Below are 72,089 nucleotides of genomic sequence, written 5' to 3' on the forward strand. Positions count from 1 at the left end.
TGCTCCTCTTATAAAGAACAGGCTATTTACAACCACTATCTTCTCAAAAGACCGTAGGTGACCAGGCTAATTACCTTTCCAAAAACTAATTTTTAATCCACAGCCTTCCCTTCTCCTTACTCTACTAGAATCCCTGCTTCCAACAATTAAACACCCATCGAGTTAATTTTCTTTCCTCTCACACAGGTTGATTGAGCTCTTGACTTTCTTTCTTTCTTTTTTATTTTTGAGCAGCCGGTCAAGTCAAGAAACCCAACCCCTCTCCACCAACCGGAGCCCCGCCCCCTGCCCCCGCTGGCCCGGAGAGTTGAAGGCCAAAGAGGAGGGCGCTCGCTGCTGTGCTCCCGGCCAAAGCGCAGGCTCGGCCTGCCTTATCCAGTGGGACGGCAAAGGGTCACTCTAAAAATTGCTGCAGCCGGGTCTTGTCAGGTGGCTGCTGGTGGCTCCCCACTGGATTTTCCTTCTCCCTCTCTCTGTCTCCACAGATCCCTTCCCAAGAGGAGTCTCCTGCTAAAACTTCATCATCTCCAGTTGACCTGCCACTTCACCCAAGGAGGGTAAGGAGCTGGGACCAGAGTCTCCAATTCCTGCCTTCTAGATCCTGGGGTGTGTGTGGATGTGTGGGTGGGAGACGGTGGGCTGAGTGTTTGTGGTTGTAGAGCTATTTTACTGAAGGGAGTCTACAGCTGGGTCAGGTGGTTCATGTCCCTAATCTGAAGTTGGGAGAAAGAAAACATTTTTTTGAAATCTGAGAAATGTAGTGTGTTAGGAGAATGTCACAGTAACAGAAATGCATGACAGTGATGCACTATAAACGTAAAACCACCTGTAATTTCTAACAAAAATTCTAAATCTCTAAAGCTTAAGATATATTTTTCTTTCACTACTTTATGGAGAAGGAGAAGGAGGGAAAATTCTTAGGCTTTGTTCACAAAGTTTAGAATTCTATCTTTATTTTTATCAAGAATCATTTTAACATTCGGTACTGATCAGTTTGGATAAAATGTTACCAGTTTTAACTAAATCTGTAGCACAAATATCAGACAACTCTGAATTCCCAGAAATATAACCTATTGACAAAATGGAAATATCCTTTCTGGAAAAAAGAAAAAAAAACCAAATTTGTTGTTTGGCTAAAAAATAGGTATTTGTCTTAAATGTGCACATGTCATTATGCTGACATATATTTTATATTTAAAATCATGTTGGAAGTGTAATGGTAAAGTGGAAACCACCCCCCGCCCCCATCACCCCGAGGCTGGACTTAAAATGGCAAGCGACAGAAGCCAGGAGGGTTTCTATTCTTGGAGGTAGGGCTGATGAGCCCCGACAGATGCAGCGATAGGAATGTGGCCAGGACAGGGAGCAGGAGCAGCTGATTCGCCCCTTTGGCAAAAAGACATTCTGGGATCCCAGTTCATACTGGCATGAGAGTGACAGTGACACTTTAGCACACATGGCTTTTCAGCTTGCCCTGTTGTGGACTCTCTCCCAGGAAGCATGGGTGCAGGGCAGTGGGAAGGAAAATGTTCTCAAATATGAAGTAACAACTCTTTTCTGTAACCAGTTCTGGGGGCCTTCTTCTGGAATCAGTTGGGGCCAGGAAGAATTTAAGTGCCATGCTTTCACAAGGACTTGCCCACTTACAGACAAGGGTCCAATTATGTGCCATCGTTTGGCAGCGTTATTCTCAGTCCAGTCATTTTGGATCTATTTCGGGTTACGGATCTCATGAAAACGCAGAGCCCACTGTGTGGAAAGTACACATAAACACATGCACACAGTATGTTTCAGACTATCCCATAGGACTCATGGACTCACCTGATACCCAACCTAGATCAGGAATGCCAGGTACAAGTCAGATCATCCAGCTACATTCAAATTTCAGGTAAGCTACAAATCAACTTTTAGTATAAGTATGTCCCCAACACTGCCTGGGATGTACCTATACTAAAATATGGTTCATAGTTTATCTGAAATTCACATGTAACTTGACATCTTGTATTTTTATTTGCTAAATCTAGCTGTTCAGACCCAGACATATAGATCCCATGTAAAGAAATCTTGTCTCAGTCAGTTCATCCCTATCTGATAATGAGTAGATTCTAGAGATATGGAAGGCCATATTAAAGGGACATTTGATGTAGGAACAGATTTTGACAATTCTGACAGCAAAAGTCAGCTGTGTATTCATAACTCTCCTGCAAAATTATAGAAGCAAAAGTAATGCATCTCTTTGTTTGACAGATGATTAAACTGAAATCCTGATAGGTTGGACGTTCTGAAATGGGTCTATCAAGCAGTTAGAGCAGAATGAACACCAAAACCCAATTTTCAGTTCTGTGATGATTAAAAACTCAATTTCTAACCTCCTCTCCCTCCAATGCACAAAATACTAGGAAATAAAAAGAGCCACTTTACTAAAGTTTTCAACAAAACCCAAACAAAAACTTTTGTACTGTGTCCTTGTGTCCTATATCCAGCCTTAGAGAACAGAATTGTAGTTAACTTTGTGCATAGAGTCTGTATTCTTTATAGATAAAGTTAGGCACAGTCTCTAGCTAAGTGGAACCATATGAAATTGAAAGTATTTGCTTTTAAACAAAAAATGATAATTTCATATTCAATCTAATACTTCTAAAGGAAGTGCTTGATTGTCTGATAAACAAAGCCATGCAAGCCCTCCTTGTCCCTATTTATTTGGCTTATCTAATCTAGTGGATTTTCACATTCTTACTACCCTTGATAAGATAAAGAAATCCACAGGATCGATGTGTCCCCAAACAAATTTATTTTACATTCAAAAAGGTAACTCTTTTATTCCAGTATTTGGAACCAGAACGAACCATTTCATGTTCTCCATATCAAAATTTTAATTTTATAAACACCAACTATGCCTTGCACTATCTCTATCCTCCCGTGTTAGAAAAAGCTAACTTTTAACCTACTACAGTTTTTATCCTACCCTGGATTTAAAGAAGACAATATAGGGGGCCAGGGTTTCCATGGGTTTGAATTTTTGCCCCAGCACACACTGTACACTTACTTATGTGATCTTGGACAATTTTTTTTTACTCTTTCTGATTCTTAATTTCTTCATTTTTAAAATGAACATAATATAAGCTAACTTTTAGGATATCTGTAATATTTAAATTTAAAAACTAAAATTATGTAAAGTACTTAACCCAGGGCCCAGCACATAGTACACTCTCAATTAATAAATGCTAGCTATATAACTGTCTTTTTAGGTGAAAATGGAGCTATCCATTTACATTAAATACATAACACAGATTCCTGCTTGGTGATGTATATTTAAGAATTAATATACTTAAATTTGGCAAATAGAAAAGATGATGAAAAATGTGATGATTTACATAATTCTACCCAACTGCTTATCAGGTGTTGAATACATGGCACTAGAAATGGCCCAAGAGCCAGGATCTGCAGTGGGCATGGGGAGGGGAGTGTGGAATTGCCTCTCTGTTACCCTTCTGCCCAGTTTCTAATAAGCAGCTCTTTCAGGGTAGTCAAGAGGCTGTTCTACGTGATAGCAGATAGAGCAGAGGGAGAGAGACTGTGGAGTTCATAGCCAGGGAAGGTGAATTCTCTTCCTCCACAGAATGAAAGGATAGCTCAAATAGCATAGGGATCCTTCTACAACCCTCTGCATCCTGTGCAAAGTCTTTTCTTTGACCCAAAAAGGGAAGGGACTGGCAGTGCCTCCAAATAGCTGTTCATCCCATTACACAACCTCAGCTGCTGTGGCTAAACCTGCTCCTCCTTCCAGAATTCCTACTATGGTAGGAACAGTGTGAAAAGTGCAAGCCACCAACAGTCCTGGCGGAAGCTTGTAAAGTTCTTGCTCCCTTTGATCCCAAAAGGCAACATGTTAGAGCCCCCCTTAGGTAGCCAGGGAGAACCAAGCCTGATATGATTTAGGAAAAATGGAGAAATGGCCTTCACACTCTCCCAGCCATGGGCAGTTTAGCAAAGATGCATGCATTGCCATGCAGACCATAATCCGAGTCAAAGCCCTCCCTAGGGTATAGTAATCATATCCTGGCTGATGGCCCTGGCTACCAATCTTGGGCCCTGGCTACCAAGCTTGGGACGCCCTGAGCAGCTGACAGTAAGACATTCACTCTGTTAAAAAGAAAAGAAAGAGAGAGAGCTTAAAAATAAAAAAATAAATAAAAAAAGAATAAGTAAAACCCTCATCCAACTTTGCAAATTTAAAATATTAATTGAATCAAAAAGAATGGAAAGTTTCAAAATGTATTGCTCAGCATGTAAGTTATACTCTATATATGAACACATACATGTAACTCATTTTGGTAACACCTCTTCCTCACAGCCACATTTTGACTGTCATTGTGACCATCATTGATGATAACCTAGGAGTACATGGTGAACATTTGTAACATTGTAGAAAAAAACAGTGAGAGTTCCTGTAAGAACTGCTCTGACTACATGTTCACATGTGACCTGGTTACTGGTTAATATGTTTTTAAAAATACTCAATTTTTTTCCAGTCATCTATTAGCCCGTATCATCAGCCTCAAAGCCCAGCACTATGACCAAATTAGCAAATGGAAGTAAATTAAATTGTTCCACTTTCCTTTCCTGTGCATATATATTACTTTGCTGGCCTTTTATGACTTCTTTCCTTGAAGATTGCCCTTGCTCTTAACTTAAACATGATTGTGGAAAAATCCTGGTTCATCAAGTGGTATGCTGTGTGTTTAGGCGGGTGTGCGTTTGTTTGCACCCAGTGTGATATGCCTTGTGTCTGTATCCAGAAAGGCTCCAATGTGAGGGGCCTGGAGAGTTTGTTGAAGCCTTTCCTGTATGCCCCATGAGAACTTAGCCTCTGATTTCTGATCCCCCATAAAGAGGGAGCTAGTCTTTTCTGTAACAGGGCCTGCAGCACAAGATGGGACTTATTAATTATTAGTTGACCACAGTTCTCCTCAAGTTGAGAAAAGCAGTGGATTTGGGAGATGCAGGAGCAGGGCCACAGGCAGAGCATTTGTTAGGACATAGGAACAAATGAACAACTCTGCAGCCCTGAAGTCAACATCAGAGTTTTGCTCAACTTCAAAGGAATGATCCTGATCCTCTGGTTCCTCTGAAGGATCTGCAGCAGTGTCCTTATTGGAGGAGCATGGCACAGAGTGAGAACACTTGGGTGGGTGGGTGGACAACCTTACCTATGAGTTACAGACCCGGCAATGAGATATCATGGTAGCTCTAAAGAAAGACTGAATTTATGAGTATAGATAGGAAAATCTGGCCACAAAAAAGTTGCTTGCAGGCTTTGATTTCAACGGTTTCTTTTCTTGAGACAAAGTCTCGCTTTGTTGCCCAGGCTAGAGTGCAGTGGTGCAATATTGGCTCACTACAACCTCTATTGTCTCCCAGGTTCAAGTGATTCTCCTGCCTCAGCCTCCCGAGTAGCTGGGATTACAGGCGTGCATCACCACGTCCTAGCTAATTTTTGTATTTTTGGTAGAGACGGGGTTTCACCATGTTGGTCAGGCTGGTCTTGAACTCCTGGCCTCAGATGATTCACCCACCTCGGCCTCCCAAAGTGCTGGGATTATAGGAGTGAGCCATGGCACCCAGCCTGACTTCAAGTTTCTTAAATGGTCTACTGCCTGTTCCTCTCCTTCTCCCCACTTTGGAGAAAGCTAAGTAAGCCAATTACCTCTAAAAAGTAATTTCACAGGCTCTAAAAGGCTTCTTTTAATTAAAATATATATATAAATACATATGTGTGTGCATATGTGTATCTATCTATATGTTTTCAGTAACGTTATAGATTACCTGAACAACATTATCAATTGCCCTGATTATAATGTTCTATTTATAGAACATTATACCCAACAATTGCAGAATACAAATTCTTCTGAAATGTATGTGGTATATTCAGCAAGTCAGTACATATATATGAATATATGTATTCTACAAATTCTGATAGAAATTTATACGTGAATCATAGAAGGACACTTATTTATAAAACAAAAACCATGCATATCTGGGAAAAAGAGTAGATCTGCCCATTAACTGGTTAGCTTGGATTCATTTGTCAGACTAGTTAATGTATTACCCAGAGGGATCTTAGAGAAATAGGACGAGGGCAAGAGAATATAAAGAAAAAGAGGGGCATGGAAGTTCCCGTGAGTGGAACAGGCCAGGGCTCGGTCAACAGTGGGAACACCAGGAGTAGCATGAAGGTCAGGCAATGGAGGAAAGAGAAGCCATCAATAGGAAGTAAGAGAAAGAAAATGGAGACAGAGAGAGCTTTTACTGATTTCACCATTTCGTCTAGCCTCAAGTTGTTGTGCTCTCTCTTCCTGGAGATTTCTTAGTCCTTCCGGATTGCATATGAAGTTACCAGGTTCGAGCCTTCTTGGCATCCAACCTCCTGTATGTATTGACGAACATTACTTGCCCAACTATCTCCCTCATGACCTCAGCCATCTCTGAATGTATGTGACAGGCTGAGTCACGCCTCCCTGCTTCAACTTGAAACATTTCTTCTACTTCTAATAACCTTCTCCCTCCTATACATGCTGCTCTTTAAAACCCTTCAGTTACCAAGACCCAACAAGATTTATGTTATCTGCAAAACCTCCCATTCTAACACCACCCCACCACAATCGTCCTTTTTATTTGAATCCTTAAATCCAGATACACAATCTGTTCCATGTACTCTGTTGTTTTGCTCACCTAACCTATAACTAAATGCCCCAAGTTTTCTGAACTTTTGGGGTTAGCCCTACCTATCAAAATAAAAAACTATTTCTCAGGCTGTGTATTTGCATGTATTCCCTTTCTCTCCCTGGCGTTTTTAAAAATCTCGTAGAAATATTTACATGTTCCAGAACTCTTCCCTTGGTTGCTGTTTGCCACTTCTTTTCTGAGTCACTATGTGACTGTCCCATATTGCCTCCTGCTCCTCATGATTGCTTGTCCATGATGTGGTGGCTTTCTCTGATTCACTTCACTCTAAAGCTTAAACAGGCTCCTTTCTTTATTCCCAAAGACAACTAACAAAGGCTATTGCTTGTCATGAAAATGGTTCAAATTTTTTTGAACATTCACTTTTTGTCAGATACTCTGCAAAATGCTGTTACAGACATTTCCTCATTAGGCTTTCATTGACAACCCTAGAGGCAGGCACTGTTATTATCTTCTCTTAAGAAATAAGTCAATGGAGACTGTAAGAGGCTACGTAATCTATCAGGCTAGGTAATCTATCAAAAGTCACATGGAAGATAAGTAGTAAAATTGGTATTTATGTTATATTTTCATTGTCATTCTATTTGAAATATTATCAAAATTTCTCCTGTGATTTCTTTTTTGACTCACAGATAATGTAAAAGGAAATTGTTTAATTTTCAAATATTGAAAATTAAATGGTTTCCCTAGACAGCTTATTGTTATTAAATTCTCATTTAATTCCATTTGGATCAGAAAGTATGCTAAAATATTAAGATCTCTCTGTAAATATTATGTGTATATCAAACAAATTGAAATAGCCAAACAGCTACTGCCCTGAGCTTCTCTGAGTCCCTCTCACCCTTCCATCCTCTCCTGGGTCTCTTATCTAGTGACTGAAGAATTACACAGTGTACCCTAGGGAGTCACTGGGACCCAGGTCCAGCACTGTGGCCTGAATCCATTTTAGTTAGTAGATGTCCTGTTTTATCAGTAATTAATATTTTAAATATCACCCTCACATGCTACTTATGAAACAACATCTTAATGATGGATAACAGAATATTTAGCATTTCAGTTTGAGGCACTCAGATTACACCTCAGACTCAGGATTTCCTCTAAAACAATGAGCATTTACAAGCCCTGTATCTATATGAATTTAAAAAAATGGGCCACAGGAGTTCTTCCAGGAACACAGACAGGACTTTCCCCCCAAAATTTACTCTGCTGTGCTTACCTAACTCCTTATTAATATTTTGCATTTGCCATGTCTTGTCTCGCTAATATAAATTACATCTGCTACGGCTCCATCATTCCCAGCGCTGTGCTGCCCACACCAAGATGGATATCTGATAACCGCTTGCTGACAAATATTCAAAAGTTTCTTCCAGAAAATCCAACAAGGAAACACTCAACACATAAATTAATACATTTGAGCATTAAAATGATAGTGGGTTCATAATCTATTTTCACAAGGTAAGGACACATTTTGCATTGTTTGCAAAAAAAGAATGAAGGATATATGTGCTATAGTCTTGTAAAAAATATAAATGTGAATACGATAACTGGAGCTTAAAGAAGAAAACAAAAGCCCTGGAAAAGAAATAGACCATCTCTATTTTCTGCCTACCTGCTACTCTTCTTCTACATGAGTAGGAACAGGAGCAAATACAATAGAAGGGCTACAAAATTACTTTAACACATACACCACCCATCAAATTGATAACCCTTCAAGGAGAGCCAAAGCTGAGTTTTACCCCTGAGGATGAAATTACAGTTGGATTTAAAACATACACCACCCCTCCCCCACCCCCGCATACACACACACACAACAAAAACAAAAAATTGTAAACCACCTAAATACATAAATGCTTATCAACAGGATAATAGTTGAACAATGTATGATATACCCTTACTATGTGTTACTATGCACCGATTTTAAGGAATGAGGTGGATTTATACATATACTGCTATGGAAAGATGTACATGAGTTACTGCTAGTGAAAAGAGAAAATTGTTGAATAATTAGCATAAACCTGTTTTGATATAAGTTTTCTGTAGTGTTATGTTGGAGCTGGTTTACACTGGCTCACAAGAGCTGATTGTTGAATTTTCAAAAATTTAGCAAGCTGATTGTTAAGCAGTTGATAGCTTGAAATCAGCCATGATGAGTGTATTTGCACCAAAGAAATCATCAGATTAGACTAGGCAAGGTGGCTTATGCCTATAATCCTAGCACTTTGGGAGGCCAAGACAGGTGGATTGCTTGAGCCCAGGAGTTTGAGACCAGCCTGGGCAACATGGTGAAACCCATTCTCTTAAAAAAAAAAAAATACCAAAAACATAGGCAGGCATGGTGGCATGCACCTGTAGCCCTAGCTATTCAGGAGGCTGAGGTGGGAGGATTGCTTGAGTCCTGAAAGTCAAGGCTGCAGTGAGCCAAAAATCACACCATTGCACTCTAGCCTGGGTGATAGAATGAGACCCTATCTCAAAAAACAAAAGGTTAAAAATACTTGTTTTCCCAGTCTGTTGCTTGCCTTTTAAAGAGTCAGCTTTGTTTCATGTTTTTATTTTTCTATATTCTGATATTTCAGTCTTTCCTTTTATGGCTTCTGGATTTTGTGTCAGCTGAGAAGGGCCTTCCCTACCCTAAGATATAAAAACAAAAACAAAAACAAGATCCCTAGCTTGTTCCGGTTGATATAAGTTTGTGTGTGTGTATATGTTACTTAGATATTTAATTCATCTGGAAGTTATTTTAGTGAATATATAGAGTAGGAAATCAGTTGACCTAATGCTATCATTACAAGTTCTTGCCCATTGATTTTTAAGCGCCACATTTATCCTATATATATTATCCTAATATATATACTCACACACATACACTATATAAATATATAAATAAGCACACACATATATACTGTGTATATCTATACACACATGTACGGGTTTCTACCCTTTATTTTGTTCTGGTGAATTTAGAGGTTTCTACCTCTTATCTTATTCCACTGAATTTCTTTTTATTCCTGATCCAAAATTTTTATTTCCTCTAATTTTTTACATCTGGTAAGAATTCCTTTATTTTTAAAGAATATTCCTAGATGTTCTTTTATACTCACTCCCTCAGTTAAACTCTGAAACCATTTTATTGATTTCCAAAAAGAAAAAAAAACTTATAGAGGTAGCAATTAAAATTTCACTGAATTGACATCCATCTCTTCATATAGGACTGTAGAGTCCCTCTCTGTTAAATCCTCTGGCAAAATCTGATAGTACTTATCATACGTGTCTCACTAAATTCGAGTCAAGTATGTATATCTCTTAAAATATAACAGGTTTCATTGCTACTGCAAATGAAATAATCTTTCCATAATATTTTATATATTTCATATGGATTCCTGAATTTTAGTATTTTACTGAGGAAAATCTTCAGAGTGTTTGTAATTCACTTTTTCATGAGAGTAAACTAAACCCTTTAAATTATAATTAACTACTATTCTACTGTATAGCTCAATCAGAAAAGGTTGGCTGGGTACAGTGGCTCACATCTGTAATCTTAACACTTTGGGAGGTGGAGGCGGGCAGATCACTTGAGGCCAGGAGTTTGAGACCAGCCTGGCCAACATGGTGAAAACCCATCTCTACTAAAAATACAAAAATTACCTGGGCATGGTGGTACACACCTGTAGTCCCAGCTACTTGGGAGGCTGAGGAAGGAGAATCGCTTGAACCCGAGAGGCAGACGTTGCAGTGAGCCGCGATCATGCCACTGCACTCCAGCCTGGGCAACAGAGAGAGGTTCTGTCTCAAAAAAAGAAAAACAAAGAAAAAGAAAAAGAAAGAAAACGTGGTCACTTTTATGTATAATTACTTGGCAATACAGTTATGGAGAGATTTCATTTGATAACATAAATCTTCCTAGAATTGCCTTCAATGTTTCATGCTGAAGTAACCTATCTGTAAAACATGCATCTAGTTTAATATGTCTTTAAATCTATTTTTTAAAATTAATCTATTTTATGCCATGAAAACTATTATCTTATGAAAAACTTTCTCAGTGTAGTATTTCAAAGTCCAAAGCACAATTAAAATAAAACTATGTCTTTTTTTCTTTTTTTAGCAAGCTCTTGCCTGTGACAGTGTATTTGCCAACATGGCACCCAAAAAGAAGACTGTCAAAAAGAACAAAGGCGATATCAATGAGATGACTATAATCGTAGAAGATAGCCCCCTAAACAAACTGAATGCTTTGAATGGGCTCCTAGAGGGAGGCAATGGCCTTAGCTGCATTTCTTCTGAACTAACAGATGCTTCTTATGGCCCCAACCTCTTGGAAGGTTTAAGTAAAATGCGGCAGGAAAACTTCCTATGTGACTTAGTCATTGGTACCAAAACCAAATCCTTTGATGTTCATAAGTCAGTGATGGCTTCATGCAGTGAGTACTTTTACAACATCCTGAAAAAAGACCCGTCAGCTCAGAGGGTGGATCTCAATGATATCTCACCACTAGGCCTGGCCACTGTCATTGCTTATGCCTACACTGGAAAGCTCACTCTCTCCTTATATACAATAGGAAGCATTATTTCTGCCGCTGTTTATCTTCAGATCCATACTCTTGTAAAGATGTGCAGTGATTTTCTGATACGGGAGATGAGTGTTGAGAATTGCATGTATGTTGTTAATATTGCTGAAACATACTCCCTAAAAAATGCAAAAGCAGCAGCCCAGAAATTTATTCGGGATAACTTCCTTGAATTTGCAGAATCGGATCAGTTTATGAAACTTACATTTGAACAAATTAATGAACTTCTTATAGATGATGACTTACAGTTGCCTTCTGAGATAGTAGCATTCCAGATTGCAATGAAATGGTTAGAATTTGACCAAAAGAGAGTAAAATACGCTGCAGATCTTTTGAGCAATATTCGCTTTGGTACCATCTCTGCACAAGACCTGGTCAATTATGTTCAATCCGTCCCAAGAATGATGCAAGATGCTGATTGTCACAAACTTCTCGTAGATGCTATGAACTACCACTTGCTTCCATATCATCAAAACACATTACAATCTAGGCGAACAAGAATCCGAGGCGGCTGCCGAGTCCTCGTCACCGTTGGGGGACGCCCAGGCCTTACTGAGAAGTCCCTTAGCAGAGACATTTTGTATAGAGACCCTGAAAATGGGTGGAGCAAGCTTACAGAAATGCCAGCCAAAAGTTTTAATCAGTGTGTGGCTGTGATGGATGGATTTCTTTATGTAGCCGGTGGTGAAGACCAGAATGATGCAAGAAATCAAGCCAAGCATGCAGTCAGCAATTTCTGCAGGTACTTGATCTTTTATCAGGAACTGAAATGGTTCAATATTATAGGGAAATAGCCCTAACATAGAAGTAAATTAATCTTGCTTATTAGCTTAGTCCATTGGCTTAGTAAATCAACAGTAATAGTAATGCCACCTTACGTATGTATGTTCAGTACTTTATATTACATAAAGTGTGTTCATATATATTTTGCACTATAGATTCCTGAAGCAAGCCTGTGAGGTGGGCGGGGAAGATATAATTATTCTGATTTTACATATGAGAAACCTGATACCCAGAGAAGTTATAACACCAGTAAGCGGCAATTCACATTTACTCATTTCTAGTTGGGTACTCTTCACAATACACTGACTTTTGATAGAAATTAGGTACAAATTTAGTTTTTAACACTAAGTAGTAAGACAGAATAGAATAAAACAAAATTTATTTTAAGTGACTACTACTGACAACTGTCAAATTCATAATTGGCAAATAGAATGAGATCACTAAAACTGTGGCAGCTAATTCTTTTGAAATACTTATTTGAAAACCGAATAACAGAAAATGTGTCAATATTGTTGACACATATAGAAAAGAGTAAAAGAGTAAAACACATCCTTCAGAAAAATGGAATTCAAATGCCATATTATTTTATATATTTATGATTAAAAATTAAACTTCCATTTATATGAAATGTTCAGAAAATCATGCTTATATCATGGTAGTAGTATGAAGTCAAACATAACTAATGAGTAAGATCTGAAAATTTGTGTAGCACTTCATGAAAAATATTCTTTATTATTCCATATGTGTGTATGCATTGAAAAGAACACAATTAACTGATTTTCAGTGTTTAATTTGTAACTATAGTTAAGTTCAATTTGGGAGTTACATGGGACAAAGACGAACATCAGACTGAAGGAGTGAGTTCTGTATTTACAATATTTCTGAACTAGGTCAACAGGAAAGCATCAGTTCACTATGCTTATTTTGCTCCTGCTGAAAAGACACCTATTAGTACTCAAGTTGCTTTTTGAGGTATTGATTTCAGTGCTTATACATGGATAGTTCCAAGCACTGAAAAAATATACATATATTTATCCCTAAACTAAAAAGTCTTCTCTACTAATAAGTGCCGGAAAATAGAAAAGTATCCAAAGTTAAGCCTTTGATGATGCTTTTAGACATGAGTTCCATTGCTCTCAGTCTAACAGACAGGAGAAGACTTTGCTGAGTGGCTTGGGCTTTACTGTGGCAATGGCCAAGAGAGGTGTAGAAATAAGGGGTTTGCGAGAAATGGAGAAATCCAGTCAGTCAATTCGTATCTTAAACAGTGAGAGGGAGCTGGGAATGGCTGGCCTCTGAAGATATGCAGAATTGACTTTAATATAGCGGTGCCCTCCTCTGATCGCCACAAATGCCCAGTCTCCCCCGTGTGCACATCTCATAAATCCCGCTGTATGATAGATATTTGAATATGGAGGAAACGGGGGCTGAAAGCTCAGTCTCTGTGGGCTCTTCTCCAAGCGGCCCCATAAAGGGAGTGCTTATAAACGGAGGAAAGGCGGGGGCGAGGGGTAGTCAATGCCTGCTTTGTCTTTAACAAATGTCACACATTTTTACTGGCTGAGAGGGAAACGCCAGCCTCCAGGTGAGGAGCTGGACCAGGTCCTCGCCTCCTTGCAGGGGCAGTGTCAGGCTTCCCACTATGGTTTGCAGAGTAACATGGGGTCCCCAGCTGCCGCCGACAAAGCTGTTACACCTTCACTGTCATTTCCAGATACGATCCCCGCTTCAACACCTGGATACACCTGGCCAGCATGAACCAGAAGCGTACGCACTTCAGCCTGAGCGTGTTCAACGGGCTCCTGTACGCCGCGGGCGGCCGCAACGCAGAAGGAAGCCTGGCCTCTCTGGAGTGCTACGTGCCCTCCACCAATCAGTGGCAGCCGAAGACGCCACTGGAGGTGGCGCGCTGCTGCCACGCCAGCGCGGTCGCCGACGGCCGCGTGCTGGTGACCGGAGGCTACATCGCCAACGCATACTCGCGCTCTGTGTGCGCCTACGACCCGGCCAGCGACTCGTGGCAGGAGCTGCCGAGCCTGAGCACACCCAGGGGCTGGCACTGCGCGGTCACGCTGAGCGACAGAGTGTACGTGATGGGCGGCAGCCAGCTGGGGCCGCGCGGGGAGCGCGTGGACGTGCTCACCGTGGAGTGCTACAGCCCCGCGACCGGTCAGTGGAGCTACGCGGCGCCGCTGCAGGTGGGAGTGAGCACCGCGGGCGTCTCGGCGCTGCACGGCCGTGCCTACCTAGTGGGGGGCTGGAACGAGGGCGAGAAGAAGTACAAGAAATGCATCCAGTGCTTCAGCCCCGAGCTCAACGAGTGGACGGAGGACGACGAGCTACCCGAGGCCACCGTCGGCGTGTCCTGCTGCACCCTCTCGATGCCCAACAACGTGACTCGGGAATCCCGGGCCAGTTCGGTATCTTCTGTGCCAGTCAGTATCTAAGCCCAGGTAGACGAAGGGACGCAGAAAGAACACGTTATTTATTCATAGAGCCACGTGGTTAACCTCTGAGTTCGCGAAAAGGAAAATATTTAACATTTACTACACTGATTGTATTGTAAAATATGTCGAGGCACATGTCCTGATGGCTTTAAGTTCCTGGTATGGCATAATCTACCTCTGTCTTTTTTTTTTTTTTTTTTTTTTTTTTTTTTTTTTTTTTTTTAGATCAAAATACAGGGCCACGGCCAACAAAAGAAACAATTTATTTCAGCGGCCACTGGGTGGCAGACAGAATTCGTTATAGGCACTGTTCCAAGGCAGCATGTTTCCTAAATGTATAGCGGTTACACCCACATTTGAGATTTTTTTCCTCTACACTTTAGTACACTTGACGTTTATGTAAGTGATTTCATGTTCAAAAGCTTATTTTCCTCTCTCTCTTTTTTCTTTAGGAAGTTGAAGATATTCATATAGATTTTATTTAAAAATGGAAATTGTCAATCTCCGTAAAGACTTAAGATCTAATTCTCTATTTCAACGGAATTTTTCCCCCATATGTGATTGAGTAAAGGATTTTGAAAGATATCCCATGACAACGTAATAAAGCTTAAAACAAGATCTGACCGAAAAGGAATAGGGATTCCACCCAGGGACCCTAAAGGTGATAACCTTTGCGTTAGCGGACATTTCTCTTTTTCCATGCCTCAGGCCCCAGTTTATTTTCTACCATAAAATCCTGCTCTCAATCAAGGAATTGATTTGAGTCATTTAATTTATAGTGTACATTTAAGTCATGTGGTTGTTTCAACTAGAAGGATTTGCATTTTATCCTTTGTCCTCTGTTAAAGAAGAATTTCACATACCCTGGGAGCCTTACCCTCACCGGAAAAGGTACACCAACCTGGTTAAAGACAACCTTGGCCCTAATGTACACCTGCAAAGATCACCAAATAAAACTATGTCGCTAAGGACCATTAGCTTGAAGCTTAGAGAACCTGAAGTTTATACAACTAATAACAATAATTTTATTTGCCCCAATCTTTTATAAGATAAGAATGAAAGAAACATTTGGAATTTGTAAATTTGGTAGTAACTGGATGAATGGGTTCTCCTGTTGATAAATGCCATTGTTTCCCATTTCATATGGATCCTCCTGATTTCTTAAGTAAAAATCAAACACTCATCTCACATATATAAAAATATATGCTCATTCTGCCCTATTTTTATTAATCTCATCTGCTCCAAATTAGCTTTGGATTTATAATCAAAGTGTATCCACTTGATAGCATTTTTCTTATATGTTTGCCAAGTTTTGGGGAAAGGGAATGACTGTAGTAAATGATACATATTTTCCTTTTTTATAATTTATCACTTTATTCTTTGACAGTTTATTTGTTTTGGAGAGGAAGTGGCCTATCAGTTATGGGTTATGTGCAATTGGATTTTGAAAAATAAAACAAGCTATTTAGGAATTGAACATGAGTTATATGGAAATATAATTTGGTTTTCATTCATCTCATCCTCTCCACCTTGTGTAGATAGGTTGTTGCTGGAGTTATGATATTTATTTCTAAAATATGTTATCTGAACTGTGAAAAGTGGTTCATATAGTACACTTTGTGGAACAATTTTATATCATTGCCCCTTTTGAAAAGTTCAGTCTCTGGGTATTTAATGATAACACTCAGGTAATGGCTACAAACGCTGTAAATTAAGAACAAGACATTATTAATGTAAAAGCACTGGGCTGTTTCCTTATCCCACACAAAGAATCTTTTACCTTGGTATATGTGGATATGGTATATTGCCTTGGTGTATGTATATGTGTGTATACGCACACACTCATACAACTGAGAAGCCTATAGTATACGGTTAATTTTTAGAGAAAAGGTGTTTTATTGTGGACTACAGATCATAAGTGGGCGAATAGATATAATTCCTTGATGCACACTAATAGATGTGTTCCCATTGACATCTTAGAAGTATTGTATGAAAAGGAGGACCTAGGGCTTGAAATGAAATGAGAATCAATCAGTTGTAACATTACATGATGGAATAATGAGAAGAGATACTGAAACTAGAGGATTTTTCATCTATCAAAGCTTGATAAAATAGGTTGTGCAAAAACTTGGCAGTGGCTTTCTAGAGATGAAACTGGAGACATGTTAGAGCTGGAAAAATCATTTAAAATTACTATTTAACTTATTTTCTCCATTGTTTATCTGAAAACTCAGAAAATCCACATATGTGAGCTTACCAGATTCTTAGGTACATTGCTGTTCCCTCTTCTGCTTCAACAGTTAGGAAAATAAAGACCAATATGAATTTGGAATGTTAGAATTTCTGACATACCACATTGGCGAGGAGTATGGAATGTAAAGGTTGATGAAAGTTTCATATCCTGGAACATCTTGCATTGCCAATTGAAAGACATAAAAGTATGCAGAATCAAAATAATGTGTGTCCCCTTTCATGTATAAGCGAAACATATTCTTTAAACCAACTATTGAAGCAGTTGCTGCTAGAAACCTAGTTTCTCCAGATTTCCCAAGTGGAAAATATTTAGTATGTTTTTAAGCTTACATTCAATTACTCTCCAGAATCTTAGGACCCAACCATGTACTTCCTTTTATTTTTTATTAAAGAAAAGGACTTGTTATTTTTGTAACGTCTGAGTCCTGTGATCAAATAAAAGCATCAGTTCAATGTATCAGAGAAATTGCATGTTACCCAGCAGCTGAAATAATAAAATTCAAGCTCTCTTTTTCCGAATGGGCCAGAGACCTGATGAGCAAGTCTCCAGGAAGCCAAACTTTAACATAGTTTGTCCATTTTTAGTTAGGTTCTCGGTGCCAAGTTGTCATCCCTGATCCATTAGTTGCTTTCAGTGCACTGAATGAATTTTATTTTTACTTCCTATATTGTAAGAATGGTTTTGAATAGAAGGACAGTGATGGTACAGATTCCTATAATTTTAAAATATGATCAGATGGTAGTGAAGTATTATGAGTGAGGAGGTATAATTGATGCCATAAGAAAGTGAGTACTGAAAGGTTCTATGATTTAAGGTAGAGCAGCAGTTGTAGTAAGTGTATTTTACAAATACACATGTAAATAGAAGTTTACCTGGAAATATGTATGTTCTAAAAGGTCAACTTTTTAATTTTATTTTTTTGCTAGTTATCCTGGCCAAGTGTCTTCAGAACTCATCCAAGTTACTAGGCGAAAGAAACTAAAATCACCTCATTAGTTTTTTTCCGTTAGTTACAACCAAATGAATTTATGTAATCTCTGAATGAGCTAGATCCCTATTCCAGCCACTGATGAATAGGTTCTCCAGCACAAGGCAGCATTAAAAGGAATTACTTTTCAGTATTTCTTTTCATGCCAAAAAAACCTACAGCACAATTTTCCAAACAGTGCTCTATTGGTAATTATGAGAATTAAACACGCTAAAATATTAAAGATTTACCCTCCAGCACATTCGTTGGGTAAAGACCATTTAATTTGCCCTCTCAGGGAATTTGAAATAAATTATTTGTCTTGGATATTCTTTAAAAACTTTTTATTTATTCAGCGAATTTTGGCAAAAAAAAAATTTCATTTGCTTAAAACATTCTGGTACTATGTAAGGAACAATGAACTAAAATGTATGCAGTGTTATTTTGTAATCTCATCACTATCAATAAAGCTGCATTCAATAAGACCTTAGTCAATGACTAAATATGGGCAGTTTTGAAATATCCTTTCTCTGATGATTGGGGTGTTTGGTTTTTTCTCTACTTAGTTTTCATGATGATTCACCTAGACGAAACAACAACAAATGACAAGTAATTGAAAAAATGTTTCAACAGCTTGAAGACTAGTGAAAGAAAAAGGTATAAAACATCAATAGAGACTTGCTTTGTAACTCAGAGAAAAGCCCAACTCTGGTCTAGCTCAGCCCTGACTATTTAGAAGTCATAGGTTAAGTGTGGTTTATCTTCCCATTTCCACCCTGACCACAGCCAGCTTGTCACAGGTGCATCATCATTTGCAACAAAACGTTTTAGGAAATAAAATCTCATTGTTGTGTAGACAAGCCCTTACAGCCTTTCTCGTCTACCTTACCCCTCCAAATGAGCAAGTAAAATGTAACCAACATAAGATGCTCCACCTTTGATCTAATTTAGTACTTAAATAATAACATTCAGTTGAGGCTATCAAATCTAGGAAATTCTAAATGGCAGCAATGTTTTTCTTAAAATTCTCCAAGCCTGGTAATCATATAAATATACTAGACTAGCCTCAAACACAAAACAAATGGTGCCACATTCCAAATTTTGAGCATACCAGCCAGATGCCTCAGAGTTTCTTTGCATTTTCTTTAAACTCCCACATTACTCCAAGCTTCCCTACAGATTTGTACGGCCTCCCACAACAATCTTGGGGATGTCTCCACTCTCAGTTACAGTGGGAAACTAAGCAGGATCTTTTTTTGCTAGGCCAGGTATAGACAAGATCTATGCCCTCTCCAGGCTTCAGCACTGTGCTGAATTCTATCTATATCTCTTTGGCCAGAACAGCCATCCAGCCTACTTAGATGAAAGGGAGCTATGAAAAAGGTCTTCATGTCCAGGAGGAAAGGTAAAGTTTTCATATAGCATTGTCTCTGCCCAATGAATGGCTAGTCATCTTCATACCTGGTTATCAAAGGAGCAAGGAGCTTCCCAGTCAAAATGCTTCCCCTCAGCCACACTGCTCTGGCTCTGATCATACCATAACAATGCTCTCCTCTCCCTTTCCTGGGTCACAAGACATGTACTCAGCTCCCCTATTATACCTTGCCTTTTTCCTTCTGAAGAACAAGCCCAGACAACTCTTGCAGACTTTTCTCAATTCAGTGCCCTTACAGGTCAAGAGCATGTATTAAATGTATTCTGCCAGCCTTGAGTGTTTGCACAAATCCGATTCCCAACAGCCATCAAATAAACCCCTCCTTCCCTGGGTCTCCTTGTTCTTCTGTTTCTGGAATTGTCTTAATTCTTCTTGATCTAAACTCTTCTAAAAGAATGTTGAGTGAAAATTCTACATCTGTGACTTCATTCCTGCCACTCTAGCCATACTAGCAGGTTCCCAATACATGACAATTTGGGGAGAAGAGAACACATGCAGAGTCTAAAAGAGGACATACATGCATCTGTTCTTAATCCCCATTAACAGAAGAGGATTCCTGAAAGAAAAAGGGGGAAGGAAGCTAAATGGTGGTAATCTCTGAAGTTTTATTCTGCAATATTAATGAAACATTTCCATTTATTGTAGAGTTCCAGACTGAAAAATGATTTATATCATTACAATTCTGCATATGAGTAGCAAAGAAAATTCTGTATGCCAAAAGAATCCTTTGCTGTTTAACAAATGTTCATTAGACATAATTATTTCCCAGCCTCATGCCCCTGATCATATTCTGTCTTTCTCTGCCCTGCTCTGTGCTCCGTCCCCTAGGGACTACATCATCCAGACTCAAGCTCTTTGGCCGCACATTTTATTCATCTAACGGGAGGTATCAGAAGGAGGTCAGAGGGCAGAAGCAAGTGGTTGGGATTTTTTTCTGCCCTCTTCAGGCTTCAGCACTGTGCTTCTGGCCTAGGCTGTAACTCTCAACAGCTCCAGCCCAATGGCCTTTCCTCCTTCCTCCCTGGTTCAAATCTCACCGTGCCTACGTGCCATCATAGTTTACCACTTCTGGATATTTTCCTGTTGATTTATGTTCTGCCATCCCTTTTAGAATACAATCCTTAAATGTGAAAATTTTGTCTCATTCACAGATGTACCTCCAGTGTCTAGAGTCATGCCTGGTGTATAGTAGGAGATCAATTTTTTATGTGTGAAGTAAATAAGTGAATGACTGAATAAAACAGTAAAACCATCACGACCTACTGCTTGCTGATCTCTATTCCAATATTACTCATTTATTTAATCAACAAATACTTATTAAGCATCTACTGCATGCAAAACACTTTCCCTTATCCCAGGAATCACTAGAGGGAAGCACATTAAAGTACACAACCATGATAACTAGGACTTTTCCAAACTAGCTGCAAGCCAAAAATTAAATTGTTAAGACACATTACAGGTGAAAGGAGTTATGCAACCAACACTTCCCATTTCTTAAAAAAAAAAAAAAAAAAAAAAAAAAAAAACTCAAAAGATTGATATCTCTATAGCTATGTTCCCTTTAAAATTTTTTAAATTACATACATCCTCTCTCCAATTGCCAATTCTTCAAACACAGGTTAGAACTAGCTTCATCATTTAGCTAGTAAGCATTTATTCGGTGTTTACTAAGTACACACACACACAGACACATCATTTAAGTGTGATTGTGTACGTTTATACATATATTCTCTCTCTCTCTCTGTGTGTGTGTGTGTGTGTGTGTGTGTGTGTGTGTGTAAAATATGTAGCCTTATGCTTGCATTCTGAAATTAAGAGCCATTATGATTACATCACCTTATCTCATATGAGAGCTAAACAAGTTAATAGGTAAAGTTCATTTCTTTAAATACTTCTCATGGGCAGCCATGTTTTCAGAGACATGGAGAAACCCAAGAAAGTAAAGCCTACACACGAATATCCAGGGGCCTTTTTCTGACTCAAAAATGAGAGATAAACAGGGATTCCTGGAAGCAGGACCCTTGCAGCTCAATCCCTGGTGCCCTTCAGAACCCCATGGGTAAAAATACAGAGGACAGGTCACTCAGTGCAGAGTCCTTGGAGATGGTCAGTGAATCTCTGGGCCTGAGTCTTCCAGAGACACTTGGAGTGCATTAAATCGTTCTCACACTGCTAATAAAGCCATAACCAGGACTGAGTAGTTTATAAAGGAAAGAGGTTTAATTGACTCACACAGTTCAGCATGGCTGGGGAGGCCTCAGGAAACTTACAACCGTGGCTGAAGGGGAAGCAAATACATCCTTCTTCACATGGTGGCAGCAACAAGAAGTGCTAAGCAAAAGGGGGAAAAGCCCCTTATAAAACCATCAGATCTCGTGAGAACTCACTCACTATCACCAGAACTGCCCCCATCATTCAATTACCTCCTCCTGGATCCTTCCCCTGGGGGTTATGGGAACTACAATTCAAGATGAGATTTGGGTGGGGACATAACCAAGCCATATCAAGGAGAGTAAGATATTGCATAAAGAAATAAGGGGTGGCAAATTCAGCTGAAAGAAGGACTGGCTCCTGCTTTGGAGGCACTCCACAGAGCCACACTTCTGAAGATGGCGAGGTGTACTGGCGACTGATCCCGGGACAGCTTTGGGAGCCTGCTGGAGATGGCGGGGCTATAAATGGACAAATGGAAAAAGTTACTATTGGAGGGGAGTCTCCCCATGCAGGACTGCTTGTTTTGAACAGGGACAAACTAACTCCACTGAAAATCCATGAAATGTTAAGGCATTGCCAATTTCTATTATTTCCCCTGAATTCTTGCAATTAAAATCCAACTTGATAAATTAATGCCTTTGATGAAGCCATCCAGTCTTCTGCCCCTGCCTGCCTGCACTGACCTTGCCATATTCTTTGACCCAGGTAGAAAATCGTTTGGCCAGCTCTTTTCCCCTCCTTAAAGTATGAACATGCAGTCTGAAAATTCAGAGCTTAAAGGTGAGAGTCAAACACCTCAGCTGGGGCGGGCGCAGTGGCTCACACCTGTAATCCCAGCACTTTGAGAAGTCAAGGCCGGCAGATCACTTGAGGTCAGGAATTCAAAACCAGCCCGGTCAACATGGTGAAATTCTGTCTCAACTAGAAACACAAAAATTAGCCAGGTGTGGTGGCGTGTGCCTGTAATCCCAGCTACTCAGAAAGCTGAGGCAAGAAAATCACTTGCACCCAGGAGGTGGAGGTTGCAGTGAGCCGAGATTGCACCATGGCACTCCAGACTGAGTGACAGAACAAGATTCTGTCACACACAGGCATACACACACACAGGCATACACACACAGGCATACACACACACCCGTGCGCGCGCACACACACACACACAGAACATGTCACGAAACTTGGCAGAAAATCAATTTGGGAGATAGTTTACCTCTTAAAAATAGAGAATAAACTTTTTGAAACATAGGAATACATCACCAATATAAATGGAAAACACAGCTCCTACAGGAAGATGAATAAAGACTTGAAGAAAGAATTGCAAGGAACAACTTCATTCTATCAACTCTCTCGACTAAGAAGAAAGAAGCTCAAGGAGCTAAGAAAATAGAAAGACTAAAATTGGCTAAAGCAGAATTTAAATCCAAGTTTCCCAAGTAGCCTTGTAGTAGGCCAATTAATGCCACCCCTTCCCTCTCATGTCCGTACCCTAATCTCTGGGTCCTGTGCATATGTTATTCTATATGGCAAGAGGGACTTTATGTAATTAAGGTTGTGGATCTTGAGGTGCAGAGATTTTCCTGGATTAACCAGATGGGGCCAGTCTAATCACTTGAGCCCTTAAAAGCAGAGAAGTTTCTCCAGCTAAAGTCAGACATGCAACAGAAGAGGAAATCCAAGAGATTTCAAGTGTGAGATGGATTTGATGTGCAATCACTGGTTCTGAGATACAGTTGCCCAGATACAAAGTTAAAAAGAGGCCTCTCAAAGCTAATAGAAGTTCCCACGTGACAGCCAGCAAGGAAATGGAGATCCTCAGTCCTACAGCTACAAGAAACTGGATTGTGCCCACAATTCGAGTGAATCTCCCTATAACCCATACTGTCAACACAGATTATAGCCTGGTGAAACCTGAAGCAGAGAAACCAGTCAAGCCAACCCAAACTTCTGACCTACAGAGCGATGAGATAATAAACATGTGTGGCTATAATGCACTAAACTGTGGTGATTTGTCTAGCAGCAGCAGAACACTTATGTCCCTGCTGTTCAACTGTACTCGGGAATTTAGGGTCACATGCAGGTTTGATTCCATTTTCAAAGCAATGAACTTTTGCATTTCCACCACCACAGATTTGCCTGCATTCTCTCTCCTTAAAAGTTGTCTTATCTCTTTTTAGTTGGACTCCTATCATTTAATTGATGTTATATTTCCTCTTATTGAGGTTTGATAAAATTATAATTTTTAAGATAGTATTTTAAAAATATAATGCTTTAAATATTATTTTTATAAATACATTACATCTACTTCAGTGGACCCTTCAGAATTAGATCACCTAAATATTGTATTTTTAACCAGGCATAGTGGCTCATGCCTATAAACCCAGCACTTTGGGAGACTGAGGTGGAGGATCACTTGAGCCCAGGAGTTCAAGACTAGCCTGAGCAACATAGCAAAACCCTGTCTCTACAAAAAATTAGCCGGGCATGGTGGCACATGCCTATAGTCCAAGCTACTTGGGAGGCTGAGGTGGGAGAATCACCTGAGCCTAGGAAGTCAAGGCTACAGTGAGTCCTGATTGCACAATTACACTCCAACCTGGGCAACCCCTGAGACCTTGTCTCAAAAAAAAAAAAAAAAAAAAAAAATTGTATCTTTAGTGAAATAGAGGGTCCATCATTATTTAAACCATCATTGAACTTTGACATGACCAGGTGGAGACATTTGAAAGACCATTTCTATATTCTATGAGCTATTACTAGAAATCAATAAGATAAACTAATATTTTCTTCAATACATTTTGATTGTTTTTAAAGACAATGCACATATATACATTTTTAAAAATCTTAAACAACAGCAACACTGTCAACTAAACTTTGTAATATTTTTACTAGGCTAGATTTAAATGCATATATTAATTTAGGGTAGTTGACATTTTGCAACCTTTTGTTTTTTATTTTGTAATTTATTTTTAACCTTTGTTATTTCATTTAGTATATTCTTTGCTGTTTAAGTGGTTCTGTTTTATGTAGTGGAATATTTTCCATATATATCATATATATGGAAAACTACTCTATAATTGTATTACCTAGATTTTAAAAACACTACCTTAGAAATTATAATACTATCAAGCCTCAACAACAACAAATGTAGCATCAATTAAATAACAGGAGTTCAACTTAAAAGAAACATAATGACTTTTAAGTAGAGAGAATGCAGGCAAACTTCTGTGGCTGTGGGTGTACAGGAGTCTAGATAGGTAGGTAGGTAGATCGATCGATCGATAGATAGATAGATAGATAGATAGATAGATAGATAGATAGACAGATAATTTCTTGAGCTTTTGTTATGTCTGGCAACCTGTGAGGTGATGGAGTTCCAAAGATGAATAGACCTTTTCTCACTGTCTCTGGGAGTAGGGGGAAGTGAAGGAGAGGCTGGGGAAACAGACATGTAAACAAATTATTGCTCTATGATGTAATACCTGTAATTACAGGGATATGCATAGAGCCTCATGAGATTCAGAAAGATTCCCTCTGGAGGAGTTAAAGCAAGGGGAAAATTCTGAGCTGATTTTTTTTAAGATTTAGAAATTCGGGATTATTGCAGATTGTGTACTGTGTTCAGAAAGCATTATAATAAAGTCTATACCCTTGCCTCTCGAATTTTGCCGAGAAATTTAGCAACTGCTGTGACCTAATTACCTCTTCTGTGGTCTTTGGAAAGCAGTTTAAACTGGGAATTGGAAGACTGGAATTTTGTACCCAGATCCAACATTGGCTAAACAAATGGTTTGGGCCTCAGTTTCCACATTTGTAAACATAACAATGAATCATAACCACCCTGCTTATTTCATAAGACAGTTGTAAAGATTAAACTAGGTAATATAGGTGAAAACACTCTGAAAACACCGGGGCATTCTACACATTCATCTAGGTCATGACATTTCTATCTTGAGTTGCCTGTGGCCAATATTAATTACTACTATGCATTAAAATAGCAAATTAATCAGAGTAATAAAACTATGTGGGCCGGGCGCGGTGGCTCAAGCCTGTAACCCACAATTTGGGAGGGGCCGAGACGGGCGTATCCACAGGTTCAGGGATCGAGCCATCCTGGCTAACACGTGAAACCCCGTCTCTACTAAAAATACAAAACTAGCCGGCGAAGTGCGGGCCGCCTGTAGTCCCAGCTACTCGGGAGGCTGAGGCAAGAGAATGGCGTAAACCCGGGAGGCGGAGCTTGCAGTGAGCTGAGATCCGGCCACTGCACTCCAGCCTGGGCGACAGAGCGAGACTCTGCCTCAAAAAAAAAAAAAAAAAAAACTATGTGATTCCTTGGAGTCCCATAGCGTATTTCTTCTGAAGCTCTGCACATTTATCCCCTCTTTGGCTTCCTGATGTCTTTGAAGAATAAGCTGGGCATGCATTATTACTCCAGGCTTGCGGAAGACTGAAGAGCATGAAGTAAAAAGCCCAAGGTAGCACGGTTGAATGAGGATTTGAGCTCCAGTGCTTGTCTTCAGACTATTCCTTTACACACGTAGTACACAGAGCACCAGGTAGAAATGACAGTGGTGCTTTCAAACAAATTATTTTGAAAGCTGCCCAGAACAGATAAAGATATATTTATTCCAATCACAGATGCTCAACAGTAAAGTTCATCCTTTTCAGTATTCAACTGGAGGAAACAATCATGCCTCTAAAATTGAAAAGAAGAGAGCACTTCCTTACTGAACACCTCTCCTCCTTGTGCCCCGGGCTCCCAACTTTCTCTTAATGGTCTGCACACCGTGGGAGCCTTCTGTTCTTCTGCTCTAGCCATTCTGGGTGCAAAATGCGATTCCACATCTCTACCTGTAGAAATTCCTCCCATCCCTAAGCTCAGCTCAAAATGCCATTCACCACGGATCCCAGCCACCAGAAAAGTCTCCCTCGCTTGAAAATCACTCAGTTTAGACTGGTGAGTAAGAGTCCAGGCCCCCAAGGCAGTCTGTGTGCATCCAAATCTCAGCCCTGCTACTTATTAACAGCCTCTCCACTTCTGATCCATTGTCTGTAAGTGGGATGCTGTGGTGATCATGCTAATAATACTTGGTCATTACAAGGTTATTAAAAAGATTAATAACAGGCAGCAGAAGCAAAAATAGACAAACAGGATTACATCAAACTAAAAAGCTTCTCCACAGCAGAGGAAACAATCAACAGAGTAAAGAGACAACCTGCAGAATGGGGTTCTGATAAGGGGTTAATATCCAAAATATATAAGGAACTCAAACAGCTCAAAAACAAGAATACAAATAACCCATTTTTAAAAACGGGCAAAGGGCCTGAATAATCATTTCTCAAAAGAAGACACACATGTGGCCAACAGGTATATTAAAAACTGCTCATCAGAGAAATGCAAATTCAAATCACAATGAGATATCACCTCATACTCGCTAGAATGACTATTATCGAAAGATGATAGATGAGTATTGGCAAGGATGCCGAGCAAAGGGAATGCATGCCCACTGTTGGTAAAAATGTAAATTAGTACAGCCATTATGGAAAGCAAGATGGAGCTTCCTCAAAAACTTAAAATAGAGTTACCATACGATCTAGCAATCCTTCTTCTGGGTATATATCCATAGGAGATGAAATTAGTGAGTGGAAAGGATATCTGCACTCCCATGTTCATTGCGGCACTATTCACAATAGCCAAGACATGGAATCAACCTCAGTACCCATCAGTGGATGAACAGATAAAGAAAATGTGGTATGTGTACCCAATTGAATACTATTCAGCCTTCCTGTCGCAACAGCATGAATGAACCTGGAGGACATTATGTTCACTGAAATAAGACAGGCACAGAAAGACAAATACCACATCATCTCACTTATATGTGAAATCTGAAAAAAAAGTTGAACTCATAGAAGTAGAGAGAAGAATGGTGACTATGAGGAGCTGGGGACTTGGTGGTGGCGGGAGAGTGGGATTTGCAGAAATGTGGGCCAAAAGACACAAAATTTCAGATTAGACAGAAAGGATATAGTCAAGAAATCTATTGTACAACACGGTGACTACAGATAGTAATAATGTATTGTTTATGCTTGAAAATCACTGACAGTAGATTGTGTGTTCTTATCTCAGAAAAAGATAATAAATACATGAGGTAATGCACATGTTAATTAGCTTGATTTAATCATTTCACAATGTACACATATTTCAAAACATGTTTTTAAAATATATACAATAAACATGTAATTTTTGTCATTTTTTAATGTTTAAAAATGAAAAGATAATCATGTAAAGTACACTTGATGACACATGGAAATATCAAATAAATATTAGCTATCAAATTTTCTTCTATTCCTATGCAGATTTTTCTTCCTGTACTTGGTAGCCAGTTCTCTGAGATCAGCAAACTGGTTGCATAGCCCCTCTTACCTCCTACATAAAAGTACATCTCAGTTCTGTCATTATGAGCTCTTCGAGCTTGGCCTACCATTTAGTTTCTTTAAGCCTTAGTCTCACATCCATAAAGTGGAGATAATATGAAAATTAAAGGCAATAATTTATATTAAAGCACATGGAACAGTGCTGACCAGATAGTAAGTAAGCAATGTATTTTAGCCATACTTGGTGCTTAAGAGTCTGTACTTAAAATTATATTAAAGGTTAAGGCTCTGACATCGCAATGCTCAACGATCATGATATATAAACATCTATATCATGATCACATCATGAATTCTCTAGAGCTGGGATCCAGAGGCTGTCTGATTCAGTGCCTTTCCTGCAAGGATGATCCTGCCATCTTGGGCAAATACAGAGATGCAAATTTTGCATTAGCTGAAAAGGACATAAAAAACACCAGTTTTGGTGAGGAAAACATTACAACATATGAGAGTTTATTTCCCAGGTAAAAAGCCAACAGAGTAATTATTAAAGACAAGATTTTGCAGCCAGAGCAGCAGGGCTCATATCTTAGCCCTCACCAGTCTTGTGATCTTGGCAAGTTTTACTTATCACGTTAACTGGGGTTCCTTAGCTCTAAAGTGAGGATACCTATAGTATCTGCCTCATAGAGTTGTTGTCAAAATGAAAGGAGTTATCCTTTAGCAAGCACCCAAAGGAGTGTTTGGTGCCTAGGAATCACTCAATAAATGTTAGTTATTATAATTCTGCAGGTGAAATTCCCTGCCTTTGGCTCTACAGTGGACCCATTGGAACCGTTCAACATTGAAGAATGGCTTTCAGCAGCGCCTGTGTGTGCTTCTGCTATACCAGGACATGATGCTCTTTACACCCATGTTGTCAAGTATAGATCAAATTAAGGGAGAATGCTCTAAAAGAAAACAAAAATGTCAGAGAATTGCCCCTTTGACAGGCACAGACTAAGACAATGGGAGTTCCATGAACATGAGCCATATATTCAGAAGAGTTTAGACAGAACTGTGCTTTGTTGTATTTCATGAGCTCATAGTACCCAAAGAAGCTAGTACAGTAGAACAATAGCTGATGTATCAGGTCTTTTGGTCATGTTATCAGTTACTGACAGCTTGCCAAACTGCACAGTCAATACTGTGAATTCACAAAACTAGAAGAGGAAAAGTATTAAAATGATCATTCTCCATTTGACTTTAAAACTCCCAGATTATCCAAATAAAAGATAAATCAAAGTGAAACTAATGGGTAGCCTGTGCATGGTATGGATTCCTGATGACACTTCAGGATCATTAACTTTGTTTCATTACTGAGATATCTAAATAGTAAGGAGCAGGACGTTTCATAAAAATGGCCTGAGGGGAACACGCTACAGAATGTCTTTGAGTTATTTTACTTCAGCCCTTGGGTGGTATGTTAGTTGGGTCTTCCATAAAAAGTTACCACAAACTAGGTGGCTTAAAACAACTGAAACTTACGATTTCACAGTTCTGAAAGCTGGAAGTTCGATATCATCAGGGTTGGTCTCCTCTGGAGAGCTGTGAGGGACAGTTGGTTCCCTGCCTCTATTCTAGCTTCTGCCAGTTACCAGCCATCTTTGGTGATCCTTAGCTTAGAGAGACAGCACTCCAATCTTTGCCTCTGTTGTCACATGGCCATCTTCTCCTTATTTGTCCCTGTGTCTTCACATGGCATTCTCCTCTGTGTATATGTCTGTGTTCAAATTTCTCTTTTTGTGTAAGGTTGGTACGAAAGTAATTGTGGTGGCTGGGCACAGTGGCTCATGCCTGTAATCCCAGCACTTTGTGAGTTTGAAGCAGGTGGATTACTAGAGGCCAGAAGTTCGAGACCAGCCTGGCCAACATGGTAAAACTCCATCTCTACCAAAAAAAAAAAAAAAAAAATTAGCTGGGCATGGTGACATGTGTCTGTAGTCCCAGCTACTCGGGAGGCTGAGGCAGAAGAATCACTTGAACCCAGGAGGCAGAGGTTGCAGTGAGCTGAGATGCTGAGATTGCACCATTGCAATCCTCTCTGGGCAACAAGAGCGCAACTCTATCTCAAAAAAAAAAAAAAAAAAAAAGTAATTGCGATAATGAAAGTAGTTAGTAAGTAATTGAAAGTAATGGCAAAAACCACAACGACTTTTGCACCAACCTAATATAAGAACACTGGTCACACTGGATTTGGGCCCAAGCTAATGACCTCAATTTAACTTGATTCCATCTGCAGAGATCTGATTTCCAAATAAGGTTACATTGACAGGTATCAAGGGTTAGGATTTCAACATATCTCTTTGGGGGCCACGATTCTACCGATAGCAGGTGGCAAATTTACTAATTGCTAAAGAGAATTTAGAGTTGATCAGGTTCTTCCCATTGGTCTGTACATCTTCATTCCTTAGATAAGGAAGGCAAACATGTTTAACCTTTTGACTTGATTGTGGCTGGGATAATGATCTTCTAGTAGTTTTTCATTTAAGTTTTGTTTTGATGTTTTTCAGGTTTTAAAAGAAATGGTATTTGCCTAGTTGTTAAATCTATTAACTCTTTATGTGCATGTCACCCCCCAAAAAAGTAAAATTACTAAGACTTTTTAGTTGGTCACTATTGCCTATGTAGTGAAAGACAAAAAAAGAGAGGCCACTGGGAGAAGTAACTGAATTCTTACCAGAGCCCTGCTGTGTACAAAGAACCTCACTAGATATGACAGGGAAAGGAGCAAATTCCTCTTTCAAGGAAACCTGGAATAGGACATGCCAGCCCTCTCTGTATCTTAAAAGTAGGAAGGAAGTTTGGTTTCAGAATATTGGCTTCCAAAGTTGTAAAGGTAAGATATGAGATGAAGGGCAGTGGCTTACAGACCCATGCAAGCAAATGGTTCCTCCTCTCCCCATTCTTTAGGAAAGTGCCATTAAGAAAAAAAAAAAAAAAAATTTGGCTGGGTGCAGTGACTCACACCTGTAATCCCAGGACTTTAGGAGGTCGAGGTAGGCAGATCTCTTGAGCCCAGAAGCTGCAGACCAGCCTTGGCAACGTGATGAAACCCTGTCTCTACTAAAAACAGAAAAAAATCAGCTGGGTGAAGTGGCTCACACCTGTAATCCCAGCACTTTGGGAGGCTGAGGCAGGCAGATCATTTGAGGTCAGGAGTTCGAGACCAGCACAGTCAACACGGGGAACCTGTCTCTACTAAAAAAAAAAAAAAAAAAAAAAAAAAAAAAAAAAAGCCAGGAATGGTGGCACACACCTGTGATCCCAGCTACTGGGTGAGGCTGAAGCGGGAGAATCGCTTGAACCAGGGAGACGGAGGTAACAGTGAGCCAAGATCACGCCACTGCTCTCCAACCTGGGCAACAGAGCGAGACTCTACCTCAAAAAAAAAAAAAGAAAGAAAGAAAGAAAGGAAGGAAGGAAGGAAGGAAGGAAGGAAGGAAGGAAGGAAGGAGAAAGAAAGAAAGAAAGAAAGAAAGAAAGAAAGAAAGAAAGAAAGAAAGAAAGAAAGAAAGAAAGAAAGAAAGAAAGAAAGAAAGAAAGAAAGAAAGAAAGAAAGAAAGAAAGAAAAAGAAAGAAAGAAAGAGAGAAAGAAGTTAATTAGTGGGGCTTGGTGACAAACACCTGTAGTCCCAGCTAATCAGGAGGCTGAGATGGGAGGATCACCTGAGCCTGGGAAGTCAAGTTTGCAGTGAACCATGATTGTGCCACTGCACTCCAGCCTGGGTGATGGGAGTGAGACCCCGCCTCCAAAAAAATTTTTTTTAATTGACTTTAAGTTAAAAAAAACAAAAACAAAAAAACCATGTTGCTCATGGATAGTATGACATTTATTTTTGTTTATGTATTAATATCAAAAATCACCAATTATGGAGCACATATTAAATCCTTCTGCTGCTTGTTTTGTGAATAAAATTGTATTGCACACAGCCACTCCTATTAGATGTTTTTGTCTATGACTGCTTCTCACCATCATGGCAGAGTTGAGTGTTACCCAAAGGGCCTGAAATATCTACTATCTGGCCCTTAAGAGAAAAATAAAGCTCACGCTTTTTTAGACATCTACATAAGGAATTAGAAACTAAAGAACACTACAACACACCGAACACCCTACACATGGATTACAGGTAGTAACTTGCAATGAATTTCTTGGCATCACCATTTCTTTGACAAATCTATGAGCTTAGTGATAAAAACCTGGCATTAGTGCTCATTAGGAAAAGCCAAGTAGGGTTTAAACAACTGAAAATCCCTAGTAATCACAAGAACAAGGATGCCAAGAGTTAGCTGAGATACTATTAAGAATCACAACCCCAGAACTGATAGAAAAAGAGAGACTGAATCACAGTCTAGCAGAGCTTTCCAGGATTAAAGCAGGAGATGAAAACCCTCTCCTTACCCTTGTTTATAACCACATTTTGGGTTAGGATGAAATTTGGCACAACTTCTGCCTGCTCTTATTCTTGTAATTTTCCCATCCTTTTTCTGGAACACTAAACTATGGGAGGGTGCACCCAAATAGATCTGGAGACACCATGCCCTTCACAGGGTCCTCCCTAAGTGCTCCAGACACCAGCACGCTGGATAAAGCACCTGCCACTTTGTCCCAGGGGCTGAGGCTTCTCTCTCCAGGCTCTTGCGTCTACCCCATTTTCAAGCCCTCTTGCTTTGGTCTCATGTGCCCACACTTTCAGCCCAAACTGTGCCTTTCTGCTCAGTCCCTCTGGATGAATGCCTCAGCTGAACTGTCTACCTGGATTTCCATAAGATCATCTTTGGTTCCAGGATCTACAATAAAATCACCAGACCTGATCTATCCCAGTCTGCTCTGACCTCATCACTTTTCCCCTAAGGGCGCAAATGTCCTGTCTCTAGCACTAAATCACAGAGACATCTACATAAAATGTTGGCTGTTTCCATTTTGCTGAATCTGTCTTTCAATGACAATTTCTGGGTTAACTCATCTCAAAACATACCAGAGCCTGAAGGGTCTGCTGATCCTTTATATCCTGCGAGAATAAATGAATTAGTATATATACAGCTCTTAGAAGTGTGCCTGACTAGAACAAGCATCTTAGATGCTAGCCATTATTTGATTAAGGTCTCAGCCAGTGATTGTAGTTTCTTAGTGCTACACAGTGTTCAGAGAAATTCTAGAACCTAGCATCTTTCTCTAAAAGCAGGATTTATCTTTGGTTGCTGAAATGTTAGTTTTGTCTAGGATTTCTTTTGAATATTTCTTAATTCCTGTTTTTAAGGAGAGAAGAAAGTCTTTGGAAATGTGATTTTAAGTAGAATGAGAAGGCAAGAATACCTGTAGTATTTGTTTGTATTTTATTTTATTTTATTTATTTTTATTATTTATTTATTTATTTATTTATTTTGAGACAGAGTCTCGCTCTGTCACCCAGGCTGGAGTGAAGTGGCACAATCTCGGCTCACTGCAAGTTCCACCTCCCAGGTTCATGCCATTCTCCCGCCTCAGCCTCCCGAGTAGCTGGGACTACAGGTGCCCGCCACCATGCCCGGCTAATTTTTTTGTATTTTTAGTAGAGACAGGGTTTCACCGTGATAGCCAGGATGGTCTTGATCTCCTGACCTCGTGATCTGCCTGCCTCGGCCTCCCAAAGTGCTGGGATTACAGGTGTGAGCCACCGCGCCCGTATTTTATTTTTAAGCCACGGAAACAATTTTGTCAATAAATGGGTGATCCTTGAACCTTCAAAAGCTTTGTCTAAAACAGAAGCATTGTTTTCATTTTCTTAATATACTGTCTTTTACCATTTTTGCATGCAGCAAAAAAAATATATTTCCCCAATACTAGCATGGAAAGAACTGCTAAAAGTGAGAGACATCCTGTTTATTCAGGGTTACTGCAGTCCCTCGGGGCGAGGACCATCTATTTTCATGTGCTGCTAAACTGTCCATGATTATGATGTGCTGGGTGTTTTTTGCTCATTTATCATGCTTCAAATCTCTCTGTTGCTGATTTCTTGCCTTTTGAGCTCTTCAGCCAGCTGGCTGTGGTGGACAGGGCTGTAGGAAGGAGTATAATAGAAATCAGGAAGTGAAGGTGCTGGCTCCCACACAACAGCCAGACTGGGAAAGAGGCTGTCTTAAAGATCATTTGGGCACAACACATGCTATACTGTTCCTGACATTATCTGTCAAGTGTCCGATCCAGAAGTAGCAAAGTGGGATGGATAATAATTAACGGGTTGATAGGGACCATACTGATAGCTTGGTGGCCACTGAGAAATTTCAGATAGCGAGCATGGCTCCAAATATGAGATAATGTGTCATCTTTAGACTCAGGTCTCTTTTAGAATAGCTGAAGCTGGCATTGGGCCCATATTTGCCTCCAGGTAAAGGATATCCCAGAGGCATTTTGTCCAATACAAAGCCTGGAAGATTCCTTACATCTTGTGCTAGATTTATTGTTGCCCTTATTATATATATTAAATATCCATCTTCTGCATTAAATTCTGAGCTCCTTAAGGGTTAAAGTCACATAATTTTCATTTTTAGTTCCCCAATGCCCAGCAAGCAATGTATTAATCAATCAACTACTTTTATGAAGAACAAAAAACAAAAAACAAACAAACAAATATGACTGTACTTCATACCTGAATTAGACTAAACAGTTGAAACACTAATGGGACATTAGGACTCCTCCAGGGGGAATTAAAAGTGGTATCTCCCTTTCCTCTGTCCCATTCTCTTGAGTCATTTGCAAATGAACTGGGAATGTTAGTCCCACTCTTGCCTTCAAACAGAAAAGCTCTGGATGTAACGCCGTGGAATAGTAATTAGAACTAACTTTCCCCATCCACCCACCCACCAGGCGACACAAACTGCCTTCAAGCCTGGCCGGAGAGATTCACCCAAATGCTTACTGTCATCTATTGCATCATCTTCTAGGAAAGAAGAAAATTGCTTCCATGTCTCCATGACCCTAAATGGTCTTTATCTAATCTGACCAAAGTCATCTCTTGGCCTTTTGATGCCGACAGCATTGGTCATCCTTGTAGCACTCAGGGTCACCCTGACCAAACACTCAGGAAGTGTGCGTGATTCATCAAGTCCCACCTTCTGGAAGTTACAACACCGTGTAGCACTGAGAAACTACAATCACAGGCTGAGACCTTAATCAAATAATGGCTAGCATTTAAGATGCTTATTCTAGTCAGGCACACTTCTAAGAGCTGTATATATACATAAAATGTTGGCTGTTTCCATTTTGCTGAATCTGTCTTTCCATGACAATTTCTGGGTTAACTCATCTCAAAACAATAGAACAGAGTTACAACAAAAGCAGTGGCCAACCTGCATTGCAGAGAACCAAGACTGCAAGTTCTTTTTCCATTCTCCATCCACACAAATACTTTATTTAAAAATAAATAACAAATCCAGATATGCCTTCCAGTTCCTTGATCGTAATCTCTCACTCTGGATCTGTTTAGATTCAATGCCCTTCATGTAGCTACTTACAACCCACTGGTTCACTATCTGGGTTTGATGTTCTAGACTCTGACATCTGGTCAAATATTTCATCAAATATTTGATACATGAATGAAGAGGAGACTTTAAGACTTTCAAAAGGATAAGAACCAGAGGCTAGGCATAGTGGCTCATACCTGTAATCCCAGCACTTTGGGAGGCCAAAGCAAATGGATCACTTGAGGCCAGGAGTTCGAGATCAGCCTGGGCAACATGGTGAAACCTCATCACTGTCAAAAATACAAAAATTAGCTGGGCATGATGGCAGGCACCTGTAATCCCAGCTACTCAGGAGGCTGAGGTGCAAGAATCACTTAAACTTGAGAGGCAGAGGCTGCAGTGAGCTGAGATTGCACCACTGCATTCCAGCCTGGGCAACAGAGCAAGACCCTGTCTAAAAAAAAGGATAGGCAGGTCACGGTGGCTCACGCCTGTAATCCCAGCACTTTGGGAGGCCGAGGCAGGGCTGATCACAAGGTCAGGAGATCGAGACCACCCTGGCAAACACGGTGAAACCCTGTCTCTACTAAAAATACAAAAAAAAAAAAAAAAAAAATTAGCCGGGCATGGTGGCGGGTGCCTGTAGTCCCAGCTTCTCGGGAGGCTGAGGCAGGAGAATGGTGTGAACCCAGGAGGCGGCGGAGCTTGCAGTGAGCGGAGATTGCGCCACACTGCACTCCAGCCTGGGCGACAGAGCGAGTCTCCGTCTCAAGAAAAAAAAGGATAAGAACCAGAGCAGCAAACTCTACCCTGACACATTGCCATGTATCTCAGAAATATCTATCTGGATGTTAAAAGGTAAATAGAAAGAGTTCATGCTCCATATTCCCCTGGCTAAATTGAGACATTATAAGACGGATGTGGGAAATAGAAGAGAACGAATTATGAGGTGTGCCGGCCCAAAGCCAAATGCCTTGTGGGGAAACAAATTCTTTGACCACCTTCAACAATAGTGACTCCCAACCTCCTTGGAATTTTGGCACCCTATCATTATGTACTTGATGATCTAGTCTTGATTTGACAACCTCCACTCCTGCGCTTGGCATGAAAAAAGTTATGAAGCATAGATTTATTTCATTTTTTCCTAATGAATGTGAACCAACATGACTTTTATTGCAAGCATTTTATAGCCTTCCTTGAAACAGCTTGCATCATCCTGGCTAAATGGAACACAATTTAAAAAAAAAATAAACTTGAGCAATTGTGTAGCTAATACAACACTACAGTTAGTAAGACAGCATGACTGCAACAGCCCCAGGAAATAGACAGCAATCCTGGTTTCAGTGAGGGAGACAATGTGAGAAAGGGAGAGCTCCCAGTATACCCAAACATGTTTTCTGCAAGTGGATTCCAGAACATCTCCTCACATCCTTCCAGTAAGTTTTCCAGTAAGCCCTCCAGTGAACCTTCACTTGAGCCAGTTTCAGTTTGTTTTCCATCCCTGCAAACAAATGATCCTGGTCTAGATCATGCTGAATTGGCACCCAGAAAAAGATAAACAGAGACCAGTAAAAAGCCTTGGCAGACCCATAACATGCCTTCTTTCTTCAGCCCCTCACAGCACAATACCTTGCTGGGAGACAGAAGTTTCTTCGGTGTCAGGGATCACGCATGTGCTATGTGCTGCCTGGTTTTCCTATAACCAGCTCTGACAATCCTGCCTAACAGAGCTATCTACCCATATCTGAAATCCCTAACTCTAGAGTAAAGATAACATTTTTCTTGGCTTCTTTGACTGATACATTTGGATAGAGCAAAGGAAAAAGAGATCAACAACACGGAGAGGAAAGACGAAACAAAACATGGAGAATTGTGGTAAGCATATCCCCACCCAAACAAGTACACTTCATTCTGCAGAGCACACAAAGAAAAGATCCTGGATTTAGAAAAAGACTCTGTCCCATCAGAGTAAATACTTACTGGGCTTTTCAACAAAAATTTATTTGCCCTACAGACAGGTCTGACTGCCTAATTTCTGCTATTAAACAAACTCCAACTTGATCTGGCTTTCATGAGGAAATGTGAAATTTGAACATTTTTATTTCCCCAGCTTTTTTCCGTGCTCCCACTTTATTTTGATTACTGCCTTGACTTCCACTCCCAGGTGCTATAACTGCTTTATTTCCTCCTGCCCATAGCCTGTTCAACACACGGCGGTTGCTTGTCCATTTTCTCGAAGCGCTGCTTTCTGCCATATAACCGTGGGTGGTACCAGTTTATACAGGCAGCGGCAGTATAGGCAGAGCCTTTGGTTTCAGCAGGCCTTCTCTGGGCCTCAATTTCCTCATGCCTAAAATGATATTTTATACTCACTAGTAGAGTGTTGAGGGGATCAAATGAGATAGCAAATGCAAAGCTCCTAGCTCAGAGGCAAGCACACAGCAGTACCCGCTAGGAGGATCCTGGCCTTCCCTCTGGAGGTGACAAAGTACCTGCTCCTGAGACTTCATGTAAGTGGGTCCAAAAGGGCGTGGAATTTGAGACAGGTTTATAAGACAGTGGGTAGAGGACGAAGGACTCATGCTCAGGAAGAACTTCTCTGCCCTCACATCCCACTTTCCCAGTATATGAACAGAATGTGCTTTTAGAATCAATTATGAGCTCAGAAGAAAACCTCTGAGAAGATTCAGGAGACCATTCAGCAGAAAGGCTGAAGGCAGGCAAAGAGCAGAACTCAGCACTATTCAGCATAATGCTGAAAACAGAAACTCTGCAGATAAACTTTAATTGTAAAACAAAATTGGTGAAAGAAAAATGGGTGAATTAATGGGGATTCTAATTTAATAAAGTTAGAATTAACTACTGTCAAGTTAAAAGGAAGTTTAAAGTCAATCTTACTATAAATGGTTAGTCCTCTCAAAGTCCTCTGGGGGAACCAAAATTCTCCTTAACATGTTAGGGAAATTAAATTAGTTATTTAGAACCTACGATAAATCTCTTACATACTTTCTTGGAAAAAAAATTTTAAATGCATAATTTATTGAAATTAATTTTGTTTCATTAAATAACCTTTGATTCCAAGAAATAGCAAATCCTTTTAACTTTTAACCTACAAGCTAAACAGCCAAATCCAGATAGTAAATTTGGGTGAATTTACCTGACAATATGGCTGGAAATTTTATTCTCAGAGATATCTTAGAAGATACAAATCTATTATTGTTAATGTGAGAATAGCAATGTATATGCATATTATTGTGTCAATCTTATTCAGTTGTAGTTTTAAAATTCAACTATTCTCACAGAATTTTCCATAAAGAATTAAGAAACCTCTTAAGTTTTATTTAAAAACTTAATAACATAAGCTACATAGAGGTGAAAAAGATAAATGAATAACAAAAATAAGTACCTAAACTAGAACAAGGAATTAATGCAATAAAGATATTGTTTAATATACAAAGCTATTTTGTGACCTTAGTAACACATTTTTAACCAGGTAAGGAAAAAATTGTTTGACTTTTTATAAATATATAATATTTAACTTTTTACTCTTTCCCGTTTAAACTTTGCCTGTTTGAAGGACATTCCAAAAATATTTCTGTTCACTTCTTAAAAACCTTCTAATGCATCTTCTTAGAATGTCATATATTATTGCCAAATTAAATTACTGTTTTACTACCTGACAGCTTGAAAACAAGGACTATCATGTTATTAGAAAATCTTGTAAGAAAATAAATCTCAGCAATAATGTGAACTCATGGAAGTGACAGAAGTTTTTAGAGACTGATAAATAGATACATCTATATCTAAATTTTTTTTTTTTAGAAATGGAATCTTGCTATGTTGCCCAGGCTGGAGTGTAGTGGCTATTCACAGGTACAATCTAAGCATACTACAGCCTTGAACTCCTGGCCTTAAGTGATCCTCCTGCCATAGCGTCCCAGCTATTTGGGACCATTGTACCCAGCTTTATATATATTTTTTAAACTGGAAAATTTCTGCAGGAATTTCTTGCAAGTTTCTGTTTACAAGCTTCTAAGCCTTCAAATACACCCTACCCTTCAACTTAAGATACTATTCTTTTATTTAAATGATTTTCCCAGTGAAGTTTTAGTTTTATCGGCTGTGTGGTTTTGGTCCCAACAAAAGCAGTTACCTTGTAAATTTCAGAAACACATATCCACTAGTTAAATTCAGCACTCACAATCTTAGATTTTCTAACCAAGCCCTGCTTTCAAATATTCAGTATCATATTCTGTCCCACTGAATCATCGAAGTATCCCAGAAATTCCAGCATTTTTGCAAAAAAAAAACAGCACATTCTAATAAAATATATGCTAACTCAATATACCTTCAAGACACAGATGGTGATGAATCACAAGCTGAAAAATATTTTAGTTAGAAGTAGAGGTAGTATAACATTTTTTTTCTTTTCTTTTCTTTTTGAGACGGAGTCTCGCTTTGTTGCCCAGGCTGGAGTGCACTGGCGTGATCTCGGCTCACTGCAAGCTCCGCCTCCCGGGTTCACGCCATTCTCCTGCCTCAGCCTCCCGAGTAGCTGGGACTACAGGCGCCCGCCACCTCGCCCGGCTATTTTTTTTTTTTTTTTTTTGTATTTTTAGTAGAGACGAGGTTTCACGTATTAGCCAGGATGGTCTCGATCTCTAGACCTCGTGATCTCTCCCCCACCTCGGCCTCCCAAAGTGCTGGGATTACAAGCGTGAGCCACCGCGCCTGGCCTAGTATAACATTTTTTGAATCTGACATTGTACTAATTGATAAAATGATTTTTTTCCTCTAGTCTGTATAAAACTCTTGGTAAGATTTCCAGTATGTCAGCTAAAAATGTTAATCCCAGCACTTTGGGAGGCCGAGACGGGCGGATCTTGAGGTCAGGAGATCGAGACCATCCTGGCTAATACGGTGAAACCCCGTCTCTACTAAAAAATACAAAAAACTAGCCGGGCGACGAGGCGGGCGCCTGTAGTCCCAGCTACTCGGGAGGCTGAGACAGGAGAATGGCGTGAACCCGGGAGGCGGAGCTTGCAGTGAGCTGAGAGCCGGCCACTGCACTCCAGCCTGGGCAGCAGAGCAAGACTCCGTCTCAAAAAAAAAAAAAAAAAAAAAAAAAACATCAACAATATTTGCTTGGGTATACCCAACATAAGACAAAACAGTTGTTCAATGAATAATGTTTTGAGTGCTTCTTTGCTGACTATGTACTAAACACCATTAAGCACTAAGAACACAGTTATTAACAATCCCCATAGAGCTTTCGGTTTTTTTCTTTTTTGTATCTAATTAGGGTAAATTTCCAACATCTACAAAAGTAGACAGAATGGTATAAAGTCTCACATACCAGTGCCCAGTTTTAATAATTATCAACTCATCACCAACCACAACTCCACCCCATATTAATTTGAAAGCAAATCCCAGACATCCTAACATTTTATCTGCAAATATGCAATATTTGATCTTGGTTTTAGAGATAAGCCTATCAGAATTATGCCACCTAAAAACCCCAATAATTTCTAAATGTTACAAAATATTCAGTCAGTGTTTAAATATCCCTGATTGTCTTATAAACTTTTTGAACAGTTCTTGTTTTGTTTTGTTTTTTGCTCAGCTCTGCACTTTGTAGTTGGTTGACATCTCTTACGTTTCATTTAATCTATAGTTCCCCGTCTGCCTTAGTTTGAGTTCCTCCAGAAATGCGTCTAAAACAGGATTCAAGTACAGGTAGTTAATTTGGAAAGTGCAGCGTACACCATAATGGAGACAGCACGTGATACAAGAAAAATCAACCCAAACCCATAGAGGTTGAGCTGTTAAGCAATTTACCAGTGGGTGACAGAAGCTTAATCCTTCGGGGAAGTTCTTGAAAAAGGGATAAACATACACCCACCTCAGAATTATGCCCCTGGGAGTTGAAGGAGCTTGGGTATGTAATCATCCACTTTATTTAATCATTGGTTAAGGGTTGCTTCTGGGGTTGTTAATTGCTTGGCACTTCTGGCCTTCTGCGGTTCAGGAAAAAAAAAAAAAAAAAAAAGCTCTTAGGCACCAAAAAGCAGCTACTGACAGTTGGGAGCAAGGCTGAGCACAGTGAAGGGCACAGAGGATATGGGTGGGCACCGAGAGCATCCGCCACTTCCTCCCCCAGTCCCTCCTTGCCCTGTGTATGGTGAAGAAACTAGGTCACTTTGCCCTGTAGAATTTCCAGCATTGTGGATTTTGCTAATTGCATCCATGTGGTGTCTATTGTTCATATTTTTGCTGTCTCCTGCATTACCTGTGCCCTCACTCCCTAATAGGTAATTCGGTCACTTATAACTGTAATATTTTTGCAAGAAGACACCATTGGTGATAGTGACAGGACTTCTGTTAGCAGGTGCCCAGTTGCTTCTCTTAGTGTGACGCTAGAAATTTTAGCCTAAATCTACTATTTCATTCGAATGTGCAGGTACTCGAATTCTCATTCCTTAATCATGTATTAACAGGAATACTTCTATAATAGAGAAACTTCCCTTTGTCAACTACTTGGTTACTCTGTGGTACAGTTAGTACAGGAAAGGTAGGATTAATATTTGATCCTTTCCTTGTATTTACCAGTTCTGAAAATAATGAGCTGATTTCCCAGAACCCTCTATAGGTGACCAAGAGTTATTTTATGAATGCATGGATTTAAACAGATCGGCTGTGTCTCAATCCCTCATTCAAATTGTCTCTTTTTTTGGCCACTGAAATTTGGCCAGATATTCAAATTGGATTCTGAGTCCTTTCTAACATGACTTTAGGGGTCAATGAAATGTTCTTGCTTTATAGTATGACAATATGTTCCAAGACTGCTGTGGTTTCAGTGTGTCCTCACAAAATTCATGTGTTGAAATTTAATCTCTGTTGTGGTGATGTTGGGAGTTAAGACTTTCGGGGAAGGGATTCAGCCTCGAGAGATGGATTAGTACCTTGTAAAAAGGCTACAGGGAACTAGCTTAGGTCCTTTTTCCCCTTCTGACTTCTGCAGTGTGAGGACACAGCATCCATCCTCTTCAGAGAATGCAGCAGAAAAGCGCCATCTTCAAAGCAAAGGCTGCGTCCTTTCTAGACACTGAACTTGCTGGCGCCTTAATCTTGAACTTTTAGCCTCCAGAACTGTGAGAAATAAATCTGTGATTTTTATAAATTGCCCAATCTCAGGTATTTTGTTATAACAGCATAAAAAAAAAAAAAAAAAAAAAAAAAAAAAAAAAGATAAAGGCCTTCTTGAATATTTTGCTCCCCAGTCTTCGAATTAGTTGACTTTCCAAGAATGTGGATTCCTTTTATTGGAAAATTGTATCAGAAACTACAGTCTGAGTGTTATGGGAACTCATTGCTGCTGAGCTGGTCATTGCTTCTAAGCCTTTTTAGCAGGCAGAGCTAGGAAATAAGTTGTTGTTTTGTTTTGTTAAGAGGAAGCACATCATGAGCTCATACTGATGTTTTCAGTTCGAGTTTAGGATTACAGGGTTTGCACTTTTTGCTTTTGTATTTTTTTTCTCATACTTACAACTTGGTTTTTAACAATATAAGTACTTACTTGCCATATCCTGTAATATATACCACAGTTTCAGAATAGCGGTGCCAATATTATTATAAACAGTATGATAATTGAAAGTAGCATAAAGTGTATTTGCATTTTGTTTTATTCTTAGGGTATATCCCACTAGGTTTCTATATCAAATCTCTGTAGTTTTTTTTTTTTAAGTTACTTGTTATAGTTCTTCTCTGTGTAGTTAAGCAACTAGTTCAATACAGTAATTTTTATTTTCCTTTCAGTTTTTAGAAAATTTTTGTTAATTTGATTTGATAATAATGTAAAATCTTTGCACCAGTTCCAAAGTCAAATTTATAAAACAAGATATAATCAGAAACTTTTGTTTTTAATCCATGTTTTCTCCACTCTGTTCCCATACAGGTAAACAGTTTTTAATTTTTTTATTTTTGTTCAGTTTTGCTTTATTATGCTCTTATTTACTTGTTTTTGTTGTTTTGAGACAGGGTCTTGCTCTGTCACCCAGGTTGGAGTGCAGTGGCATGATCCCAGCTCACTGCACCCATGACCTCCTGGGGTCAAGTGATCCTCCCACCTCAGCCTCCCAAACAGCTAGGATCACAGGTGCATGCCACCAGGCCCAGCTAAATTTTTTTTTTTTTTTTTTTTTTTTTTTTTTTTTTTTTTTTTTTTTTTTTTTTTTTTGGTAGAGACAAGGTTTCACTCTGTTGCTTAGGCTAGTCTCAAGCTCCTGGGCTTAAACAATCCTCCCACCTCTGCTTCCCAAAGTGCTGGGATTCCAGGCATGAGCCACCACTCCTGGACTGTTGTGATTTTTAATATATGTATATTCATATTCTTGTTTTGGATAAACGGTAGCACATTGTGTATTTTCCTCCATTTTTGCTTTTTTCATATAACAATGCATTCTGCAGAGTATATAAAAATAGAAACATATTCGGAGACTCCTCATTTATAGTTGCACAGTTCTCCATTGATAGGTATGTTTTACCGACAAACATTTGGGTTATTTCCACCATTTTGTTGTTATAAGCAGTGTTGTTATGAATATTCTCTTATAGATTACATATAAACATTAAAGTTTCATAAAAAATACTCTGACTTCATTTTAGAAATAGTTAGATAATTGATGGATTGAAGACTTCATTTAAACTTTTCTTAGTATATGTTAGTTTTGATCATATGAATGTGGCTTCTACATGTTCTCATTTTTATTACATAGTAACATTTCCTCTGTGTCCCAGTGGTATGATCAGCTACTGCAAATGGTCCTTGGTTGCATGAAAAGGTATATTCTCCACTTTTAAAATACAAAATTCAAGCTCTGCCTATTCATTCGATCTTGTTTTACTTTTCACTCTTTACCAAATCTTGAGAAAAATATTTTAATGTCTTTTACAACAATTATATTTCTGTCAATTTTCCATTTTAAGGTTGTAATACTATAGAGGCTCATGAATTTTATATCTCTTTTATGGATTATATCTTTTATCAATATAAAATGATTCTTTTTTCTGTGAAATTATTTTTGTTTTGAGAGACAATAACATTATTTACTTTTACTAATATATTTACCTTTGTTTCTTTCTTTCTTTCCTTCCTCCTTCTTTCTCCCTCAACTCCAGCCCTGGCCATTATAATGTTTACCTTTATTAACCTTCACAGCAGAAGAACAGCTATCCACTTTTTTGGTTGGTAAAGGTCTTGTGTTCCTGGATCACGGAGTAGGCATAAACCTCTCTCAGCTTCCAGCAAGATTTTTCATGTTGGGGCAGAGCTTTTGACGGTTCTGACAGGGATTTTTAGTTAAGCTCCGTAAGATTTTCACTTAGCAATGCTTCCTCCCAGATTCCGACTGCCACTCAAACTTCATTTCCAGTGTCATGGTTATGTGGATTAATCACTTTTCAGTGTCTTCATGAGTCTGTATAAAATTAGGAAAAGTTGCAATGGAGCACATTTCCATTTTAAACTGAGAGCCAATTTGTCATGTTTTTGACATTCTCTGCTATTTGGTAATATGGTTTTAAAATTAGCTTTGTATCACAAAAGTGTATTTTAAAGAGAACTTACTACCTGAGTGTAACACACAAAAGGAGATGATACAATCTTCTTGTATCAGAGATGATAAAATTTACTTACAGATTTTTGTTATGTGAATGTGAGTATTTCATACCTGATAAAAACACATGATTTTGTCTTTTCACTTTTGGGCACATTGAGAAGCAATATTGTTAGATTAAGAACTTTGGATGAATTGGAGGTGTCAACGATAATCCAATCTCATTACTATGAGATTTGCAATGAAATTTGGGGGAAAAATTTTGTTATTGAGCAAACTGAGTTCTTCAAACAATACTAGTGGATCAGTATACCACTGACTTTAAAATAGATATATGACAATTCAACTCTTTTGTTAACCAATAAAGGTAGTTTATTACATTTTTATTTCTTGTCATATATTTTTATTCTTCTTTAAAAATCTTCTTTAAAAAATGCATGTGCTTTAACTTAAAATCTTTGAAAGACTTTTACCTTTAAAAAATTTAAAGAGATTCCTCAGACAAAATGTCCCAGTTTGCCACTCAGTAAACATTAGCATCATTCTTTAAGAGCATAAATGAAAACTCAACCATCTTGTAAATGGAAAAATTGAGTCTCCAAGTCACAAGAGTATTTTTCTTTACTTTTTATTTTGAAATAATTTCAAATTTATAGAAAAGTTACAAAAATAGTAGATAGAAGCCTGTATACCCTTTACCCAGATTCATGAAATGTTAACATTTTGCCCCATTCACTTTCTCAATCTCCTTTCATTGGCACAAGAAACTGAGGCACAGAGAAGTTAAGTAACTTGGCCAAAATCATACTACTAGAGTATGGCAAACCTGAACTTCAACCCGTCTGGCACGAGAGGCTTCCATCAGTTCCTTCTCCACTCAAGTAAACCTCATCAATTCTTACAGGCATTCAGTCTGGTAACTGAGTACCTGGTTTTTATGATAAGTTGTCACATGGTTATGATATTATGAAATATGTATTTGAGCTTGTTCCTGTTTCTTGACATACAGCTCCTAAAACCCTTGGGTATCTCCAGTAATGAGTGTCTTTGATACGCTGTGGAGATTACTGATGGCTAGGGACCCTCTAGGAAGCTTCAGTTTGGGGACTGGTCACCTTAAAGACCAAGGCATGATTAGATGGTTGGGACTTAAAGTCCCATCAATCAACCTTCACCTCCAGGGAAGAAAGAGGGGCTAACCAGTGGCTCATGACTTAATCAATCATGCCTACATGATGAAGCCTCCATAAAAACTCAAAATGACCAGGTTCAGGAGCTTCTGGATAGCTGAATATGTGGAAAGTTCTGGAGGGTGGCACATGTAGAGAGAGCATGGAAGTTCCATGCCCCTTCCCACATGCCTTACCTATGCCTCTCTTTCTCCTGGCTGTTCATCTGTATCTTTTTTAGTATCCTTTATAATAAATCAGTGAATGCAAAATAAGTGTTCCTCTGAGTTGTATAAGCCATCCTAGCAAATTAATTGAACCCAAAGAGAAAGTAGTGGGAATCTTGACTTATAGCTGGTCAGCCAGAAGCATAGGTGACAACCTGTAACTTGTGATCAGCCTCTGAAGCGGGGGCAGTCCTATGGGGTGGAACGCTTATTCTGTGGGGTCTGATACTATCTCCAGGTAGATAGTGTCAGAATTAAATTAAATTATAGTACACATAGCTGATATCTGCTAGGGAATTTGTTGGTTGCTGATGGGGAGAAATCCTTATATATTTTGGAGACTAGAGGTGAAATGCTCTGTGTTGGCTGTTTAAAAAAAATGGTTTGCTTTGGTTTTTCCTTAGTGGGTTTTTCCTTCTAACTTACTGGTATAGGTAACAAAACCCATAAGAAAATGCCCTCGTCTAACTTTATAAGCCCCATATTCTACATCTGAGCCAGGTAGGAAAAGGAGACCCAAAGGAGCAATAAGTTAGCAACAGACAACAGTGCCCTGAAAGCAGGAAATGGCAGTGTCTGGACAAACTGTCACGGTCATATTAAGCAAGTTAAATATTTACTCAGCTGGCAGGAGTATTACATTTTTAATTGTTACCCACTTTAACCAATATTTAGCTAGTGTCCTCTGTATACAGAGGACCATATTAAGCATTTTGGAAAAAATCCAAATGTAAGAAAGGATGTCAGAGAGCAATAAACACTCATGAAAAAAATAACCTTAAGCATACTTACAAAGAAGTATATATCTGCTGATAAATTAGTATTATACCAAAAAATTATAAACCCCCACTGTTCACACAAACCCTGAAGAGCCATTAGAGTGGGGAAAGTTTAAGAAGCTATGTTTCTCCTTGATGGTGTAAGGTTTTAAATGGGTTTAGAAAACTAAGGGGCTATGTGGAGTTAAGAGTGCCATGAATGGGGTAAAGATGCAGAGTTGGAAGGAAACCAACGTATGTGGACCTAGAAGGGAGGAAAGTCATAGACTCACCTTGGAAGGCTGAAGGAGGCTGACAGCATGTTGGATGATCAAAAATCAGCATTAACTCATTCACCAGATGGGTTGGAATAATGCAGATGAACTCAAGGTCACAGGTGTCAGGATGGGGAGACTGTCTTAAAGCAGGGGAGGCTTGGCTTGGGAGTTTTGTTTTACTTTTTGACAATGTTAAACCAACTAAGTAAACATGAAAGAGAAGTATGAAAATAGCCCACTGGCTCAAAGTCAGAAGAAAAGCATGGGAGGCTTTAGAGAAAGTGATGTGTTCGTAGGTGGTGAAGCTGAAGCCAGGTGGCAGTGAGTTCAGGTGGAAGTGGATGACAAGGAAATGGAGGTAGAAATGTAGATTTCCCCCACTCTATACATATTTTTCATGGATAGATGTAGAAAAGAATGATAATTAGACACTGAAGTGAGGTCAAGGAAGAAGTATTTTTTAAGTAAGGAGACAACACTACAGACTGGCCACAAATTCCCTCAGATTGTGTCTAACCAGAGCTGTAGATATTAATATACAATCAGCTCTCAGCTGGGCACGGTGGCTCATGCTTATAATTCTAACATTTTGGGAGGCTGAGGTAGGCAGATCGCTTGAGCCCAGAGGCTCTAGATCAACCTGGGCAATATGGTAAAACCCCATCTCTGCAAAAAATACAAAAAATAGCTGGGTGTGGTGGCAGGTACCTGTAGTCCCAGCTACTCAGGAGGCTCCGGTGGGAGGATTACCTGAGCCCAGGAGGTCGAGGCTGCAGTGAGCCATGATCATGCCACTGCAATCCAACCTGGGTGACAGAATGTCTCAAAACAAACAAACAAACAAACAAAAAATCTACTTTTAAGGACTGCTTCTATGACTTCTGTCTTTAGGAAAATGTTCAGAAGTAATAGGAAGTATGAAAACATGAACATTTGTGCAGAAAAGAAGGAATCATAGAAAAAAACTTCAGACCTCTTGTGCAAAAGGGCACATTGTATATGCTTAAAGTTAAAAGGGAGGAACCAGGGGAATGTGATCAGATTAAAATAGCAAAGCAATTAAAAATTTTACATATGAAGCTTAAAGGCAAACTTAGAGATCGTAGTAACCACAGCAGGCATAGTCAGCACTCGGTAGGTGTTTACTCTGTGTAGGATGATGTTACTGTAGAAGCAAAGGTCCTACTGAGGGATCAAAAGCACAAGTAGAAACACTCATTTTTTCATCACAACTCAGAGTTTTGATAAAGAATAGAGATGGATTTATTTACTAACGTAATAAAACACTGGTAAACACTAAGGGTACAGAGATGAATTTAATATAGCTCCTTCCCTCAAGGAGCTCCTGATCCAATAGAACAAGCAGACACTAGAGTCCAATGAGACACTAGCTACCAAGAGCAAGGGCAAGAAACATGAGATGTAGGGTTCCACCCTGGTATAGTTTGGATCTGTGTTCCTGCCCAAATTTTGTGTTGAATTGTAATCTCCAATGTTGGCAGTGGAACCTGGTGGGAGGTAATTGGATCACGCAGGCAGATTTCTCATGAATGGTTTAGCAGCATCCCCTTTGTCCTGTCCTTGGAACAATGAGTTATCTGTAAGATCTGGTTGTTTAAGAGTGTGTGGCACCTCCCCCTCACTCTCTTCCTCCTGCTACTGCCATGTGAGATGCCTACTCCTACTTTGCCTTCTTCCATGATTGGAAGCTTCCTGAGGCCACCCCAGAGGCAGAAGCCTCTATGCTTTCCTGTACAGCCTGCAGAACAGTGAGTCAATTAAGCCTCTTTTCTCTATAAATTACCCAGTCTCAGTTATTTCTTGAGAGCAATGTGAGAATGGACTAAAACTCACCCAGTAGACTCCCCCTGGAGCCTCCGGTCTTCTAGCCCTCTTTTATCAGGAGAGGATCCTGGATCAATCCTGCTGCTCTTTGGCATTCTGGGCACTGTGCTGCTGTGAAGATGCCTCTAGCACCTCCCTGCCCTAGTGGATCATCTTCATTGATTGCTGCAGTTGCATCCCCGCTGTTACCACCACTTCCACCACAGGTGACCAATCTTGCCAGATGGACCTTGCTGTTATTACCAACAACTTTGAGAGGTCTACACCTCATCAAAGTTGGAGCTCTCTTATTGGTGTCCACAGTGGTTGTCTGGCTCCTGAAGATTTTCTTTCTTTCTTTTTTTTTTGGTAATTCTCTCTCTAAAGCGACTTGAAATACCTCTACTATATTCAACTTTGAATGAGTTTTGTGATCACCTAGTAGATGGGATTAAGAAACGCACATACACATATTCTCACTCTTTACTCATTAACCTGAATTTCAGTGTTCTGATCCCTGAGCATCAATCCCCAACTCCTCCACGCCAAATCCAGTCCAGAGTCCTCAAGGCAGCCAAGCAGACTTGGCTTTCCCCAGGGACCCCAGGCCTATGTGCTTTGTTATTTTATTATGTAAGAAGGAGAAGCACCTAAAATGTGATAATTAGTGAATTAAAGTTATCGTGTGACGGTACCTCCAAACTTACACCAGCAAAAGAGAGGCAATAAAAGTTAAGTTCTCCACATGTCCTTTTTACTAGAGAATCCCAAATCACTGTGACTCAGCACCTGTACTTTGTGGTCATTTTTACCTGACACTAATTCTGCTGTGACTCAGACGTTGCTCCAAACAAGTTTCCTTGTCACATTTCACCACTGTTGTTAGGAAAACATGTTCAGTGCAGGGGAACATATTTGTTTTGCTAGAAGCAAAGAGAGAGAGAGAGAGTGCACGGCAGAAGCAGGTAGTCATCCAGTAGAGATCAAAGTTCCCTTGCAAAGGGAATGTGTCGTTGGGGCGCACTCCCTTATTTAAGCTTTTGCTGATTCATCATGCACTCATCAAAACTGCACTGAGCTAATATTTAGAAATTCATTCACTATAGAAGCAAACTCCAGTATCAAATCCTTAAGTATGTGACTTGGTCTATTCATACCTGGGTGTATACTTAGTCTTGAGTCTAGGCACATACGCACACACAGCGGGGCTGAAAAAGCGTGACTGTAAAAAACTGGGGTGATAACTGGACAATGAAGTGAGGTCAATGAAGAGTTATTTTAAATAAGAAATAACCTACAGATTGGCCACAAATCTCCTCTGCATTGACATTCGTATGCGTACATACACATTCTCACATAAAAACTCTTTTAAGAAAACTTTGAAGGAAATTGTTGAAATTTGAACTAAGATGATAGTGAACAAAAAGCCCACAGAATATTAACAATTATCTTAATTTTCTTTCTTATTATTCAAAGTATATGCTCTAAAACTGTACCAAGGTACATCAAGTGCACAAATAGTAGTATGGAGTTAATGGTTTTTTCCATTTACATGTACCTATGTAACCACCATCTAATTCAGGACAGAGGATATCTCTGATCTCTTAGATGGAGAAGATTGCCTCATGCCGCTTTCCAGTTAATATCTCCCCATAGAGTTAATAGTATTCTGACCTCAATCACCATAATTCATTTTGTCTGTTCTTGAAATGTATATAATTTAAATCATACAGTAAGATACATATATTTAAGTTTTAAAAATACATTCGAAAGGTACAAAAGCCATGCCTCACTCCCGGCTCTGATCTCCAGCCACTTGGTTTTTCCACCCAAAGGCAACCAATGATATTACTTTTTTTTTTTTTCAGATAGGGTTTCTCCCTTTTGCCCAGGCTGGAGTGCAGTGATACAATCATAGCTCACTGAAGCCTCATACTCCTGGGCTCAAGCCATCCTATTGCCTCAGCCTCCTGAGCAGCTGGGACTGCAGGTACACACCACCACAACCAGCTAATTTTTAAATTTTTTATTTGGACAGAGTCTCACTTTGCTGCCCAGGCTAGGTATCACCTTTTTGTTCATCTCTACAGAAACATGTATTCATATACACAAAAATGCATTTGCATTACATAGTTTTCTTCTCTTGAAATCACTTTTGCAAAAATTATAACAATGAGGAAATTATGACAGTGAATGAGATCTAAACTAACCAACCCCCATCTAGCCTTTAACCTGCAAACTTGCCTTAATTATTCCTGGGCTTATGCCAAGCTAACTTTGGGAGACAATTTAGTTTAGAGTTTAAATGGTAATAGCGCTTCCCCAAAATTATGCCACTTGGTAAAGCTAATGAAAGCTAATCCATCCACCAGGTTATTAGGATGAGAGGAGCCTGAATTCTGCTAAGGTGTAGACTTAAATGATTACCAGCCATTACTGTGGAGGCCACAGAAATTGCAACTCCCCTAATTACTCCCACAGATTACATCACTACTATAGAACCTAAGACTGGCCTTTTGAGATGTCTTTTCAGGTTTCTGCAATTCTGACAACCAATGAACCAACATCTTCACCCAGGCCTGCCAACCTGCACTAACCAGTCCTGAGAGCCTACCCAGAAGTGTACTCCCTGGGCCCCCAAACTGCCCTTGAAAAACCCTAACCTCCAAATTTTCAGGGAGATTGATTTGAGTAATAACTTCATCTCCCATGTGGTGTGGCTGGCCTCCTATAAATTAAATTTTATTGCAATGACTTGGCCTTGGTGGATTGATTTTGTCTGTGCAGTGGGCAGGAAGAACCTATTGAGTGGTTACACTCTCACACAAGTTTAGAATACTACTGAAAATTTTAAAAAATTAGCTGGGTGGGTGTGGTGGTGTGCACCTGTAGTCCCAGCTACTTGAGAGGCTGAGGCAGGAGGATTCCTTGAGCCCAGCAGGTGAAGGCTATAGTGAGCTATGACTGTACACTGCACTCTAGCCTGGGTGACAAAGTGAGACCCCATCCATACATAAATAAATTTAAATAAATGAGAAAAAAAGGTAGTGACATATTATAGCATTTATGAATATGTTTAGCTACAAGTAACAGAAACTCAAAAACAGTAGCTTAAATAGTAAGTTTGCCCCACAAAACAAGAAGTCTGGGGCAGTCCAAGGAGGTTTAACAGGTTGCTGTTTCTGTTTTTTACCTCCACCAGCCTTTTTGGAAGCTTTTGTCTTAATGCTTATTACTTCTTTGTTGCAAGATAGCTGCTGCATCTCCAGGTATTACATCTGTGTTCAAGACAGGGAGAAGAAGGGGGAGTTGAGAAGGGGAGAGACCCGTGTTAGGAAATCAAAAGCTTTCACAGAAACCCTCTGTTTCTATCTCATGGGACACTCCTGGAACATACGGCCCCTCCAGCTGTATGACACTGTGGTGAAGCAAATATTTTTTAGTTTGGCACACTGGACAAAATTAGGCTTTTTTTTTAAGAAAGAAAGGGGATGAGAATTGGCATGAGCAGATGTAAGGATAGCCTCAGCTTCACATGATATTATGACTGTATTATTTGTTAAATATTGAAAAAATATGGAATACTGAGAAATTTTAGTTTTGGATAAGCACACATTCACATTAATTTTTGCTGTCCTTACTACTACTTTGAGACAAAAGGTAAACTAAAGAACTTCTAAAATTTCTTCTCATATTGTTGTTGCACACAGGTCCATCTTTTTAAATCCACAGTTGCAAAATATAAAAATAAAACAAACGAAACTATGAAAACAGAAAAGTTTATGTAACTGATTTTGTGACAAAAACCTGATGTGACCCAAGGAGAGGCTATTTGAAGTCTTCATTCATATGATTTAGTGTGAATTGTTTATATGTTGCAGAAATATTCATGTTTGATTAAAGAGTACTGCCCCAGACCCTACTCGGGATATCATACAATAAATAGGATCTTCTAACTTTGAAAAGTTCTGAATTCTCAATCACCTCTAAACCCAATGGTTTAAATAGGGAATTGTAGAACTATGGTTAGAAAGATGATATCAATGCAAATATACAATTTGGCAGAAAACTTAGGGGAATCATATAAACAACTAAATGAATGCAGGCAGAAATGAAAAAAGAAATCCTGAAACTTTAAGAATCTGGGATAATATCAGATAAATACGTTGCTTAAATTTGACTAATTTAAACCATTTTTATAAATTAGTCACTTAGCATGAAGACATCAACAATTCTTCCTAAATTCTAAACACTACATACATTTGAATGCTGAGCTAGTCCCAGGACTCATCCCAAAAATACCACTGACCAGTATGATTTAATTTTAGTATTTGCTCCCTCAGGGGCATCCTTGCTGCAGGATATCACAAGGGTAGAAGGTAAAGCAGCTGCACAAAACATCTTCGCTTTTGTTACTTTGAGATGATCCTCTACCTGAAAATATCTAAGCAGATACTTTTCTCAGCTTTGCAATGCAAATGATATTTAACAGTTGTCTATGAATGTTTTGTATGTGCTTATCAAATTTCGGCTAAAACACATTTATTTATATGATAAATATGATAACCAAAAGATTCCATGTATTATCTTTTCAATATTCATGTTATACTGTACAAGCACTGTATTATACAAATACTGTATAATATAGTATTAAAAGGTTCAAAAATACGATAAACTAGCAGTACTTCAGCTCTGCGGGGTTGCTGTGGGAGAGTTCCGCAGGGTTGCTGCATAAGCCCCAGGTAAGTGATTAAGCCAGACAGTAACTACATCAGTGCTTCTCAAATTTTCATGTGCCTGCAGATTACGGGTTGGGGGTGGGGAGTTGTTAATATGCATTCTGACTTAGTAGGCCCGGTGTCAGGCCAGAGATTCCACATTTCTCCCAAGCTTTCAGGTGATACAGATGCTAATTGGTGGACCACACTTTGAGTAGCAAGACGCTAAAACTTCTTACAACTCTAAATTTTAATAATCTTTTATAAAAGGATTGCTATAATGTATATATGAAATGGACTATGGAAACATAAAATAATAAAAGTTTACTATTGTTAATCACTTGGGAAGAAAACATACATCTCAGGATATACAGACTCTTAGGAGAACTCCACGTGATTTAGAAATCTAGCCAGCTTGCCAAGAGGATAATGAAGAATATAATTGAGGTGTGGGTGAAAACCTCCAAAGACTAGAAACCTTTGCTCTGACATGCACCCTGAACATGGTTGTCCCCAAGCCAAGATTTTACTAAAAGGTAATTAAGCCCAACCTTGAGAAAACATGTGTTTTCAAGTTCAGCCTTAAGTGGAGTTAGGCAGTTCTGGGGAAACCAGTTAACATCTTGGGCCTATTACTTGCAAGGAACATTTAGGCCCCCCAAACAAACAAGATGTTAGCTAAATAATAGGCCATAAAAGTAGAGCAAAGTGGAGAACCCCAAAATAACCAAGGAGAAAAAAGAAATTCAGAGAGTGAACAATTTGTACAAGGGCTATTATCCTAGACTCAATTTGTATTTCTTATATAGCCAGAGTAGTCTTCTCCAAACAAAAATGTTTATATGCTACCCTGCTGTAAAATTATCTAAGGCTCATCACGGTACCTACAGAGAAATAGAAATACTGATTCTTCTTAATGTAGAATCCTATGAGGCTTTCCAAAAACATCCAACTGTATAACCACAATCACAATCAAGATATCGAGCAGTTCTATCTATCTCAAAAATCCTCCCCTTCCCCTAAGTAGCCAATCCTTTCTGTACCACTCCCACAATCCCTGCCCCAGTCCCTGGCAACCAAACATCTATTTTCTGTTCCTGTCATTATTCCTACTCTAGAAGGTCATTCCTATCATTATTCCTACTCTAGAAGGTCAAATAGAATCATACAGAGTGTCGCCTTTTGAGTTGGCTTCTCATACTTCACACAATGCATTTGAGATTCATCAATGCTGTGGCATGTATCAGGAGTTTGTTCCTTTTTATTACTGTAATCCATTGAGATGACGTGCTGAGCCATATTGGAGCCTGAAGCAGAAAAACAAAAAACAAAAATTGTACCCCTCTATACATGTTTTTTATGTATTTTGTGGATATTTAAACACTAAAGTAATAAAAATATTGAAAAATTTTTTAAACATGTTATTAAAACCCACAATATTACGTCCAGTGTAAAGATTTTATTTACAACAATCAATTCATTATAATCTTACTTTCCTGGCTGTAATGGAAGCAAACTCATCCATAATATTTTCAAAATCTACTTTTTTGCTTATCTTACACTATTTTATGGGGCACCACCGTGACTACTGTTAAAAAAAAATTCTCAAGAGCACTTCCAAATTTGGATAAGATTGCACCAAGTAATATGCTTGCATCTCTTTTAGAAAATCCAAACCTAATACTGATTTTATATTACAAATTATTGAAATTGTACACTGCTTAAAACTATTTCGGCTGAAATTTCTACATAACTTAAATTGTCAGAATATTTAAGAGCCAAGTGAGTGACTGCTTTTTGTACATCAAATGTAATCATAGAAAATAACTTTTTTCTAGTTACAAATTCAAATGTGCCAGCCTGGCCAACTTGGTGAAACCCTGTCTCTACCAAAAACTACAAAAATTAGTTGGGCATGGTGGCAAAGGCCTGTAATCCCAGCTAACTCGGGAGGGTGAGGTGGGAGAATCACCTGAACCCAGGAGGCAGAGGCTTCAGTGAGCTGAAATCTGCACTCCAGCCTGGGCAACAGAGTGAGACCCTGTCTCAAAGAAAAAAAAAAATCAAAATATTAAGATACTTTACCTGCTTTTTCACATTTTCATTTAAATGTGAAATTAAGATAGCTATGGTCTTCAGAACTTTTGTTTGACATGCACTTTTCCCATAATAGTTAATATCTCCATGCAGTGATTTATACATTTCCAATTTTTAAATTTTTTCTTTTCACTCATTTACAGATTTTGGAGGTATATTCACCTCTTGCTAAGACCTTTTCATTAATCAAATATTTTTTCAAAGTTTTTTTCTCATCTATTATAAGCAAAGAGATAGGTCTTCTATTAAGCATATAACTTTATATATAGTAATTTCTTTAAAAATAGAGCTTTATTAATTTTTTCCACTGGCTTAAAACATTACCCCATACAGATGTTTCATTAAAATGTATAATCTATTGCACCAAGATACTTTCAATTATAGCATCATGCATTCTGCCATTTGATATTATATCGTTCAATATTCAATAAATGTCTTTAATTTGTATACAAAATGTCTTGATTCCATTTGATCTTGATGCCCATCAGGTATCCACAATGTAATTCTTAGAACAGATGTGTAATATTACATCTGTTTATTGAATTCTCTAAAAAATGTACATATCCTCTGTACAATACTAAAAATGGTTATCATATTTCTATTCACAGAAGCAATGTTTTTGCATATTAAATTAAGACTATAAGCTGAGTACTTCACATGTTTGACATAATTGTTTTTGGTGGAAATAATGGCCACACATCTTTGTATACACAAGCCATATTTACTCTATTATCATTTCCCAGGCAATTAGCATTTTTATGCCAATATTATCTTTTTCCAATCCATTAATAATTTCACAAGGTAGATCATATCTAGTTTTTTCTTTCACATTTCAATAAAGTCAGTATAACTTTTTTCTGTTGATATGACATCATTCTCAATGTGAACATACTTAATAATGTGACATACTTGTTCACAATGGGCTACAGATTAGTGGTATAATCTTGGCTCACCACAATCCCTGTCTCCAGGGTGCAAGTGATTCTCCCACCTCAGCCTCCCAAGTAGCTGGGACTATAGGTGCATACCACTATGCCCGGCTAATTTTTGTATTTTTAATGGAGACGGGGTTTCACCACATTGACCATGCTGGTCTCGAACTCCTGGAGTCAAGTGATCCACCTGCCTCGGACTCCCAAAGTGCTGGGATTACAGGCATGAGCCACTGCGCTGGCTTGCCCACATACTTATTTCAAGTTTTTGAAATGTCTAACATTTCCCTTTCTTCACTTTTGTCTTCACAATTCAAAACAGATTCTTTAGTTAACTCTGAATTTGATAATTGTTCTATTCTAATAATGTCAACATTAGACACGTAATCATTTTCAGTGGTTTACGTACCGTGTTTTCTAGCCAAACGTGTAACTGCCCCAAGTAATTTTGATCCATTTCGGAATGGATGTTTTTTTCCTGAACATTCCAACAACTTGGCCTTCTAGATGCCATATTTATAGGAAAAACTTTTTAGTACATATTTAAATTCTATTTATTTTTAATCAATACAAGGTTTCTTTCCAAGAATATAATATATAGTAAATTTATAGTAAGTTATATAAATTAATGTTTACATATTGTAGTATCTAATGATCAAATAGGTGTTCATAAAAGTTTGTGTTGGCTGGGCGTGGTGGCTCACGCCTATAACCCCAGCACTTTGGGAGGCCGAGGTGGGCAGATCACGAGGTGAGGAGATCAAGACCATCCTGGCTAACACAGTGAAACCCCATCTCTACTAAAAATACAAAAAAGTAGCCGAGCGTGGTGGCGGGCGCCTGTAGTCCCAGCTACTCGGGAGGCTGAGGCAGGAGAATAGCGTGAACCCAGGAGGCGGAGCTTGCAGTAGCCGAGATTGCGCCATTGCACTCCAGCCTGGGCGACTGAGTGAGACTCCGTCTTAAAAAAACAAGTTTGTGTCAAAAATATAAAAAACAGGCCAGGTGTGGTGGCTCACACCTGTAATCCCTACACTTTGGGAGGCTGAGGTGAGTGGATTGCTTGAGCTCAGGAGTTCAAAACCAGCCTGGGCAACATGGATGAAATCCCACCTCTACAAAAAATACAAAAATTAGCTGGGTGTGGTGGCATGCATCTGTAGTCCCAGCTACTCAGGAGGCTGAGGCAGGAGGATCACCTGAGCCCAGGAAGTCAAGGCTGCAGTGAGTCCTGCTGGTACCACTGTACTCCAGCCAGAGTGACAAGAGTGAGACTGTCAAAAAAAAAATCTGTCTCAAAAAAATAAAATAAAACAAAATAATAAAAAAATTTAGAACTCCCTTGTGTACTGTTGATGGTAATAAAAAAACAGTGCAATTACTATGGAAAACATTATGGTTGTTTCTCAAAAAATCATAAATAGAATTACTGTTATCCAGCAATTCTACTTCTGGATATTTACCCAAAAGAATTAAAAGCAGAGTCTCAAAGACAGATTTGTATATCCATGTTCATAGCAGCATTATTCATAATGTGTCTAATAGGTATGCAGGGCTATCACACTGTGGTTTTAATTTGTATTTCTCTAATGATTATGATTTATCTATGTTGTATTTATTCCATGTGCCAATTAAAAAGAACATGGTATAGGTACATGTGCTGAGAAAGAAATAACTTTAAAAAGTAAGTTGCAAACATCATACAGTATGATCTTTTTCATGTAAATAAATATATGTATACATAATTGAAAGTTTGGGGAAGACTACATAAGAAATTTTCTTCGAGAAAGTAACGCCAGAAAAACTCTTGTAGACATTGGCTTAAGGAAAAACTTCTGACCAAAATCCCAAAATCAAATGCAACAAAAACAAAGATAAATAGATGGGACTTAATTAAACTAAAAAGCTTCTGCACAGCAAAAGAAGTAATCAGCAGAGTAAACAGACAACCCACAGAGTGGGAGAAAATTTTCACAAACTATGCAACTGACAAAGGACTAATATACAGAATCTACAAGGATCTCAAACCAGTCAGCAAGAACAAAACAAATAATCCCATCAAAAGTGGGTTAAGGATATGAATAGACAATTCTCAAAAGAAAATATACAAATAGCCAACAAACATATGAAAAAATGCTCAACATTGCTAATGATCAGGGAAATGCAAATCAAAACCACAATGTGATACCATTTTACTCCTGCAAGAAAGACTATGGTAAAACAAAAAAAAAAAAAAGAAAAAAAAGTAGATGTTGGCGGGGACGTGGTGAAAAGGAAATACTTCTACACTGCTGGTGGGAATGTAAACTAGTACAACCACTATGGAAAACAGTATGGAGATTCCTTAAATAACTAAAAGTAGAATAATCATTTGATCCAGCAATCCCACTACTGGGTATCTACCCAGAGGAAAAGAAGTCATTATATGAAAAACATACTGGTACATGCATGTTTATAGCAGTACAATTCGCAATTGCAAAAATATGGAACCAGCCCAAAATGCCCATAAATCAATGAGTGAATACAGAAAATACGGTGTACATATTTTATGTACACCATATATACATACATGTATACATATACACATGTATGTATCATGAAATACTACTCTGCCATAAAAAGGAATGAAATAATGGCATTCGCAGCAACCTGGATGGAATTGGAGACCATTATTCTGAGTGAAGTAATTCAGGAATGGAAAACCAAACATCGTTTGTCCCCACTTATAAGTGGGAGCTAAAGCTATGAGGACGCAAAAGCATAAGAATGATACAATGGACTCTGGGGACTCAGGGGGAAAAGGTGGAAGGAAGGTGAGGGACAAAAAACTATACATCATGTAGAGTGTACACTGCTCAGGTGATAGGTGCACCAAAATTTCAGAAATCACCACTGAAGAACTTGTCCATGTAAACAAACACCACTTGTTCCTCAAAAACCTATTGAAATAAAAAACACAAAAATTTATTTAAAGGAAAAAGAAAAAAGAAAGAAAAATTTTCTTCTAGAGTAAGAAGAGACAACTTTCATTTAATAACTTTGGTACTGTTTGAATTTTTTTAAGTACATGTTACTTTAATGGGCAAAAACTATTTTAAAAATTAATAAATAAAATCCATGCTTCTTATGAGAAAATAATATAAAAATCCATCCAGAAAGAAAACTCAGCAGATTCCTCATCTCCAGAGCTCCAATCAATCACATTCCTAACACAGAATTTTAGGCACGCAGAGGCACAGAGCAGATAGACAATGGGATCTAAAGAAATCCCTGTGCTGACTGTAGATAGCTTAGCAGCCTAAGAGGAGCAACTCCTCCAAGATGTGCCAAATCAACATCACCTGGGCTAAGACAAGATGGGCAAAGGTGAAGGGCTCTGACAACTAAATCTGTTCTTTTTTAACCAGAAAAATTGAAGCACATCTGTATGTGGGGGAGAAGGGTATAATGGAATAGGAGACAAAGAGGGAATACATAGAACCTCATGGAATTCTTAGATCTGCCTCGTCTCCTGTTACTCCCGCTTCTCTCACTCCACTCCAGCCACACTAGCCTCCTTACTGTTCTTTGACCACTCTAGCTTCCCTCCCTGCTTGAGGCCTTTGCATCAGCTGTTTCCTCTGCCTGGAATGGCTGAATTTCCTATCTCCTTCAAATCCTTGCTTAATTCCTCCTTCTCAAAGAGACCTAAACATCCTGGCCACCTTCTTTAATATAATATTCTGACCATGCACCTAACCTCACCCCCTGATCCTCTGCTCTAATCTGTCTTTTTCATAACAATTATCACCTTCTGACTTTCTATACAGTTATTTGTTGTGCATATTGTGTGTCTCCCCTTGCTAAAATGTAAGCTCCACAAGGGCAGGCATGTTTGCTTGTTATAGTCAGTGATGTATCCTAAGCACCTAGAATAGTACTTGCCTGTTGGTGAGTGCTCAATGAACATTTGTTGAAAAATGAATGAATGAATGCCAAGCATTCATAAGCCCACAAAAAAAATCGATGTATCATTCTACACCTTCACTGTAGCCTAACGCTTCATGCTCCAAAAAGAAAGAGGAGGCATCATTTTCTGTTTCCTGTGCTCCACCTCTCGCACATTCCCCACTCTCCCAGCCACTGTCTTTTCCCTGACTTTTTGTCTAGCAACCAGAACTCCCTGCCTGGTGAAAGTAGGCATTTTCTTCTCAATTTACTTCTAAATGTTAGTGCTTTTGTTTACCTTGTGGAGCAGATGGTAACAGTTAATGTAATAACAATACTGTCTCCTTTCTCTTGTTTGACACAATAGATGTCATAAACCATATTTTGCCTTGGTTGTATTTGTTAAGTAGAAGACAGGATCTGCTATATGGTCAACATTAGGTCTGAACACTGCTTTTATATTGTTAACACTGTGTTTCTTCCATATATTTACATCATTTGGAAACATTTGCTCTAGTTCCAGCAATAAAGGCTAAGAGATAAGGATCCAAATGAAAGAAAGAGCATAAAAACCAGCCCATCTGTCAAATGGCAAAGAAAGGAGAGAGCTACAGGTTAGACAGTAACAGAATCTTACTCTAGAGTAAAATCACTAGTTAAAAAAAAATAAAGAAAGAAAAAGAAAATGCCAAAGCATTTAAATAATCTTATCATGTAAACTGACAATGAAAAATTGTATCTGATTTCATGTAGCAGCATTTAAAATTCAGTTGTGGCCAGGCATGGTGGCTCACCCCTGTAATCTGAATACTTTGGGAGGCTGAGGCAGGAGGATTGCTTGAGCCCAGGAGCTCAAGACCAGCCTGGGCAATATAGTGAGACCCTGTCTCTATTTTTAAAAAATAAAGGCTGGGTGTGGTGGCTAACACCTGTAGTCCCAGCACTTTGGGAGGCCAAGGTGGGCAGATCACGAGGCCAGGAATTCGAGACAGCCTGACCAACATGGTGAAACCCCGTCTCTACTAAAAATACAAAAATTAGCTGGGTGTGGTGGTGCGTGCCAGCTACTTGGGAGGCTGAGGCAGGAGAATCGCTTGAACCGGGGAGATGGAGGTTGCAGTGAGCCTGTACTCCAGCCTGGGCGACAGAACAAGACTCCATCTCAAAAAAACAAAATAACAAATTAAATTAAATTGAGTTGCACCCTGTTGAGTATTGTGGTGTTGACTTTAGGATTTGATTCAACTAAGAAATAAACCAATTCCATTTTCTGAAACCTAAAATCATAAGCTATTAAGTATGCAAAGAATACAAAAAACATAGAATGGAGAACAATCCTCAGTTACACTCACTTTCAGGCCTAAAGATAAAATTTGATTTAGGGAGAACAGAGGCTGAGTGAGCTCCACAGGGTACCAAGAAGTTATTGGAAGAACAGTGTCAGCCAGCTAAAATGTGGGCAGATTGCCCAGCTAACGAGAGGCCATCAAATTAACAAACAAATCAAATAAAGGACAGAACAACTCAAAATCATATATTCCATTCCCCCATCCATTCATCCATCCACCTATCCCAACATTGGATACCTACTTAAAGGGCCACAAAATGAGCTTAAAGTCATCAAAAAAGAAAAAAGAAAGAAACAACTCCTTGTACAGAGTTTCCAGCAAAGTAGGAAAGATTTGTCAGAGAAAGTTTCACTAAAATGCAGCCAGGGCTAAGAATCATTAGCTTGTTTGCAACCCCTGGGTCAAAGTGAATGAAAGAGGGAACACATTATTTGACATTTCTGTTGCATTCTTAGTTAGTCATGCCTATTTATTTACAGAGCCTTCATAGGTATTTTTTTTTTATTTTAACCAAATTACTATTTCTGGCTAGTTTACAAATGTACCATTGGCAAAATAAAGGAAGTTATATCTTTTTTTCTTTACATTTTCTTTTCATGAAGCAATTAGGATCTTCAGCCTTGGGTCTGAATTACAACAATACTGGAAAAGTGAAGAAACTATTCCATTTATTAAATGACAGTTTAATAGGTCAGAAAACTTACATTCAAAAGCTGATTCATTTGTATCAAAAAAAAAATTCTTTCTGGCTGGTCACAGTGGCTTATGCCTGTAATCCCAACAGTTTGGGAGGCCGAGGCAGGCAAATGACTTGAAGTCAGGAGTTCGAGACCAGCCTGGTCAACATAGCGGAACCCCCATCTCTACTAAAAATACAAAAATTAGGTGGGCATGGTGGCACATGCCTGTGATCCCAGCTACTCAAGTGGCTGAGACATGAGAATCGCATGAACTCAGGAGGCAGAGGTTGAAGTGAGCTGAGATCACACCACTGCATTCCATCCTGGGTGACAGAGGAAGAGTCTGTCTCTAAACAAAACAAAACATTTTTTCTTTACCTTTTTGGTCCTGTTTAGTCTAGAAAAACTTAAGGAAATTCCCATAAGGAGGCATGATTCTGGGTATTTGTGACATAATAACCAACTAATTGCTAAATAATGAATTAATTAGGCCAATTTAAATAATTATGAAATAATTAACCACATGAATCATTAAAAATGACTCAGTCATTTTTATCTATAGGAAGTGAGTGAGCTCAGCAAGATACTATGGCACATGTGAGAGAGGTCAAAGTGACAAGTGCAGTATTTGAAAAGTCTCAAAGGTGCAAGAAAGTTAGTAGACAATATTTAGGCTGGTTAATTTATACATAAAACTACAAGGTGCTTTTCTGCTATAGAATCTACAAGCAAGTAAGGAAAGCATTATTGCAGTGCTTTACCTAAGACTTCCCCTTATTTGTAGTTAAACTGCCTGGAACTTCCTGGAAAATAGGAACTTGATCGAATCTCTACATTTGAAATGGATGGATGAACAAACTCACGGGGGATTTGCAATAAAATCCAAGGTCTCCTTATTATGATGGACTCTGTAGCCCTGCTGCGTGACAAGGTCCTTCTCAGCTCCAACTCATGGACTAGCCTCCTGTCACACTGCCATTCTTCCCATTTCTGGACTGCCTCCAATTCTAGCCTGCTTGGCAGGAGAGGAGAAAGGGGCCTTCCCGAATGCTGATCCTCCCAAATGCTGTTTCTCAATCTCAGCACCATTGCCATTTGGGGCCTAAAAATTATTTGCACATGAGGCTGTCCTGTGCAATGTAAGAAGTTTAGTAACATCTCTGACCTCTACCTCTATCTTTTCTATCTACCATACTCAATTGGAAGCTCACTGAGGACTGCAACTGTGGTACTTTATTTCTTGGCAAACTATCTCTAACCCCAGCCATCTTTGTTCCGTTTGTGTAACTTTTGTCCAAGTTTCCTGAGTTAACTCGAGCTCCCGTTTCAGGACAAGCTTTCCCCTAAGATCCACTGATTTTACTATGGCTCAAACACTCTCTTAGTTATTTCTAGCTTTCTCTCTATGTTAATAACCATAGTCCATCTAACCACACAGACCAGCCCAAACCATAACAACAAATCTGACATCAAAACTACCGAAAAACTCCCTTGCTGCCCCTTATCCAGTTATCAGACAAATGCTAGCCCCATGGGCCTGATTTGAGGTAGAATTCCCTTCTGGAGAGTAAGATATTGAGCGCTGAGGCAAAGTCCAAGCTGAGGTCAACTTGAGGAAAAGGCACATCGAGTATTTGGAGAGAGAAGGAAGAATAGGGTGTATGACTGGGGGCATTGGCTCGCGTCAGTAATCCCAGCACTTTGGGAGGCCAAGGCAGGTGGACCTCTTAAGTCCAGGAGTTCGAGACTAGACTGGGCAACATGCGAAACCCCGTCTCTACAAAAAATACAAAAATTAGTCAGGTGTGGCGGCACGTGCACCTGTAGTCCCAGCTACTTGGGAGGCTGAGATGGGAGAATCACTTGAGCTCAGGAGGTGGAGGTTGCAATGAGCCAGGATCGCACCAATACACTCCAGCCTGAGTGACACAGTGAGACCTAGTCTCAAAAAAAAAAAAAAAAAAACCAGAGAGAGAGAGAATAAGGTATATGATTAGAAATTGCTAAATCACAACCCCAAGTATTCATTCCCTGCTTTCTCCCCTTCCCCCATCTGTTCTAAAGGCTCCAGCCAGTAGATAATGACAATATCTGTGGGAAAGTCTTCAAAACATACACCATAGCCATGAAAATAGTTAAATATAGCCATAACTATTCCTACGTGCCTAAAAAAATCCAGTTCATATCAAAATTGAGGTCAACAACCTCAGACTGTCCTGACTTAATGGTTCTGGCACACAGTGTTTCAACAAACTATTCCTTGTATTTAATTTCATTAGGTGGGGCTAACATAAGTTAGTAAAAATGTAAGCCCTTTTTTTATTGAGCAACATGTTAATGCCAGCCAAAAAGAACCTGTTGACACATCTGGCTTACTAAGCTAAAGAACAAAGAAAAGAAATCACTGTCTTGGCTTCCAGTTGACTTTTACTCTGTAGCTCCAGGGTTAGCAAATTTTTCTGTAAGAAACAAGATAATAAATATGTTTCAACATTGAAGTCCACATATAGTCTCTGTTCCTTCTCTTTCTCCTTCTCCTTTTTCTTCTTCTGTTTTTGTCTTAAACCTTTCAAAAATATAAAAACCATTATTAGCGCCTAGTCCCACAGGCCATGGTGTGATGACCTTGCCCCATACTAACAACTTTCAAATATCTGAGTAATGGTCTTCAAACTGACAATTCAAACCAAAGCCCGTTTATTTTATTTGGGATATTATATTCATTGTTAAAATCTCAATTATTGCTGAATAAGATTTCTAGCACTTATGAAAACTATTAAGTTATTGTTTGAGCTTACACTTAAGCTCACTCAACTTATTCATTGAGCTTTTACTTAAGATTTGTACATCTGTGATATGAAAGTTTATATCAATTTAAGTTTTAAAACATTATTAATGTGTATTTATTCACTATCTGTGTCTATATTACTTACCTTTTTACTTCCAGAATGATGCCCAGCACAGAGGTAGGAACTCATTCATTGTGTGTAATAGCAAGAAGAGAGAGAACAGGTTTCTTTTTTTTTTTTTTTTTTAGATGATGTTACACTCTTGTTGCCCAGGCTGGAGTGCAATGGTGTGACCTTGGCTCACCACAACCTCTGTCTCCCTGGTTCAAGCAATTCTCCTGCCTTAGCCTCCCGAGTAGCTGGGATTACAGGCATGCACCATCACGCTCAGCTAATTTTCTATTTTTAGTGGAGACAGGGTTTCTCCATGTTGATCAGGCTGGTCTCGAACTCCCAACCTCAGGTGATCTGCCCACCTCAGCCTCCCAAAGTGCTGGGATTACAGGCATGAGCCACTACGCCTGGCCAAAAGACAGATTTCTTGAAAGACATCTGTTACACAGACAAAATGAGGAACCTCTGGATGCCTGGTTCCAATAAACAAATAAAATTGGTCCATGAGAATCGTAGACTTGCTTTATCTAGGGTTAGAAAACCTTTCAGGTCATCTAGGGCAGCACAAAGCATTAATCCCTCACAGGTGTATCAGAAGTGTGACTTGGGAAGTATGACGAACTAGTCTACAAAGGCAAGAGAGATTTCCAAAATTTCAATTTGGTCCCGTCTCTATATTCATTAGAGCCCTAAGGGGTACCATAAAATTTGAAGTGCTTCAGAGTTGTATGGTAAAAGACTTTTATTTACAAACCACAAGAGTTGAGGAAAGAGAGATAGTCTGTGTAGAGAATTAGAAGTTTGTGGGGCTAAGTGGTTACCAATCTCAGGAAATCATGAAGTTCATGGCAAAGGTGCAAGAATCAGGCTTTGTGTGTACCATCAAGGTCGTCAGAAAGAAAACAGTAAGCCTCCTGGCTGAAACTGCCAGTCATTATGCAACTTCAGGCAAGTAGAGACAGTAACCCACATTGTGTGAAACAATGAAATTTCTTCCTTTATGGGTAAGTACCTTTCAATTCCAGTCAATTTCAAAACCAAGCTTAAAAATGCTCAAGATAATTAAAGTTATAGTATTTCTCTACTTGAGACTAGACAATATGTGCAAAATTTAGTGTTTGCTGTATTGGGAATGTTTAGGATAATTAGGTCTATCAGAGTGTCAACCTTCTAATTACAATTTAAAGACTGGGAGTGGTGGATCACACCTGTAATCCCAGCACTTTGGGAAGCCAAGGCAGGCAGATCACTGGAGGTCATGAGTTCCAGACCAACCTGGCCAAAATGGCAAACCTTGTCTCCACTAAAAATACAAAAATTAGTTAGGCATGGTGGTGCATGGCTATAATCCCAGCTACTCAGGAGGCTGAGGCAGGAGGATCACTTGAACCCAGGAGGTGGAGGTGGCAGTCAGCCAAGATCACGCCACTGCACTCCAGCCTGGGCAACAGAGCGAGACTCCATCAAAAAAAAAGGAAGAAAGAAAGAAAGAAAAAAAAAAACCGAACATTTTGAGAGATAGTTCAAATTAATCTGCTAATTTCAAGTTTCCTTGGGCCACAGAAATTTAGCCATGCAGGTTGGTATTTTCACCAATCAACATAATATGCATTGCCTTCTGTAAGCATATTCTGCCTCCAGTTCCCCAAATTTTAAAGTTAGGGACCCTTAACAAATACTCCGCCTGGCATCAACTGACAAGGGGATGCAGCAATATAAGAAGAACTAAATACATATGATATCTACAGATGGTTTTCAGATCATTTTTTTCTAATTCTAAAAATACTGTTTTAGTGTAAGAAAATAGTGCTATTAGCTTTGAGTTTAGTAGCGGTAATTTTATAAGGATAATATAAATGCATAATGTAATGGGTGTGAAATTTCCTATAACTACAGAAGAGTGTGGTCATCACAATTTTTTTCCATAAACAAAATTAAAGGACATGAATGAAAAGAGGAATAGCCCAATTAGCAAAAAAGAAAAAAATAGATATTAGGTAGACTTAAAGTCTTTACACCATTTCAGTTATGACTATGCTTTCCCTTACTGTAATTCAGGGTTTTTGAATGACAAACTAAATGACAGCTATTTTCAGATATTGGACCCCAGGCAGCAAAGAACTGTGTTCCTTCAGGGAAAGGAAACCTATGAAGTGAGCCGTACATTTGCCCCAGGTTTGGGGGGAACTTTTTGAACAATAGAGACCATGAAGTGGAGCCCAAAGCAAGCACAGCAGTCTCCCTGAGCTGAACAGGCAGAGACTGAAGTTCAGGGATGCTAAAAGTTTGGAATTTGCAGGGCATGGTACCAGTAAGGAGGGAGCTGCAAAGATGAGCTCCTAGAAGTCTAAGTGGGAGTTCCCCACAGATCCTTGGCTGAGGGCAGGGCTGCACATGTGCAGGGCAAAACTACACCAGCCCAGCGGAGAGAGGATGCTGCAGAGTTGACTGCTGAAGGGAGGTAGCAGGGACAGCTGAGTGCTGGGAGACTTTGGATTTACAGCCTAGTCCGAGTGGGAGAGCTAACTAGGCACCTTTGGTACTTTCTGAGACTGTAGGGAAGTCATAGAATAAGAAAGATTGCACCCTTGAGTGTGGGGGCATTCTTTAGAGCAGACGTTGGCAAAATTTTTCTAACAAAGTCAGACAGTAAATATTTTAGGCTTGCAAGTAATATGATCACTTTCACAACCACTCCATTATCTCACTGAGTAACGTGAAAACAGCCACAGACAACACATAAATAAGTTAGCATAGTTATGTTCCCATGAAGCTTTATTTGTGGATTCTAGGGTGACCTAAATGCTAGAACTGGCAGAGAAGGACATAAAAATAGCCATTGTAAATATGTTCAAGGACTTAACAGAAAAGATGAATATAGTAAACAGGTGGGAAATCTCAGTATGGAAATAAAATTATAAAAAATAACCAAATGGAAATTCTATAACTGAAATTTACATTTTCTGAAATAAAATATCCATTAAATGGCCTAACAGTAAACTAGAGATTGCATAAGAAAAGTCAGTGATCTTGAAGACAAATCAAAAGAAATCATCTGCTATGACCTAAATGTTTGTGTCCCTCTATAATTTATGTGTTGAAATCTAATCCTCAATGTGATGGTATTAAGAAGTGAGGCCTATGGGAGGTCATGAAGGCTCTGCCTTCATCAGTGAGATTTGTGCCTTCATAAAAGAGGCTTGAAGATGCAGCTGGAAGGCAATATCTATGAGGAATGGGGCCCTCTCCAGATACCAGATCTGCTGGCGCCTTGATCTTGGACTTCCCAGCTTCCAGACTGGGAGCAACAAATTTCCATTGTTTATAAATTACCTAGTCTAAGGTATTTTGTTACAGTGTAGCAGCTGAAATAGACTAAAACATCATCCAATCTGAAGAACAAGAGAAAAAAATTGCTAATGAATAGAGTTTTGGGGACCTGTGCAACAATACTGAATGCTCTAACATATGTATACTAGGAGTGCCAGAAGGAGAAGAGAAGGAAAACAGAGCATAAAAAAAGTTTTGAAGGAAAGGAGAATGACATTTTCCCAAATTTAGTTTTACAGCTCTAAGAAGCTCAGTGAAGCCCATGCAATGTAACACTATGAAAAACATACATAGATATTTCATAGCCAAAATGCAGAAAACCCAAGATGATGATATAGTTTGGATATTTGTCCCTGCCCAAACCTCATATTGAATTGTGATTCCCAATGCTGGAGGTGGGGCCTGGTGAGAGGTGTTTGGGTAATGGGGGTGGATCCCTCATGGCTAGGTGCTTCTTTGCAATAGTGAATACTAGCAAGATCCAGTCATTTAAAAATGTGTGGCACTTTCCCTCACCATCTTTCTCCTGCTCTGGCAATGTGATGTGCCTGCTGTCCCTTCATCTTCCACTATGATTGTAAGCTTCCTGAGACATCTCCAGAAGCCGAGTAGATACCAGCACCATGCTTCCTGTAAAGCCTGCAGAACTTTGAGCCAATTAAACCTCTTTTCTTTATAAATTACCCAGTCTCAGGTATTTCTTTATAGCAATACAAGAAAGGCCTTACACAGATGAAGAGAAAAATCTTAAGAGATGCCAAAGGAAAAGATGCATTACGTTCAGGGGAACTATCATGCATACTCAAACTGACTTCTCAGTGAAAACAATGGTGAAAAGCAGTCAGAAAATGAGCTTTTAAAGTGCCACAAGAGGCCAGTCACGGTGACTCACACCTGTAATCCCAGCACTTTGGGAGGCAGAGGTGGACGGATCATGAGGTCAGGAGTTCAAGACCAGCCTGGCCAACATAGTGAAACTCTGTCTCCACTAAAAATACAAAAATTAGCCGGGTGTAGTGGCATGCACCTGTAGTACCAGCTACTCAGAAGGCTGAGGCAGGGGAATCACTTGAGCCCAGGAGGCAGAGGTTGCAGTGAGCTGAGACCACGCCATTGCATTCCAGCCTGGGTGGCAGAGTGAGACTCTGTCACAAATAAATAAATAAATAAATAAATAAATAAATAAATAAATAAATAAAGTGCCACAAGAAAGAAAAATAACCTATCAACCCAAAACTGTAAGTTCAAAAAAATTACCATGACAAAAGGAGAATAAAGACATTTTCAAACAAATGAAAGATGAAAGAATTTGTTGTCATCAGACCTACACTATAAGAAATGCTAAAGAAATTTTCTAGGCTAAAAGAAAAAATAAAAATAAAATTGTAATTTCCCAAAATTCATCTTGAACCCCCAATGCCCCATACCTCAGAATGTGACTACATTTGGAGACAGGGCCTTTAAAGAGGTGATTAAGTTAAAACAAGGCCATTAGGGCAGGTCCCTAACATAGTCTGACTGGAGTCCTTATAAGAAGAGAAAACACAAAGACACCAGGTACATGCACATAGAAAAGGGGCTGTGTGAGTGAGGACACAGCAAAGAGGTGGCCATCTGCAAGTTGAGGAGAGGGCGCCTCAGAAGAAACTAAGCCTGCCGATACCTTGAACTTGGACTTCCAGCCTTCAGACTGTGAGAAATAAGTTTCTGTTGTCTGCCACCCAGTCTGTGGGACTTTGTTACAGCAGCCCTAGCAAACTAATATAGAGAGCCAGTGGTTGTCAGGTCAACTCACCAAATCAGACATTTTGTTAGAAAAAAAAAATCCGACTTCATTTATCATTTTGACCTGACTTTTTAATATGTGTCCTCAAGGTGACCATCTCTGTATTCTAATCCTGTGACTAACAGACACAGTTTCTCCCCGGGGAAAGACAAGGGGCTGCCTCCCTCAGCACCTCCTCCAGCATCTGCTCTGCTCTCACTGGATGCTCCATTAGGAGAAATTCATTCTTTCACAGTAAATATGGATAAAGAAGGAAGGTCATTAAATGAAAATTATCTCATACCCACTGCTCCAGTGCTCTGTATGCTCTATAGGAAATCGGAAAATTTGAATATGGGCTGGAAGACCCTATGTTTAATGGTACTCCACTAACAGAAATACATAGGGAAAGATATGTGGCATGCTTATAGTGCCTTTTCTAAAGATAACTCCTCCAACATCAACTTTTCAACATGTCCCATTGTTGGTAACCTAGAGGTTTTTATGACCCAGGACAAAATGCCATAGTAAGATTCAAAGTGAATTAGTGGTATGACTTTTTTAAAAATGATAAGGACAATTAAGAAAGAGAAAGTAAGAAAGGAGGGCAGACTCATACTGATACCTTGACCCTAGTGTGTGCTCAGTTGACCCAGGTCACACAGGGTCAAATGCAGAGAGGAGATACATATAGAATATTAGAGAATGTGGTGTATCTCATCCTACAGCCTCATTTTATAAAAGTGGAAGCTGGAAGCCAGAGAAATTAAGTGGCCATCCAAGGTCACACAGCCAATGGCAGAATTGGGCCTAAACCCATGTCCTAAACACCCAGTGTCCACTTCACAGTACCCAAAATGTGACAGTGAAATCAAGGATATGATAATCGTGTGGTATGTAAAATAGCTAGATACAGTTTTCTGTGACACTGACTTGACTCCAGGAATGGAAATATTTAGCATCCAATGAATATGTGAAGAAATTGTAATGAATGACAATAATCTGATTCTATCATAACGCATTTTAATATAATGAAATAAAATGAAGTAATAATGCTTTAGAAAGAAAAGAGTTCTTTATTCAATGTTTTATTTCACCTGTTAATGGAAGGCTATCTTTGAGACTGAAAATAAGTTAAAAGCCCAATAGAGTAATGAATTAATTATAGATTCTTTCTGATGTCACAGATTAGTACCTACAGAAGTATTGACAGAGAAGAGACCCCAGCTGGGGGCTGGTTAGGGGAAGCAGATTA

The 72,089-nt window shown here is 39.2% G+C and overlaps 1 protein-coding gene across 3 annotated transcripts; it reads left to right on the forward strand.

Moving 5' to 3' along the window:
• Nucleotides 1–361: 361 nt before the first annotated feature.
• On the forward strand, nucleotides 362–20,457 carry KLHL31 (kelch like family member 31). 3 transcript variants are annotated; one of them, XM_030929468.1, is made up of 4 exons: nucleotides 362–557; nucleotides 10,847–12,051; nucleotides 13,807–14,545; nucleotides 14,992–20,457. In XM_030929468.1, the coding sequence occupies exons 2-3, from the start codon at nucleotides 10,880–10,882 to the stop codon at nucleotides 14,537–14,539; spliced, it is 1,905 nt and encodes a 634-aa protein (XP_030785328.1). In that variant the 5' UTR covers nucleotides 362–557; nucleotides 10,847–10,879; the 3' UTR covers nucleotides 14,540–14,545; nucleotides 14,992–20,457. The 3 variants fall into 3 exon arrangements, with proteins under 3 accessions (XP_030785328.1, XP_030785329.1, XP_010362253.1); XM_030929469.1 differs by having other exon boundaries at nucleotides 20,024–20,457; XM_010363951.2 differs by having other exon boundaries at nucleotides 13,807–20,457.
• Nucleotides 20,458–72,089: the final 51,632 nt, after the last annotated feature.

Source organism: Rhinopithecus roxellana, chromosome 4, assembly GCF_007565055.1.
Source record: "Rhinopithecus roxellana isolate Shanxi Qingling chromosome 4, ASM756505v1, whole genome shotgun sequence".
In the NCBI taxonomy this organism is placed as follows: Eukaryota; Metazoa; Chordata; class Mammalia; order Primates; family Cercopithecidae; genus Rhinopithecus; species Rhinopithecus roxellana.

Bases quoted from the DNA above. Each gene is read 5' to 3' on its own strand.
- KLHL31 (XM_010363951.2), top strand. From the start codon at position 10,880: ATGGCACCCAAAAAGAAGACTGTCAAAAAGAACAAAGGCGATATCAAT. The intron at 12,052-13,806 runs GTACTTGATCTT...TGTCATTTCCAG, and splicing joins GCAGTCAGCAATTTCTGCAG to ATACGATCCCCGCTTCAACA.